Raw genomic sequence first — 72,089 nt, 5'->3', positions numbered from 1 at the left:
TTACTATTCACTTGGCAAGCAGCAAAGGGTTTCTCCAAGGAGGAGGACAAGAGCGAGAGAAGAAAGAGGGAGTGTTTGGTATTTTCACTGTGGATGAGGGTTCAAGTCAGGAGTACCTTCCGAGGCAGATGCTCATGTTGTTTGATATGCCCATTGGCCTGATGATGAATGGCGTAAGCACCAGCCCTTATGGGGTTTTGTACAGATGTGTGCAAACAGGAAAGGAAGGGCAGGACTTGAAATTTGTCATTGGTCAGCAAAATTAGTCTTTATCTTTATTACGTAGGTGGAAGTTACTGCAGAGTGACTTTTCATAATTTCCATGAAATGCATGAAAACACCAGTAAATTATTGCATGGGTGAATGCTTCCAGAAGCCAAAGTCAAATAGTCAAAACAGAAAAAACAAACAAACAAAAAACAAACAACAACAAAAAAACCCAATGTTTTTCCTGCTGTCAAAGCTATTGAATATACCATGGATACCATGGATGGTTTAGGGAGTGTGTACATTTTTGTGCCTGTGTGTGGGGGCTTATGTGTCTTTTGCTGTGTGGGAAGTACAGAAAGATCAAATAGATTATCAGAGAAGGTTGCTGAGGGAAGCATTCTTTATTAAATTTTATTTACATCAATACTTCTGGCACCCTACAAGGTATGGGATTATAGGAGTAAAGGCAAAAGAAGTGAAGAAAAGAGAGATCAATGAAAAAGAGTTAAATTAGCAGTTTTCAGTACCTACAAAAGACGTGTCCAAACTTTTGGCTTCCCTGGGCCACATTGGAAGACGGATGATTGTCTTGGGCCACACATAAAATACACAAACACTAACAATAGTTGATGAACCAAAAAAAAAACAGCAAAAAATAACTAAATAAATAAAAATAAACCTCATAGTGTTTTAAGAAAGCTTACTAATTTGTGTTGGGCTTCATTCAAAGCTGTCCTGAGCCGCGTGCAGCCTGAGGCCTGTGGGTTAGACAGGCTTGTCCTATAATACAGCACCATATGCCAGATGCCTTATGTAGGTTAACTCTTCAAACCTTATAAATATGTATGATGTTAGTGTTCATCCTATTTTGCAAATCAATGACCTGAAGTTCAAAGACTTATGAAAGCTCATTCAATTAATAAGTGGTAGAGTTGAGATTTGAGTTTACATTGGATAATTATGCCTAGTTTCTTATTATAGTTTACCTGTTGCATCAAGTTTAGGGTGTTGATTTTATTTAATTTTTTTTCTTAAAAAAATCATTAAAAGTTTGAGAAATTCCCTCAGGTTACTCTTGCTATTGATTAATTCAAAAAAAATTTCCTGCACAAAACTTTCTATTTCCCAATGTGTCCATTAACTCAGTTATTTTGAAACAAAATCTCCTTAAAACTCAATAAACACTTTTAAAATTTATTCCACAGAACCATATTATACATTTTTTCTCCCTCTTGGAAATAATCATAAAATGCTAATTTGGTCATTTTTACTCTATAACTTTTTTTCAAAGCTGTAGCTGGGAAATGTATTGACACTACATCTAATTGTATAATATTCCATTTAGAGCAATGATACAAAAAAAAAAAATCACCTAGCCCTGAAGTCTCAACACATTTTCTCTCTTTTTAGAGTTTTATTGTGTTTATAATTCCATTCTGATCACTCTTTCTCTTCTTTTCACCTATATTTTTATATTCCCTGTCAGAAGAGATGAAGTTGAGACCTCAGGAAACACATAACATTTTTCTGTTTTAGAAGTCTCTTAAAAAGAATAATCTTCTTTCAAAACTTCTTTGAAGATGTTTTACAATTGGAGACCATAACTGGGAAGTCCTTCGCTTCATTAAGACAAATCCTAAAACAAAATTTTTTGAGAGATATAAACTATAGCCACATCCATCCATCCATCTATCTATTGATCCATCCAGCACCCACCCACCCACCCATCACTGTGAAATACTTACTGAGCTATGCCAGAGTAGAGCGTGCGAATCCACCTGTGCTCACATCTACATACTTCCCTTTTATAATGAGTTAACAGACCCTGCTCGTGTGTATGGATTTCATACTGTTCTGTAAATTTTGACTCTGCTCTTGAAATTGTGCCCTGTCTTCTACATCACTATTATTACCTCTTCTACTGGGTCATTCCTATTAGTAGAAAACATTTTAAATATTTTTCTTTTTTTTTTTTTTTTTTTGAGGCAGAGTCTTTCTCTGGCACTCAGGCTGTAGTGCAGTGACATGATCACAACTCACTGCAACCTCGACTTCCTGGGCTCAAGCGGTCTTCCCACCTCAGCCTCCTGAGTAGCTGGAACTACATTTGCACACCACCATGCCTGGACAATTTTTGTATTCTTTGGACAGGTAGGGTCTTGCTGTATCGCCCACATATCCCTCTGAGTATCACCTTATTTATCTTTTCTCTTAGATAGAATAATTCCTTGAGAATAATTCTTCTGTTTTTCTCAAACTCCACATTTGTACATCTTACTGGCTCTACCTCCAAAATACAGCTTGAATGAGGCCACTTTTCACCACCTCGGTCATCTTCTGCCCCCAATCTTGCTTCCCCTTATCATCAGCTCTCCACACAGCAGGATAATCATTGGGAAAATATGTATCAGCTAATTAGACCCGAGCCCATCAGTGCCCTCTGCAGCTTCTAATTCCATGTAGGTTGTGGCCCCACATGGAATCTGCAGCCCAGCAGTCTTCAGTCTTCTTTCTACACTCGAGTCCACACTTGCTTCTCTGCTGCCTTGCCCTTCATTCTCATCTCAAGTCATTTCTGCTGGGATTTGGTCCTCATCACTCCACTGAACAGGAGCCCTTTCTTAAGGAGCCGATGATCAATTCTCAATCCTCATCTCTTTCACCAGAAAAAGGAATTTATTTTATGATTCCCAAAGTGCTTTCTTCACTGGTCTTCCTGACACTGTACGCAAGCGTTTTCTTTTTACCCTCACTCTGCTGTTTCTGTCTGAGATATCTGAAGTTGTCCGTAACACACGACTCACCTTATCCTTCCCTCCTCTGATGCTCTCAATGCTATTTTTAAGGCCTAATTGAATTTTCTTTAGTAGACTTCATTCTTTAGGCAGTTTTAGCTCACAGCAAAATTGAATGAAAGTAGAGTTCCTAAATGTGCCAGCTCCCACCCAGGCACAGCCCCTCCCCGACCTCAAATCAACATTCCCCATCAGAGTCGTCTATTTGTTACATTTAATAGACCTACACTGACACATCATTATCACTCAGGGTCCACAGTTCATGTGAGTGTTCATAGTACTAACTCTTTAGGTGACCTCATCCAGTTCCTGTCTGTATGGCTGAGGACTCCCAAATTCCATCTTCAGCCCCAAACTGTTTCCTAGTCTCTGATTTCCTGATGTTTTCATTCGAGTATCGAATTGATATCTCAAATTCAGCAGGTCCAAAATAACTTTTAATTTCTTGATTTCCTCCACATCTTAGAAAATGTCACCAACATTCACTGAAGAGGTCAGATCAAAATCTGGGCATCACCTCTGATGCCTCTGTTTTTCTTAAATTCCACAATAGCAGGTCTTATTGACTCTACCCCCAAAATGCAGCTTGAAGGAGGTCACTTTTCACCTCCTCTATCATGTTCTGCTCCCAATCTTGCTTCCCCTGGCCATCAATTTTCCACAGAGCAGGTTAATTATTGTGAAAATACATATAAGCTAATTAGACCACAGCCCGTCAATGCCCTCCCCAGCTTCTAATTGCACATACATTGTGACCCTGCATGGACTCTGTAGCCCAGCAGCCTGCATTCTTCTTTCTGATGTCATCTCCCCCTGGCTCTATCTCAGGCTATGCTCTCTAGAGTTTTGTCCTTCTTACTCTTCCTGGAACAAAGGCTGACATCAAGCCATTTGCACTGATGCTTCCAAAGGTAGATGCAGAGCTCACTCCCTGCCTTCAAGTGTCCCTGCTCCAGAATTCCTCCTGTCACCCTTCTCCTGTCACTCTACCTTCTTATTTTGTATGCAACATTTATTAACACTTAATTTACATTTGATTTTTTTTCCCTCAAGACAGAGTCTTGCTCTATCACCCAGACTGGAGTGCAGTGACATGGTCTCGGCTCACTGCAACCTCTGACTCCCAGGTTCAAGCGATTCTCCTGCCTCAGCCCTCAGCCTCCCGATTAGCTGGGATTACAGGCACCTGCCACCACACCCGGCTAATTGTTTGTATTTTTAGTAGAGGCAGGTTTCACCACGTTGGCTAGGCTGGTCTCCAACTCCTAACCTTGTGATCCACCTGCCTTGGCCTCCCAAAGTGCTGGGATTCCAGGGGTGAGCCACCGCACCATTTGATTTACTGTGTTATACATTGACAAACGGGATAGTGCACTGTCTATCTTCTCTCTAGAGTGTAAACTCCATGAGGGAAGAAACTTGGTCTGGTTCACTGCCCCAAGAATTAACACGTCTATTGAATAAGTGTTCAATCGTCATTTCTTCAATAAAAGGTGCTAATCCTTTTATCAGTGGGGAAAGTTATGTGACTGCCAGTAACTGAAAACTCAACAAACACTGGTTTATGCCTACAATGGTATATTTTTAATATAAAATAAAAATATGTGGAGGTAAAAGGCCAAGCTGAGTGCAGGAGTTACCAGGGACCTCGATTCTCGTTGTCCTGTAGCTTTCATCCTCTGCACGGAGCGCAGTGCTGCTTTTCCAGGAAGGGCACCACATTCCAGGCTAAAGGGAAAAGGGCCGTCTATTAGGAAGACTTTGAGACTTTGCCTTTTTATTTGGCAAAGGGTTTCTGTCTCTCTTTCCTCAGCCAAAACTCAAGCTGGGCATGTTTGCAGCTGAAGCTCAGTTCTGCTCTGACAAAGCTGAGCTCTGTTAGGAGGGAGGGAAGGCAGAATGTGGAGTTGCAGGCAACGAGCCACAAAGAGCCCTGTCTGCTACAAGCTCCGTGGGTGCCAGGCCCTGTGCTACGACATGCTACGGAGATATCTCCTCTCAAGGAATGTGTGCTGCAGAGAAGATGGAGGGTAAAAATAATCATCATAAGGAAACCAAAACTCTTGTGAGAACTCAGAAGGAGCTATTGGATACTTGGGTTGTCAATCAGAAAACATTTCCCAAGGCTTGTGATTACATCTTGAAGGAGGCTTGCTAACTGGAAAATTGTCTTCCAAGCACAGGGAAGACTATTTGCAAAGGCATGCAGTTGTGAATGTCTAGAGCATGCTTGAAAAAGGAAATTTGTTTAGAATATCTGAAGCATAGATTAGCAGTGCCTGGGGGTGGGCAGGGAAGTCGAAACTGTGTGTTGCAGAGAACTTTCAGAAGACTTTAAGTGCGGAGTAATAGAATCAATACATCCATTTCTGAAAGTTCAATCACTTTCCATGAGGAGGAGGCACTAAAGAAATGGAGACTTGAAGCAGGGAGATACATTTGTAGATGATTGCCTTGGTATTAAATCAACTCCTCTCCCAAACTCATATGTTAGCCTCCTGTGTTATAGGTAGGTGTGACTAAATGTGGGCATTGTTTAGAGGAGTAATCATAATTTCTAACGGCCTACAGAAGCTGGCAGGTAATATCTTATGGAAATCAAACCAGATCAGAGGCCCAGGGAATATCGGGACGGTAGCAAAATGAAGATTGTATCTCCTCTCCCCGATAAAGACAGGCAAATCTAATTTAAAACATATTAAATGCTGTGCCTACTAGAAAGATCATCAGGACAAATTTTGTCCAATGTTACTGGCTCCAAGCATAACTATTAAAGTAACCTTTCCCTTAAACAGATACAGTGACATATATCATGCTGGAATGTGGAGGTTTGTAATCCCACAGGTTGAACTGGAAACAGAAAATTGGATATTCTTGACTCATTTATAGGCTCCCATAACTGGCATTGAATTGAGCAAACCAGAGGAAGAAATATTCTCAATTAGGGGATTTAATGATGGAGGCCAGAGTTTGTGTCACTGAATATGATTTTTTGCAGCACCCACAAATAATGGAAAAGAGAAATGGAAAAAGTGCAGTTTCCCTCAAAACAAACCTGATTTTTAAACCACAATAACATTACAAGACTTTAAAAAAATAAAAATAGTTGTCGGTAATTTACCATATGCTAGAAATTCTTTGACATGTAATTTCACTCTTATAATATCCCTGTAAAAGAAGCATTATTACACCCATTTTATAGATAATAAAACTAAGTGTGGAGGGGGTGTGTAATGTACTTGAAGTCACAAAGCCGGTATATGCAGAATACCAGATTTCAGTTAACCCAAGTCCAACAACTGTCCCAATATGACATCGTTTCCTGCTTACGTCCCAGGAGAATAAAACAGTGTTAATCTGAATTCCCTGGCGTTATGTCTCAATTAGTAAGAACTCTGGTTCGAACTTGCTTTTCTTTTGCAAATATTAATGTGTACCTCTCAGCTGGCAAGAAACACTGCCCACTTCCCCACGGAGTCAAGCCGAGGGGTGAATTAAGGTGTGCAATGTGGCCTCAATCTCGGTTTCATCATGAACTGAAGAAAAGATAGATCTAGGTCAGATTGAGGCACATTCATTTAATTGAGAACCTACTCCTTATGAGATATAGTGTTGGCAGAAGGGAATCAGTAGCTGTTTCCTGACTGATAATTGATATTTTCACCAAAATTCAGATATTATTAACAACTAGACATGCTCTCTTCTGTGCCTCAGGTGCTATTTATTTTACTGATTTGGCATTGACTGTATTTTACTTGAATTCAGGTGTGTACCTGCTTCTACAGAGGAAGTATTCACATTTCCTATTCCCTGTTTTGCTTATCGTGGGTTCTGGCTCAGAGTAGAGACTTCATTTTTAAAATCAATAAATAAAAACAAGACAAATAAGCATTCCATTGGGCACCTACCCCCTTCTCTAGACATTGTGTAAGCCACTACCTCATGGCAGAATGAATAAATTTATTTTTATGTGGAAGGAACGACCACCCGTGTGGCTCTTTCCCTTCTACCAGGGTGGGGGAAATAGGGAGAGATAAATAATATACTTCCACAGCCTTCTCATTATTATTTCTGGGAAAACATAATAAAGCTACAGCTGGCAGGCACTTATTTTTTTCTTAGCATTTAATAATAGAATTAATTGCTAAGTGGAGAGCTTGCAACCCCCTTTCTGTTGCGAGCTGCCCTCTGCTATCATTATGAATAGACGGAAAAATCAAAGCTAATTATCATTCAGAATGTTTGAAGAAATACGCTGAACCACACATACAAAACTCATTTTACCTTCTACCCTGGCCCCAGGTTATAAAGTTGAAATAGGCACACACACACATACACACACACACACACAGCACACACGCAGTCTAGGGTACCAACAATTCCCATGGATAATTAACTATTCCAAGAATTTAGGTTTTGAGCTGTAGCCATTGACTGCAGTTTGGCCCTTTCTCATAGAGCGAGATCAGAGCCAGTTGGAAGGCAAGGACTTGGGTTACCTCGAGAAGCGCACTACCAAGCAAGCTTGCAGCTTATCTTCCCCAAACATGGAATGACTGACCTCTGAACTACCAATGCCACCTGGCCACGTGCAGTGTCAAAAAGCAAGAGTGGAGGCCACAAAAGTGGAAATACAACCCTTTTCCCACATGTGGAAATCCAACCGTCTTCTTTTACAAAGGAAAGGGCTATAGGTAGGGAATAAATACAGGTAAAAGGGGAATTAAGAAAGGTAAGACCTTTCATGGTACAGAGTAATATGCAAACGTGACCGAGAAAAGAGTGGGATAATGACAAAGAGATGGCGTTTCTCCCTTAGCTATGGAATCCCTGAAGGTCTTCTAAAAGAGATCTGAAATCAGTGACGGCTACTTGCAAAAACAATATCTGATGAGGAAATAGATCGTAAGAATGGAGGTGGTAAGACTAATTTCCTATAGGGTTTTTGATGTTATGTAAGGACATCAATATTTAATCTTCAACAAGTTAGTCACTATTGTCAAGTAAATATAGATTAAGCATATGTCAAAGATTCTCTTTAACCCATCAATGAACGGGAGAACCAGTGAGATGCTATACTTAATTCAAAGAGCATTAAGAAGCTCAAAATGAATGGAGTACAGAGCTGGCTAATCTCCAACACGAACACCAGCCTGAAAGGTGACAGTATAGGTTCTTCCACATAAGAATTATTTATACATCTAACAGGAAAACATTTGCAGCTTAACATGCAACCTCACAAAGTTGAGGCGTCTAAGTGATAGAAAACAGTTACACTCACTACATCCTCCTAGTTCACATTGAGGTGGCCTCTGCCCGCATATGACATGGAGAGGCCCCGGTTTCCACCTCTTAGACTTAGTTCCAGGTTTTGGATCATTTTTCTGACGATCCATGAGGGTATCCCGTGAAGCGGAAGAAGAATAGAGGGATAGGAATGCAGTGGACGGGTGCTTTAAGGATGAGCTGCTGGCTGCTGGGTGGAGAATGCTGTGGTGGAGACATGGAAAAGTTTTGCTGCATGTGATATTAAGCTTCTTTTTTAAAACTCTGTTTGGGGAATCTTTAAGCAATTTATATTACCTGTTAATGCATTATAGAGTCGGGTCAAGATGCAAGAAGGGTACACAGGGACCAGCTGGGGTCTGCTGGCGGGAACCATATAAGCTCCCTGTCCCTGCATTACATCATCAATCCTCAGAAGAGGCCTCTTAGGTGGATCCTGTTGTCATCACTTTAGAGATGGAGTAACTGAAATACAGAAAGGTTACGCATGTCACCCAAGTTCATCCACAGAGCAAGTATTAACCCGGAGTTGAGCCAGTTCTGCTAAACTCTGCCTGGTGCTTCATTTTTTCCATGAGCTTTCCAGATGACAAGAGTCAGAAAAAGGAAGGCAAACTGTGTCATTCTTCAGTTTTGAAGTAAGGCAGGCTAAGGGTATGTTGTGGAATATATTCCCAGAAAGCATACTCATTTGAAATATCACTCCATAATTTTCCCTTTTTCTATATTTAGTTTCCGGACCCCAACCCTCACACACCAGTAGCCATTTCATTGGGAGAGCTAAGCTGAAAGACTTGACTTCCTGCTCCAAATAACCAAGGCCACCTAGAACCAGGAACCTTTGCTCAGCTTGAATTTCATACTAGACTTTCAGAATTCTGTAGCAAGGCAATGGTTATTTCAGGAGGAAAAGGGGTTTAGCTAGGAACTCTCAATGCTTGGATTTTGCTTATCAGGACTTGAGGCTGTTAAAACTTAAAACAAAGGCCAGGCGCGGGGGCTCATGCCTGTAATTCCGGCACTTTAGGAGGCAGAGGCAGACACATCACGAGGACAGGAGTTCGAGACCAGCCTGGCAAATATGGCTAATCCCCATCTCTACTAAAGATACAGAAAAAAATTAGCTGAGTGTGGTGGTGCATGCCTGTAGTCCCAGCTACTTAGGAGGCTGAGGCAGGAGAATTGCTTGAACCTGGGAGGCAGAGGTTGCAGTGAGCCGATATCATGCTACTGCACTCCAGCCTGAGTGACAGAGCTAAACTCCATCTCAAAAAAAAAAAAAAAAAAAAAAAAAAAAAAAAAAAAAAAAAAAAAAAAAAAAAAAAAAAAAAATCACAGAATAACTTGCAGGGATGAAGGTGAGAGAGGAAGGTGAGGAAGGCAGAGATGAGACCCTTTGGTCTATCTTTCCATTTGGGAGCCAGACCTCTTCTGAGAGGCAGACTATCTAATAAAGGTGGGAAGGAGATGCCTCTAGGACCATTGGGGTGGGCCCTGGACCTCGGAGAACAGCCTGTGAGACTGCAAGCTCAGCTCCCTGTGGTGCCAGTAGGTGGTAGAAGGAGCAGGCTTAGCCATGGCTGAGGGTGAAGTCCAATCAGCTGGTGGGAAATCATCTTCCCAGAGTCTCACAAGACAGGTGCACAGAAAGCTGCTTGGAGTAAGTGGGATTCCCAATGGGTCACAGGCTGCTAAGGAGGACAGGTCAACCAGAAGAGTCTAAACAAGAAGGTTCCCAAGCACAGGAAACTTGTAACCATAACAGTGAAAGATTTTAAATTGCCATGAGTGGGCACCTACCTGTACAATATCTGTGCTAACAGGATCAGGTGGGACCAGCCACACCCACTGGTCCCACAACCAATTCTCCATTGCATGGTCTTTTCTTACCAACATGTAAGAATTATCTACATATAACAGGTATTAATCTTTTGATGATTGTACATATGAAGCAAATATCTTAAAAAATGTTTTTTGGTTTTCTTTTGGTTAACATAAAATTTTAATTTTAATGTATGCTAATGTATCATTCTTATCTTTAGATTAGGATCTTTTGCATTCTAGTTAAGGAGGCCCTTTCTACTTCAAGGACATGAAGATATTATCCTACCAACTGTTTCAACTTCTAGAAGACTGTTTTGTTTTTTACTTTTCACTGGCTACTTTAATATGAGATAGAATCAAGTTTCATCTATTTTTATAAATGGTTCCAACTTTGTTTATTGAAAAGACCTTCCTGGGTTGTTCAGTGATTTTTTCTCCCTTCCTTCCTTCATTTTCTCTCTCTCTTTCCTTCCCATCCTTCCTTTTCTTTCTCTCTTTCTCTATTTCCTTCCCCTCCCTTCCTCCCTTCCTTTCCTTCCTTCCTTCCTTCTCTTTTATTCTTTCTTTCTTTCTTTCTTTCTTTTCTTTCTTTCTTTTTTTTCCTTTCTTTCTTTCTTTGTCAAATTTTATCCATTTTTTTACATCTCTTGAGAGGATCATGATTTTTCTCCTAGATTATCTTAATTTGATGATTTATAATAATTTCTTATATTAAACTAATCTTGCAAGTTGAAGACAGATAACTTAGTAGTAATATAGTATGATTTTTGTACATTCCTGGATGTATTTCATATTATTTATTTAGGATATTTACATCTACAATTGACCTACAAATTTTTCTTTCTTGCTCCTAAGACACTTTGAGGTGACCTCTCCCTTTGTCTTTTCTTTAGAAGAGTGTCCTTCAATTTTTTTGTCACTTTTTTGTATAGGCACATTTATCTATGTATTTATAACGTTTGTGCTTCTTGATGCTTATCTGCATCATGACCTCTCCACTTAGGATTTTCTTTTCCCTTAAGACACCTTTACCACTTACTTCATTTCAGGTTTGCTAGTGATAAATTCTTTCAGATGCAGTTTGAATGAAAATCTCTTCATTCTCCCTTCATCCTAGAAGGATAATTTACATGATATAAAGTTTCATGACCGTAGTTATTTCTTGCAGTACCTTGAATATATCACTCTAGTCGCTTCTGGTTTCCTTTATTTAACTGAAAAGTCCACTGTAAGTCCATTTTTTAAATTGTTTGAAAGTAATCTGTCTTTGTAAATCTGTTTTTAAGAATTCCTCTTTGGCTTTGATTTTTAGCAGTTTTGCTGAGAAAGACTTCAAGGTGCATTATTTTTTATTCATTCTGCTTGAGGTTCTTAGGGATTCTTGAATCTTTGCTTAATGTCTTAATGTCTTTTTTCACTTGTTTTGAAATTTTTTCATCCATTATCTCCTCAAATATTCAGTTTGTCACTTGCTCTCTCTTGTCTTCCGGGATTCCTACTTCATGAATTTATTTTAATTTCATTTTGTCTAATTTGTTGCATATTATCTTTTCTGTGTTGACTAATTCTCTGTTCAGTATGTCTAATCAGCTGTTAATCAGATACATTGAGTTTGTAATTTTGGTTATAATATTTTTGATTTTTAAACTTTCTATTTGTTTCTTTTTAACAAATCTGCTATGTCATCTTTATAGTATTTCAGTTTCTCTACCAAAACTCTCAGTCCTTTTTTGTGTGTATATATTTGTTTGTTTGTTTTAGCATTTTGTAACACAGTAATCATAATTATTTTAAAATATGTGTCTGATTAATACTTGGAAGCTCTGTGGTTTTATAATTGGCCTGTATTCTCTTTAGTTCTTGTACATGTTGTCTTGTCTCTTCACTTGCTTTTTTTAAATCAAAATATTGTTTGTATAAATTTTTTTAGACTAGGAAGATATTCTCTTCCCACAAAGAGGGTCTCTGTGCAGTGCCTTACTCTTGTGAAAAGCTCATTGGGTTCTAATGCAATTCATCTGCATATTAGTTATGGTCCCAATGGTCATATATGAATTGGTCAAAAGCATTGTTCAATTTCTTGCCCTCAGAGCCACCTTTTTCCATATTGATCAAACTCCTAAAGGAGAAGTGGCTCAAAAAGGGGAGTTTATCCCTTTGTAGATCTGTTTTCTCCATAATCTAGACCCAGTACTTTTTTACTTTCTCACAAATTTCTAATGTCACCAAGACACTTTAAAGTATACATATATATATTTCCAGATTTTCTAGGTTTTTTTTTTTTTTTAACAGTAAATGGATCACTTTGAATTGCCAAATCTGCCATTACTGGAAAAAAAGTCAAAAATTGTTTTTACTGGTGAAATTTTTTGTATTCAAGATAAGTGAATTGTCTAAGCTGTTTTAGAGACATTCCCCCTCCTTATATGGACACAGTTAAGTAGCCGAGGAGCCCTATGGTTTCACCATTAGGAATGGCAACTCAAAGAGGAATCCTTCATCATTAGGAGCAGCAACTTAGGAAGCTAACTTCCTAAGTGTCTATGTTCAGGTATTAATTAAACAAGGTCTTTGTCACTCGGTTCATCTTTACAGTCAGGTCATTCCTGTGGCTAGATTATGGCTGTGTTTGCCTCATATACGCTTTTAATGCAGGGTATTACTGGGAAACAAAATAGACAGAGCTGTAATTCCATTGAGTCCTGAATGCAGGTAGCAATGCTGCTCTGTGTTTGCATACAATAAAAGCCAATCTATGTGCTGATATACTTCTATGAAAACTGATGTGGAGGTTATGGCTGCAGGAAAAACTCACTTGTCTGGCCATATCTACCGAAAAGGGCCTCATACTTGTGTGCAACCAAGCTGGCAAGCTTGAAACAGGATTTGGAAGTATCTTTATGTAGCACATAATCAATAATCAAAGATTAGCTGGGACTAGTAGGATGACGCCTAAAACATGAAGGAGCCTTCTCCATAAGGTGTATCTGGGTAAGAGCAATGCAGGAATTACGGTGGGAATCAGGAGAATTGTATGAGAGAGGAATCCGGCCAGGGTCAGGTGAGACATATTCTTTGCTCTCTTAATATGGGCTAAGGATTTTCACCCACATTTAAGGAAATGTATGGGACCTATAAAACTGGTATAAAATGCCAAAGGAAGCTGCAAAGCTGACATTAAAGGAGAGACATATTACAAAGGAAATGGGCAAAATAAGGAATGAAGTAGGCAGAATTCTAGAATGACCTCCAGGTTCCTGCTCCCTTATGTAATCCCCTGACCTCCTGCCCCAGATGTGTGAGTTGGAGGGGGGTAGGTTGTGGCTATGATGAGATGTCACTCACAAGATTCTATTGTTAGATAGCAAAGGGGAAGGGATTTTGCAGATATAAAGTTCCAAAAACTTTTTGAGTTAATAGAGATTATTGTGGGTGGGGCTGTCTTAATTAGGTGAAGATCCTTGAAAGGAGGGCTTGCCCTTTCTAGAATTTCTCCTGCTGGCTTTTAAAAAAGCAAGCCACCAAGATTTCTACAGCTGTAAGGAAACAAATCCTGGCAACAGCCATGGGAAACAGAGAGGAGCACCCGCCCTGGAAGAGACCCAGGCCCTCCAGATGCCTTGACTGCAGCCATGTGAGACCCTGGGTGGAGGACCTGGCTGAGCCATGCTTCTGGGACCCCTGACCCACAGAAACTAGATGATGAATGTTTCTCATTTGATGCTGTTAAATTGGTGGTAATTTCTCTTTCTATTGGCAATAATAGAAAACCAGTATAAGGGATTACAAATGCAGTAACAGAAATTAAAGATAGTAAGAAACAAGATCATTCACAAATTATTTTTGAAAACTAAACAATACCATAGTCAACTATCAGATAAATAGAAATGAGCAATTCAAAAATGGATAAATGAAAATGTTAATAACAAGAGGGCGAACAAAAGTCTTAATCATTAGACATTGTAAAATTATGGAAATAGCCCTGGAATCACTCCTGGATCAAAGAAGGATTTAAAAAAATTAATACAGACTATTTAAAAGATAATAGCCTTGAGGCTATTACATATAAACATTGGAGAAGCATAAATATTCCACTCCAAGCTACAGTTATAATCCTAAGTATTTTTATTATTAAGCCTTAATGGTAAATGAAACATTTAATCAGACATTTGATAAGAGAACAATATTAAATTAAGGATAAAGAAGTAGAAGAATATATTTAGGACAAAAGCAGGCATTAACAAATTAGAAAAAAAATGTGAAGTATGTAAATATCAAGAGTTGTCTCTTTAAGGAAAATAACAAAGCATATAAAAACTGACAGATCTCACTAAGCAAAAGAAATAGAAAGAAAACATAAATGCATTCAAATAGGCGTAAGACCAGAGGATATAGAAACTGAAATATGTAAAAAAAATCAAAAATTAAATGATCTTAATATTCTTTAAAATGTATCTTAATAAGCCATGTAATATCTATATCTTTATATGTCACTCAGTAATCTGTCTCTTAACATTTTTTTTACTTCTTTTATGCTTTCCAGAGTTTATGTTTACTCTGTATTATGTTTAAAGTCAGAAGAAAATTGTAGCTGTCATTTTGGCCCCATCTTCCTCCCCCAAACCCTAAAGAATCTCAGGGACTGGAATTCATTTTTTTCTCTTTCTGTAAAAACTTGGGCGAGCCGCTCACCTTCCTGGGCATCCATATAAAAAGTGAGTAATCTCAGGAACCCACAGGCTAGAAGGCAGCTCTGCTCACTGCCTCCCGGTGCAGTCAGGATAATCAGGGCTCCCTGCCAGGTGTCTTAGAAATTATATCCCCGATGGGTTTCTTGGTTAGCTGGGAACTATGCAGAAGCCCTTTGCACCGGCCCTGCTAATAAAAAATCTCCCAGAAATTAGAAATGGAAATATATTTCCAATTATGAATTTGAGAGATGAAATCACGCATCTAGAGAAAATGAGCCCATACCTGGGAAGAAGACTGCCCGGAACTAATGTAGGGGAGGCTGCTGAGGAAGACAGCGTCCCTTAGGACAGCCCCAGGGCTTTTTGTCCTGTGGCCTCTTACCTGATGGGAGACACAGCGGCAAGTGTAGGAAGCCGAGTGTTCTCATCTGTACTTGAGGGCCTGTTTCACAAAGCCCCTGTCTCTGCAAGGACGTGCAACTCTCCAGAAGGATGCTTTGAAGAAGAAACAGGATGGAGCACACGTCCACCATACCTCTTGCCTGTGGCAGTGGTAGAAAATGCACAGGCTCCCAAGCCCCTCGGAATAAGGTTAGGTTCAAGAATGGTATTGAAAATATTTAACAGCCACTGAGGTCAGGAACAGAATAGACCGCAGCCTTTGTCCTGGTGTGGGGGCCGAGAGGCCTGTGCAGTACCAGGAAGATATCCTTTAGTCGGTGGATTTGGGTGCAGCCTGGGATTTCCAAGGCTCGCAGAGGAGAGAGACAAGGGAGAGAAGGGGTTCTTGGAGCTTGGATAAGCGATTTGCTGAGCTGTGTAAAGCATGCATTTCAAGGTCTTAGCAGCCAGTGTGTCCGACGGGACTTTCATCCTGGTTGGTGCCCTCCTAGATCTCCCCAGGCTAGCCCACGTTTATAACCATCACGATGTGCATCACAGCCTACTATAACGATCTGATCACGTACCTAGTGTCCCAACCAAGTAAAAACACTTTAAAGGCAGGAGTTATGTACTTTTAATAAGTGCACCCTATGTCAAGGGTGATGCCTGCCTGGTTTCTATTTCATGGCTGGAAAATTTGCAGGAGTGAGTTTCGGAGAGCCGCCCAGGTGTCAGGGCAGGGATGGTGGACACCGTGGGCAGCCTGTGGCTGGTGTCTTGCCGTGATGAGGCAGCGTGAGTCTCCACCAGGAATTGGGACTGTAGGAGGTGGCCAGCTCAGGCCTGGATCCCACCCTCAACCCCCAGAGCAGCTCTCAGGCTCCACCCAGGGTGGCAAGAGAGGGCAGCCAGAGCCCGCAGCCAGGTCAGCACTCTGCCTCCATTGCTCTGTTTGTCCAGCTTTCTGTGCAAATCCTGGAGCATCCAGAGGCAGCATAAAGCCGGGGAGGGGGGAGAATGAGGAGAAGAGTTGGAAGAGACCACACTCCTCCTTCCTCCGAGGCTCCAGGAGAAGAACAGCTCCCTGGACTGGAAGGCTCCATTCAGACAGTACTAGTTTTTTTAAAATAGCTGACGATGACTCTTAATTATCTAATATAATTATATATAATTGAGATCTGGCACAGGCTGGAGAAAGAAATCAAGCTTTTTATATTTGTCCCCTCACTGAGTTTAGCTCACATAATCCATTGGATATGCATCTACCCTTATGGCAAATACTGATCGAGAAACTATTACAGCTAAGAAACTGTCCTGAGGAGGAAGATCCTGTGCATACGAATTTGTAAATGGTCTCTAACCTCGGGGGTCTCAGTCCAACAATGGGAATGGTGGCTCAGCAACTCAATGCAGCATAACAATAAGAGGGCTGTCAAAAGCACAAGCACGTTAAAAATTACCGTGAAGATGAGGTAATTGCCTAGGTGGCTGGCAGCTGTGGCCTCTGCCCTTGCATGCCCACGCTGTGGTCACTGCGTGATGTGAAATGCCCAGGTAGCCTGATCCTGCTCGTCGGTAGGGGGCACTTTTGAAGGAAGAGAGTGGGGAACAGGCTAGCTAGGAGGTCACCGGACGTGAGGCAGGATGGCGTGTAGGGACAGAAAGAAAAGACAAGAACCCATTTTGATAGAATTGGTCACTGGGAACATCTATTTTCAATGAATATCAAACTAATTCTCAAGTCAGCATGGACTGGAGAGTGGCCAGTGGGAATGTAAGCCGCTGAAATTGCTTAATTAAAGGCATGATAGCCAGTATTCGTTTAATGCTTTAGTTCATGGTCGCCCTTTCTTATCTTATAGCAAGGTCCAGGCCTCAGCATCACGCAGAGAACATTCAGAGGCCAGCATCAGAGTCTCTGACATAACTGCAGGAAGGGGTCCTCGTCTTGGTGAACCCAAGTAGAACACCTTTCCAGTGAATGCCCCACCTATAGGGTGGGCATATGGAGGGTGAAGGAGAAGCGATCACGTTTGCGGTGTCAGGACCCGGCGAGGATGAAAAGGCAGAGGTGACTGAGCGTCTGGGGAAGAAGGTGATAAACAGCTTCTCAGAGCTTGCAGCACAGATGGCTCCATTCATAACTTGCTAAATGGAAGCTCAGGAATGCTTTCAACAAGCAGGGACATCTTATCTGCAGCACGGATGAGAAATTTCACTCACAACAAAGCTCAGCATAGAAAGGACTCTTATCTCCAAGCCCAGAATGAGGATATTAGTAACAGTGCCTGCTTCTTTCTCAAACCCTATTAGCGTCAGGTAATAGGTTTCACCAGTGGCTTTTAGCATTTGCTCAGCGGCAGAGAGCTACTGAAAAAGAAAGTTTCTTTGGAAACAAGAAGATTTATACTGAGAAACATTACCCAATCATTGAGGTTGCTATTGATTCAGGTATTTCTGAATAGTTGCTTGGAAAGCATTTCTATAGAGTGAGTCAGGCTTTTCCCCTTCACTTTTGTTGTGAAGATGAGAGTAGTTGCTTCTGGGCAAGGTTTCAGGAAGCCTCACAAAAATAAATAAATACAACAACAACAACAACAACAACAACAAACCATCTCTGTGTGTGTGTGTGCACACGTGTCTGTTTTTCTGTGAATGTACATGTCTTTATGATTTTATGCTTTACTGAAATCGTTTGAAACTAAGGGAATACATGAGAAAGCTTCTAGGGAAATTCATGAATTTGTATACAAGACATCTGTGACTTTTAAAAATTTGTACTGGAGAGCAGGGTCATGCTGTCATTAATGACACAAGTACATATACAAGGCACTTCTGCCTACATCATTGCACAAGAGGCATGAAAGAGGTAAGTGAGAGCTACACTTTCTATGAGGTCGGAGCAAACAGCAAATGGGAGAGCCCGAAGTCAGGCATGTTCCTGAGATGCTCCAGAAAGAGCCAGGAGGGCAGTGTGGATCAAGCAGCATGAGTGAGGAGGGGAACTGTAGTCAATGAGGCCAGAAAGAGAACTGATGTGTGATGCTGTGGGTCCGGCTTACACACCATCACACATCAATTCAGGTGGCCAGTGCAGTGGCTGCTCCCACCTGTGATCCCAGCTACTGGGGAGGCCAAGGCAGGAAGTACGGCTTGAGGTCAAGAATTCCAGAGCTGCCAATGAACAGAGTGAGGCCTTGACTCTACAAAACAATAATTAAAAAAAAAATGCCCAAAGAACCATTCTAAGGATTTCAGCTTCTGTGTCTGTGTGAGATGAAAAGCTAATGGAAGCTTTTGAGTCCAGGAGTGTTGTGATGGGATTTTCGTTCTGAATGAATTCCACAGGTTGTCCTGTTGAGAATAGAATTAAGGAGGTGGGAGGATGGAGAGGCTGCGGGTTGATCAGTGGGTGACTGCAATCATTCAGGTAAGAAATTAGGGAATTTAACGTAAACCAGAGGCCATGGAGGAGGTTAGGTGAAGTCATTTTCTGGATGTGTTCTGTGGAGCCACTAGGACTGTTGATGGATAGGTTATAAGTGTCACAGAAAGAACGAAACCAAGGATGACACTGATTTCCAATCACTCCATCTCCTTTTATTTAGAAATCCTGATGCCCCAGTGGCGTTGGTGTTGGAAGCTGGTGAGCAGCAGTTGGCCTCATCCTCGTGGCCCATGCCCATGAGGAGCTGTTCCCCACAGAGGAAGGTCCAGGCCCTGGCTGTCACATTCTGCAGGGGTCATGAGGGTAAGGGCCCACTTGGGGGAAAGACCATACCCACTGATCCATCCTGATAACCAAACCTTGAATAGGCTCTACTAGAGAAATGAGCACCCCTCACACCTTTTCACTAAAGGCAGGACTAGAAAGAGGTGGGGGGGCGGGGGAGAGCTGACATCTCAGAGCACCAGAAATCCAGTAGTGGCAGGTGCTCAGCGAGGCCATGCCGGCCCCCTCTGTTTGCCTTTCAGACCCCTCTACCTCCTCTGGAGTCCAGCCCATGCCCCAGGACACACCCTTAGGGACTACATCTGGGGCGTCTGGCTTCAGGTTGAACCTGCGTATTGAGAAGCACCTGTGTAAAGAGAGCTAGAGAAGGGTCAAGTGTGTATCTATTTGTTTAATCATCCTATTTGTTTCTCTGTTTCTCCTTTAACATCTTCTTTTATGTAAAAAAATTATTTTCAGTATACTGCTAGGCCATGTATTAAATTTTATGTCTATATATACTGGCTCCCTAAGGGAATGCAATACCCGTCGTTAACTCATAACAATCTAAATTAACAGTGACTTAATTTTTGTAATACGTAATAACTGCACATATATCTTTCTACGCCCTTGTCCTTTCTCTGCTGGGCTGAGGGTCTGGCTGCATCTCTTGACTCCTCTGAGGTCCCCACCCCCACTTGGTGGCCTTCTCACACTGCTGACCTCTTCTAGGGCACAGCTGCCCTCCCCCCCCGCCAGGCTGGAAGGGTTGGCAGCTCTAGGATGTTATTAGCCAAAGAAAGTGGACTGTTCTCCTGCTCACCCTACACCTTGACTGCATTTTTAAATAAACAGTACCTTTAGTGAATTATACTAAAATCATTTACTTGGGTGTGCCATCTACTTTCTGCAGAAATATCGACTGATACAGAGGCATACATTTTGGATTTTCAAGGGCAGTTAAGAACCATAGCCTAAGAATTATAACGTTGAAGACTGTTCATTAAAGCATAATTTTTAAGTGTACAATCTGATTAGTTTTGACACGTGTAAATAGTCCTGTAACCAAGATCACGATCAAAATGTACGGCATTTGTATCAAGATGTTTTGAAATTTTCCAATTCCCCTTTGCAGTCCAATCCCTTAGTCCACATCCTGGTCCCTGGAGACATTTGCTCTGGTTTCTGAGGTCTTATCAGCCTTCTGACTTCAGCTGGCGTGTCCTCTGCAAGATGTCCCAGCCTCATGGAAGTGATTAAGCATACAATCTTTTAAACAGAAAGACCTTGTATGCCTCAGAAGAGCCTGGGATATTTGAATTCATTTCAAAGCCAGGCTCAATGATTAATAGGATGCTGTCAGCTGCTGAAAGGCAAGGAAGCAGGATGACAATCAAAAAGAAAGCTTGGCATCGCCTGGACACAGATCTCACTCTGAGATGGAGCTCCCAGGGGAGATATGGGTGTCCTTGACAGGTCAGAAGGAAGGAATGGGCTTTGGAGTCCAACAGATGCCAAGTTCAGATTCTGGCTCTCTCACTAACTAGCCTGTTGTTTCAACTTTGTAGACTTCTACTAATCTTTTTCTATGTAAAATAGAAATAATGATACGTTTCTTATGTATCATTGTGAAAATTAAAGTGTATTATTGTACAGAATGAGCCCAGAACAGTATAACACTATATTTGTACAGTACATATGCTATGTAAGGTGCATAAGCTTATAAGTTAATATGACTATGATCGTTACTATCTATGTTCTTGAAAAGTTTACCAGAATATACAATTTGTAACCTCTTTATGATTCTTGATGTTAGTCTTAGCTTTTCTCAGCCTAATAGTTTGCTTTGAGGTAAAAATACCAGTACTAATTTCTAGATATTTGAACAAGGTTGACAAAATTTGGAAATTTATTATTGTTGGGATGCCTGGCGTGAAATGCTGGCTCAGCTGCTCCCTGGCTGTGATGGGAGGGGAGAGATTATCCCTGCTCTCTGCTTTGTAGCTTCCTCCTTATAATGATCTGGTTGGGCTGAGAGATTTCTACTGTCTGTGCCAGTTCTAGGAGATGAGGACTCGGATTCAAAACAGGAATGCGATCTCCAAGGAAAAATGCTTTGGATGTCTGTCTCCAAACCTGATTTGGGCAGAGCACGCAGAGCAGATTGATGCAGCTGTATTCCTAGGTTCCTGCTGAACCTCAGCAGAAAGAGTCAGGAGAAGTTGGGTTGGATAATACTATACTATCCTGCCATTAAAATTTCAGGATGAGAGAAGGTGTTCTCTGTCTTCTCAAGTAAATAGAGAAAAACTTCTTGAGGCAAATCTCTCCTTTCATAATGCTGGCGAACAAAGTGATTATTGATGCTTACAGGTGTCAGTGCTCAGACACAAAGAGGTATCAGCCAGGCCATCCGCAAGGAGCTCTTTTCTATAACTTATATGTGGAAAGTTAATGACCACACAGGAATAAAGCTGGACAACTTAAATACTACAAGGGGATCTAGCATTCAGGTTTCAGAAGCAATTAGGGGCTATTCTAATTTCATTCTTGAAAAAAGTATTCTCCTGAGTCCCTCAAAAGAAGATACTCTAGTATATATTTTTGCTATAGTAAGAAGCTTATTTTAATGTAGCCAGCTTCTCTACTAGCTTATTTTTAAATGAGCAATCCCAGTTGTCACAATTCTTGAGTTAGATACTATTATCCTCATCTTACACAGGAGGAAACTGAAGATCCATCGTTGGCCAATGCCACAGTGTAAACAGTGAGGGAGCTGGGACTTGCTCTGAGCTGTCTGATATCCACACAGAGGCAGGATCTTTCTCCTGGACCTTAAAAAGCCTTTGATCATCTTATTCAGCCAGTGAGCCAGAAACATCAGTGTTAGTATTAGAGCAATGTCTCTGTGCTCAGCAATTATTAAAAGGCACAGAGGGAGAGAGAGCCAAGAAAACAAAGCAGAGACAGCTTTACATGGGAATAACTGGCTTTGAGATGAGCACTGTGAAGGCTGGCGTGGACATCCCTGATGGTTCAGTTACATTGCAATGATACAGTGAAGATGTATAGGCCACAGCAACAGATATGGCTACTCCTTCCATGTCCCTGTCCACACTGTGCAGAAAGAGAACTACCCAGCAACCCAAGCTGGAGACCCTCTAGTTTTTATTTTCCTTCCCTTTTTCAAGAAAGCGTGCATTACCAAGCTCAAAAACATATCCTAGTCAGGCAACAGCCTCCTTTCCAAGTGGAGTAAGAGAAAATTTAAGGTGTCTAAGCTAGAAAGCCAGCACTTGTTTGAACCCTTCACACGTATATTAAAGAGTTATGCAGCAACGATGGTTTTGTTTAATCAACAGTGTATTAGTGAATATTTAGCAACTGGCTGTCTTTGGAGGTAGTAGGAGAACCCTGATTTTGTAGCATTTGCTGATTTCCATGCTATAAACATCCTGCTTCAGCTGATTTCAACCTATCAAGGTGATGTCACTGAACAGGGAATTGGGAAGAGATGCTCAGAAAAAATACTCTTATGTGGTATTTACATAAAAATACTCGTGTGGTATTTACACGGTACAGACGTAATGGAAGTAAATAGCCTTCATGAGAGCATAGCTGGTTATGATACTTAAAGCAAAGAGCATGCACATTTCCGTGAGAAGTGGTTTTCAGTGTGTAATCCCAGATCAGTGGCACCAGCCTCACCTGAAAGCTTGTTGAAGACGCAAATCCTCATGTGCAACAATTACTGAATTTAAAACTTCGACGGAGTGGGACTCAAAATCTGTGTTAATAAGCTCCCCCCCAATGAGATGATTCTGGGACACACAGAAGTTTGGGAACCACAGCTATAGAAGCTCAGATGAGTCCTAGAAACAATATTTTGAGGAATAGTGTGGTGTCATAGAAAGCAAAACTTATCTTGAGGCACTTATTTTTACAGTCTTGTGTATGGGAGAAAAAAGAGAAAAAGGCAATTAAAAAAAAAAGAAAAAGAAACATGCTCCACTTGTGTCCCTGCAAAGGACATGATCTCATTTCTTTTTATGGCTGCATAGCATTCCATGGTGTATATGTACCACATTTTCTTTATTCAGTCTATCATTGATGGGCATTTGGGTGGATTCCATGGCATTGCTATTGTGAATAGTGCTGCAGTGAACATACACATGCATATATCTTTGTAATAGAATGATTTCTATTTCTTTGGGTATATACCCAGTAATGGAATTGCTGAGTCAAATGGTATTTCTGGTTCTAGATCTTTGAGGAATCTCCACGCTGTTTTTCATAATAGTTGAACTAGTTTACCTTCCTACCAACAGCGTAAAAGTATTCCTATTTCTCCACAACCTCACCAAGATCTGTTTTTTTTCTTGAGAGCATTAGGAAATATAGCTAATGCATGCTGGGCTTAATAGCTAGGTGATGTGTTGATAGATGCAGCAAATCACCATGGCACATGTTTACCTATCTAACAAACCTGCACATCCTGTACATGTACCCCAGAACTTAAAATAAAAATTTAATTAAAAAAAACAAAACAAAAAAAAGAAAAAAAATCCACATATCACTTCCCAACGGCCTCAAAATTCCCCTAAAATCAGAGCTGTAGAACAGCATCTCCATTTTCAACTTTATTTTTTACTATATTAGTAATAAACACTCATTTTATTAAAAACTATTCAAATATGACTTCCAAGCGCATACTCTCCTTTTCCCTTTGACCACAATCTGAATCCCAACACAATCTCTGAGACATCTTCTGCTACCCATTAGGGCAGGGGTCCCCAAGCCCCAGTCCACAGAGCAGTACCAGTCTATTGCCCATTAGGAACTGGGCTGCCCAGCAGGAAAAACTGCAGGAAAACAAGCTGAGAACTTCCAATGCTTTACATTATGGTGAGCTGTATAATTATTTCATTATATATTACCGTATGATAATAATAGGAATAAAGTGCACAATAAATGTACTGCACTGGAATTATCCCAAAACCATCCTCCAACCCTAGTCCGAAAATGTTTCTCCAACCCAGTCCATGGCAAAATTGTCTTCCATGAAATCAGTTCCTGGTGCCAAAAAGGTTGGGGACCACTGCCTTAGAGTACGTCCTGACTCACTATGTCCTATGCATTCATGTGTCTCTAAATGAATATGATAATGATGTGGTTGTTTTGCAATAAATGGCAACATTTTCTTTATTTCTGCATTTTCATTTTTATTCCTGACTTGAAAGAATATATGTACATTCACCTGAATCTCTGTGTATGAAATGTTGTCATACAGTTAGACATTTCTCCCCTGTTAGACATTGAGGCACAGATAGCTGAGAGTTCACCAAGCCTTACTTCCCTTGGCCATGGACACATTTCCCAGCATGATTTGCAGTTGGATGGAGGTAATTGATTTCCAGCCAGTGGAGTGCGAGAAGGCCTTGTAGATGCTGCTTCTGGGCCTGGCCCCTTGGGCTTTTGTTCCATGGTTTTTCATCTCCCCCAGCTGGATATAGGCTCAGAAAACTCCACAGGTTGGCTGAGCCTTGAAATAAAGGGAACCAAACAAAAAAGGCAGGAGTGCAGTCCATTGAACAAACATCTATCAGGACAATTACTGAACAAGAAGTCAACTGTCTGTTGCATCATTACCAATCGGTTTTATTTATCACAGCAGTGAGCCTATTCTACCTAAGGCCAATACGTAGGTTGTTTACTACTCTTCACTTGACAAATACTGCAAACGTAGGCTTGTGCTAGGGTATCTTTGCATTAAAGTGTTAATGCAGTCTACCTGAAAGTTCTTTAAAGACCGGTTTACATTCCCTCCCGAGGAGCTGCGAGAGCGTTAACAGTGGTTGTATTAGAACTATAAAAACCATACAAAACAAAACAACACAAAAACAGTGGTTGTTTTCATTTTAGTCAAGATTAAGCTTTATCAACCCTTTGAAATGGTCAATTCTATGGATCTAAAATTGTTTTTTAGATTAGATTTATACATACATTTTCTGTTTACTTCTTAGATGGGTTCTTTTTCTATATATTTTCTATCCATTTGTATGTCTTTTTTCTTCTTTTTCTGGACAATTGCCTATTAATTCCTTTTGCTGCTTTTTTTTTCCTTTTGAGTCCCTCATGTATTTTATTATTAATAAGCAAGATTTATTTTTATTTTCTCTTCTTACTCTCTCCTTTGTACTTAAATATTTCATTATATCTTTGGTCATATAATAATTCCACCTTTTAATGCAGATAAAGTGATTAGTTGTTATTCTACAGACATTGTCTTCTTGCTTCAATTATGAATCCCTTTTCTAAACTAACATAATAAGCATGTTTGTATATGTTTGTATTTGTTGAATGTTTCTATAGTTCTAATTTATGTATCTGATTTCTTACAAACTTTTTTTGTGAATGGCATAATGTAGAAATATTACTCGATATTTTTTTCTGAATTAATAATTACCCTTTTGAAACATTATTTATAGAATAGCTTCTATTTTCCTTATAGATTATCACTTATGTAAAATCTATAGAGTATTCTGGAATCTGTCATGACCATTGACCTATCTTTTATTAATGTGATATTACAGTACTTTTTTAAATACTATGGAAAAACATTTCAACTTGACTTTTGTGAAAATATGTTTGGAGCTGAAAAACTGAACTATATTCATTTTATTTTCTTTGTGCAATGTAATAAAAAACAAAAAACTTTCACTCTTACTACCAAAACATGTTCTAATAAGTCAATCCTCTTTTTGAAATTTGAAACTTTTAAAAAAATTATTGATGTTTGATTTTAACCCTGTTTATTCTCACACTCAAAGGCAGGATAACAAATGGGGTGCAAGGAAATTTTCCCATGCTCAGACACAGGACACCAGAAGACCTCACCAGGTGTCTGGGGAGTATGAGGAAGGCTTATAACTCCATAAAAAGTTTAAGTTCACCCAATTACATGTACTTTCCTGAATGGGCAACTCCTGAAATTTCCTTCCTCACAATTTATCTAAATTGATGATTTTCTAACAGTCCAAAGCAACTTCCTTAGACATATAGCACTTTCCTTGAACTTAAGGGGATTGAAAGAAACAAGTGTGTGTGTATGTCACACACATGAACTTTGACTGGATTGTTAAAAACGTCTTAGGCCCTTGGAGCAACACCACCTGAAGTTTGTTCCATTATTTTTTATGTAGAAAAAGAGAAAATGTGAAGGTCAATTATCAGAACGTGCTACTCTTTTATTTCAGGGATGGTAAAGCCATGGCATTTGCTAAGATGATGTTCAATAGGCTTTAGGTGTGTAAGTAGGATGACCATATTTCCCAGTCTACCCAGAAGAGTCACTATTTATATCTGCTGTCCTAGTGTTGGGATTTGTAGTACTTCTCCATTCCCTTTTCCAAAAGATCTTGTTTTGGATCATGAATCGTGTAGTCACTCTGTGCCTAAGGTTAGTAAGCATGTTTGTTCCCAGTCAGGCCTTGGGATTCCTCCAGGGTGAAGAAGTGGGGCCCCTCTCTTATGGTCAGAGGTGTTTGAGGATTTATGAGTAAGAGACGGACACATGCTTAGGGAAAATGCAGGTACTTAGAAGGCAAATCAATCATTCTTGATGTGGAGGGGTGTGTGTTTCTAAAGGAGATGCCTGGGGAGAGTGGAGTTGTTGGATGGTAGACATTTGCCTTCAGGGAACTTTATGTTTGTACCAGGTTTGCAGAAAGTCACATGGTCTGGACACTTTACAGTAGAGCGGCTGGGGCTTTGAGATGGCAGCTGCAGTGAAATGGAAAAAGCACTGAATTTGAATACTAGAGGTAGCTTGCTAGCTACATGACTTTTGGGTATTATAAAGCCTTTCTGAGCCCTTTAGAATGGGATGAATAATACCACTGTATTAGACAGTGTTCTCCAGAGAAACAGAACCAATAGGACACAAACACACACACACACACACACACACACACACACGTATATGTATGAATATGTATACGGAATTGGCTTGTGCAGTTGGCAAACTGGAGGTTCAGGAGAGCCCAATGATGTAGTCCCCATTAGAGTCCAAAGGCCTGTGAGCCAGGAGAGCCTTCTGATGGTGTGAGTTCTAGTCCAAAAGCTGGCAGATTTGATATCCAAGGAGAGCCATTTTTTCAATTAGAATCTGAGAGCAGGAAAAGACCAACATCCCAGTCAGCCGCTTATGCAGGGGAATTCCTTCTTACTTAGATACTCTGTTCTGTTCAGGTCTTCAGTTGACTGATGAAGCCCATCTACCATAGGGAGGGTAATCCTCTCTACCCAGTCTGCCAAATCACATGTCAATCTCACCCCCAAACACCCTCACAGATGCACCCAGAATAATGCTTAACCAAATGTCTAGGCAATCTGCGGCCCAGTCAAGTGGACACATAAAATTAATCATTACAGCCAGCTCGCGGGATTGTTGTAGGAATTAAAAGATATAAATATGTGTGTGTAGATATATACTAAATTTACTTATTGGAACTGTACGTAAAGAAATGGGAATGAATTATCATGGACTGAGGTCAGTGCAGTGACTTGAAACTTCAAAGCCTGCTTTTATAGAAACTAGCTTAAGACTCTCTAGCAATTTTAATGTTGCTTCTCACTAAGTGTGGTCTCTGTGTGTGTCTAGGAGAAAAAGAGAGATCTTTGTTACCATGTCTAGTTGCTTTGAAGAAAATAAATTAGAACACCCAAGTTTGACATTCAATTTTTTGTTTCTAAACACACTTGCTGTTACAGAATTCAATTCCTTACTGTCCTAGTTTGACAAATTCAACAAGCCTTGGACAGAACCCCATTGTTTGGGGCCTTGGTGGGAAGCTGGATGCACAGACGGCTCTCCAAACACGGAAGTCTGTGCAGGGCAAGTGCCTGTCCTCCAGGGTGATTCAGAGGATACTCCTTCAGGAGAGTTACAGAAGTGCCACTTGTGCTACAGAAGACTACTGTAATAAAAAAGAAAAAAAAAAGAATGTATGTATAATCAAGTCCAAGGATTACTATATGCTGTTTCTTGCATGACCACAAATTTGTCCGCTCAGTGGGTGCAATGAACAGCAATTATCTTCTCCAAGCAATGAAAACCCAAGTAGCAATTGGCAGTGATGGTGGCATCCCCCGGGGTCTTAGTTTGAAGAAGCTTGTTATTGGGAATAGCATGAAGTCTCCCCCTTGGATCAAGCTTTGAATATGCAGGGATCAGGGCTCCTTCTGCACCCCACCCCCACGCAAGCAGCAATGAGTGTTTGCAAAAGTCACTGTTTGGTGAAAAGGTGAGGACATGGAGTTCTAGCGTCAGTTTTCCCAAACTATCCAGCTGTGCATTTGATCTTGCACCAAACAATGACAACTTAGTTAACCAGCTGAAGCTTCAATCACCCAAACCAAATGAAATTTCCATGGCCATAAAGGGGTCTCTTCTTTCATTCAACAAATGTAAGCTCTGCAGCAATGGAATTATCTTCTCACCTATCCAGTGATAGAGAAAGGCCAACTTAAAAAAAATGTAACATGACCAACAGGAAGCAGAGCCTTTCTTCCAATTGTGGAATTTTTAAAACACTCAAACTACTATTTTCTACCGAAAAATGGGGCTCCACGAATGTTTTTGAACTTGAGATTCTATCTCCTCTCTTGTTTTCTGATGATGGAATATGGATGGAGATCCAGAGAGAAGCTCTTTTTTTTTTCTAGATCAGAATTTTGTAACCTGAGTTCTTGAATGAGCATAGCTTTGTTGAGCTATTGGTATTGATAAAGTATACTGGCCAGGTTCAGGAATTTCTGCCCTGAGGACAGAGGGCAGAAATTCCTGAACCTGACCAGTATACTTTATCAATACCACTATTTTCTATGTGTGCCATACATGAAAACTTGGAGGAGCACTCTTCCTGCAAACACTCTCCAGCATTTTTGTTCTTTGCCAACCTGTTTACCTCAGCTGCCAGATCTAGGACTCTTCAAGGTGCTGCTACCCTCCTGTAGGTCAGAAGGCCTCTGGAACATAAGAAAAGCCTATAGCCATCTGCATAGACACATTCTCCAAGCACACTCTGTTTTTTCTTTGTAACTACCATTAAAAGTTCAGACATGGGCAGTACAGGTCAGGCCTTTGTGAATTAATGGCTCTTTGATGGTGATGCTGCCATATAGTTATGAAATAAGTTTGGACCAAATATTACTTAAGTTTACCTACCAAACCCACTCTGTAGTTAGCCGATTGGTTACGTTGGTTTATTTCCCTTCTCAATGATACGCTTAGCTACTACTGTGGTTTGGAGATAATAGTCTATTTGTTCCCACCAAATCTCATGTTGAAATGTGATTCCCAGTGTGGCGGGAGCTGTTGGCTCAGGGTAGCCAGTGAGTTCTGGCTCTCCTAAGACTGGATTGGTTCTTAAGAAACAAATTACTTTCCTAAATAGTGGGTCGTCATAAAGCCAGGAAGTCCCTCGGGTGTTGTCTCTCTTCGCATTTGCACGTTCCTGCTTCCCCTTTGAACTTCTCTGCTGTGCTTTGGTGCCACGCAAATGGCCTCACCAGAAGCCGAGCACATGCTACTGCCTTTCTTCTTGCACAACCTCCAGAACCACAGCTACATAAACTTCTTTCTAAAATAAATTACACACCCTCAGGTATTTTTTATAGAAACAAAAAAATAAACTAAGATCGCTCTTGTCCATCCAAGTTCACAGGTAGTGATAAATAAGGTGTACCAGGTTTGGGTGATGATGTTGTTTAAAAATATATGAACCCTGAAATTTGCAGCCATGCTAGTGATGTGACAAAGCAAATCCTTGACCAGGAGCACGTCTCAAAAATGAAACATTCTCCAGCCTTTCCCACAGAGAAATCAGAGACCAAATATTTCAATTTCCTTTATCCTATTACCACAGACGTTAGACCTGAGAAGTGCAATGAAGCACAGCCTGTCTCCTGTGTATTTCTGCTTAACCCCTGTTGGAAGAGCACCTCTGAGTGCCAGGTTCGGGTCTGATTTCCTTCCTGAAACTGCAGCCTGGGCTGTCCTTCACTGACGCTGATACAGAGCCAACAGACCAGTCCATAGGGTTCATGGGACACAGGCAACTCCGACTCCCAATTTGAAGAACTTAAAGCATCTACAACTACCCAGCTCACTGTCCCATTAGCAAGACGTCAGCCTCTGACTGTCAGTATTAATGTAACTTTTCTATTCTAGGAAACCTTTGCCAAGAAGGTAACCTTATAAATAACTTTATGGTGTCTGGATCTTCTCTACAATCTGTTTATCTGGAGAATAGACTTGTCAACTGAGGCCTTATCCCTGTCTCAGGCAACAGATTGCTTAACTAGTCTCAGTAAATCACTCTTTTCTCACCGAACAACTGCCTATTCTTGGAGACTTTCTTCAAAGTTTCCTTTTGTGGTACCCACCAGTCCCAAACTATAACACATGCACTTCACACAATCCCGATTATCCCACTCCTAATAACGTGAAAAGACTTATCTCAAAACAGAAACTCAACCCTGGCCGAAACCGTAGACCTCCCCTCAGAGGCTATTAAGACATTCTCATAATGGTTTAGTAGATCCCTTGCTGTAGCAAGCAGTAAACTCAGCTTTACTATATCAGTGGGCTGTTTTGGCGGCCTTTTGGGGGAAGTGAGCAGTTAAAAGTGCCTATCCACAAAATGTAGAAAATATAAACAGACGTCATATTCATATGTTACCACTATATCCATTTGTAATCTAAATACGAAGGTTCAGGTATATGTAATAATATTTCTCAGATAGATACAAAATTCCCAAAGCCCAATACGTAAAATCAACTGGGGTTTCTGATTAACAATGCAGAGTTCTGAACCCATCTAGATGGATTCCCATTCCTCATGTCCAGGAAGGGAGTCAAACATCTCCCATTCCGGCTCTGCAGGCAGCTGATGCAGATGGTCTTGGGCAATATTAGACAAACAGCAACCTAGATTCACATGACTGTTTTTAGCTACAGACCACAGCGGAGAGTTACTATTATCTGTTGTCAGAGTTCAGGCTGCTATAACAAAATACCATAGACTGAGTATCTTATAAACAGTAGAAACGTGTTCTTCAGAGCTCTGGAGGCTGAGCTAAGATCTGGGTGCCAGCATAGTGGGGTTCTGAGAAAGACTCTCTTTTGAGTCACAGACTGCCAACTACTCATTGTGTCCTCACATGGCCAAAAGAGGGCAAGGGAGCTCTCTGAGGTCCCATTATAAGGTCATTAATTCTGTTCATAAGGGCTACACCCTCATGACCTAATTACCTCCCAAAGGCCCCACTTCCTAATACCATCACACTGACGTTAGGTTTCAACACATGAATTTTGAAGGACACAAACGTTCAGTCAGTTGCACTGGGGGGAAGATATAAAGAAAATATATATTTTCTCATTTCAGCAAAAGAAAGTGCTGGTCAATCCAGACTGGGCACCCAGATGAAGACCTACGAACTTAAGTCATCTGAAAAAATGAATCCTTCGTCTAATGGTTAATTGGGAAATTATGTTTCCATTTCCTATATGTGGGTAGTAAGGGTGATGGACTAGAAAACCACACCCATAAAAACAACTGTCCCTTTGAATGGCATCAAAAATTATTCTCAGCAAACTGACACAAGAACAGAAAACCAAACACCACATGTTCTCACTCACAAGTGGAAGTTGAACAATGAGAACACATGGACACAGGGAGGGGAACATCACACACAGGGTCTGTCAGTGGGTGGGGAGCTAAGGGAGGGATAGCAGGGGGTGGGGGAATAGGGAGGGATAGTATTAGGATAAATACCTAATGTAGATAGCAGGGTGATGAATGCAGCAAACCACCATGGCATGTGTATACCTGTGTAACAAACCTGGGTGTTCTGCACATGTACCCCAGAACTTAAAGTATAATAAATAAATTTTTTAAAAAAGGAAAGCGCTACTGTGGGACAAATGTTTATCCAGGAATTTTCTTTGCCAATTATCTAAAGCCTCTACACTTCTTACTCAGTGTACTCATTGGTTCTAACATCTCTGATACTCCCATGCTACATCAGCTCCAGTCGCTGACAGGGGACACCAGCCCCACTTTCTATCTGTATTCACAGTGGACAACGTCCGTGTCTTGCATCGTGTGTAGCACTGGCTCCTGATCCTTTGTCATTTGTTCATTCTCCAACAGGAGATCAAGGCTCTGTTAGTCACTTCTATCCCAGGGGTTTGTTTCCTGCACAGAAGTGACATGGACCATGGAATTTTGCTTAACATGGGGTATTTTCTTTTTGCACCTGCATTGGTGATGGTGGATCTTTCACCTGAACTCTTGAGGCCATTTTTTCATTCTTATTCTCGGGTCTATGTGAGATGGGCAGGCAGGTTTATTCTTCAACCTCTGGGATTTCAGCCACACACATAATACATCCCTTACTGGAGAACCATCCGTTTGTTCTTCTAACAGTCTCCCTCATTTCTGTCATGTGAGCCTGTCAGGAGTCACTGTGATGACACTGATGAGACCTGAGTCTGCCCAAAGCACCCTTTGCTCAAATGCAGCACACCCACATTGTCTTTTTGGCAGGGTGATTCTGTATAGAAGGTTTTACCAACACGGCACCGGCCACACACTGAAGCTCAGCTCATGCTGAGTGATATTTTATTAATATTTGACATTTGGACTATAGGACTAGCTATTATTTATTCTTTTGTTATTTTTCTTACTCCATGTTTTCATCCTGTGCCTTCTCCATGTACAAACCTTTTACCTGTATGTAGTAATCGTACGTCAGATAGTTTTCTGGACCTTTGGGAACCCTTTCTTTCCCCTCTGTTAATAGACTGAATTCCACAATTAGAAATACATTTATTTGACTTAAAACAAATATTAATTAGTATGATGCCTAAGACTTTCAGGTCACTCTTGTAAGGCAGTTTACTTAGAAGCTGACGTTGATTTGAGAAATTCCATGCAAGAAATTTAATAAGAATGCACTCCCCAGGGGGATCACTAAGAAGAGTGGGCACCTGGGGGACCTGGAACTAAAATTTGTATCTGTCATCCAGGAGAAACTCATTTCTCCTGACTAGGACAATTTAATTGCCCCAACTCAGGGGACATCCTAAGTGTTCTACTTGAACCATGCCCTTTAATAATAAAAGCCAATTTCCCATTGTGCTGAGGAGGGCACTGGGCACACATTGCCTGGGGTTGTAGAGGATCCTTTAGGAATAACATGGCAGAGAATATTCTTTTTCATTATTCCAAGCTCCTTCTGGTAACATGGCCAATATGTGTCCTTGAAGAGGTGCATGTTTGTGTGCTGGAAATGAACATAGTCTTCTCTGAAATCTCTGAAATTCCAGAATTTTATAAAGCCTATCACTTCTGATTGGTTGTAAAGCACCAGCTTCACCAATTATAATCTAGTAGTCTTTCATTGGCAATTTTCCTGTCTTCTTACTGCAAAACAGTTGAAGCCTTCTAAAGATTGTCTTCTTTACAATCTGTATTTATGATTGAGGAAGGTATTGAATATGGCAACCCACTTAAATTTTGTTATATTTTTTCACACCACTCCCTTTGCTAGGCACAATATTTATATTTATAATTTGGGAACCCATTTAACAATTAAATATTTTGTCTTATTAACTATTTGTCCTAATTGGGCTAGTACGATTGCAATACCTGGCATTGTTTTTGTTTTGTTTATGTGGATCTTATTATTGCTTCCCTTTGATACTTCTTGAAATTCTACAGGCATTTCTTCTGACCCGGAGTGGATGTCAGTTTTTGACTCTCTGCCATCCCAAATTTCATCATCTTATTTTGTTTCTAATTTGGTTCAAATTCACAGGAGAGTAATGTTATTAGATGTCTCATGTATGATTCTGAACTTGAAAAGGATATCTCTTCTTACTTTTTATTTCCAAATTATCTCCATAATGGTAAGAGAGAATGAAAACAAAATGAAATGACACAGAATAATGTGTAGGAGAACTCTGAGAGTAAGTTGGTAATATCAAAACACAAACAAAATGAAAACCAGGAAGCAGTCAGGCACTGACCTATTTCACCCGGAACACTCCGACGCTCCATGCAGTGGATGCCCTTCCACGTTCCTGCATCAGTGACTTGATGCATAGCCCAGTTGTCTCTAAGTTTCATTTTACCATGTGTTTTACCTATTTAGAAATCACACCAAAATGCCTACCAATTCCCTCCCACCACCCCCTGCTCCCTGTGATCTTATTTCAAGCATTTTGCAACATATATGTGCAGAGGTGGGCTTTATTGCAGATCCATGTTACCCAGTAACAACAACAAAAAAATCCCTCATATATCAATCTTTAGAAAAACAGATGATATGAGAGTATAATTTATTAATTTAATAAATAATTCTGAAGTTATTATATAGGCCAGGCACTGCATTAAGTTTAATGGGGACCAAAACCAAATACCTTTCCCACCCCCATGGGGAGCGTAGATAATTATATTTCCGGGTATGTAAGATGTGCAAACAAAATTACTATAATTCTTGGTGAGCTTATAAAACACACAGACTTATCAGGGAATGACATTCAGAGGAAGTTGTGCATAAGATAAGATTCTTAGGTGATAACTAAGTAAAGCACAATGGAACCATGTAGATATCATTCCAAGAACAGCCTGTCCAATGATGAAGGCAGAAAAAACCCACAGACGTTCAAGAAATGGAAACCACTGTGGTGAAGCTGAGCACAAGGAGCAAGAGAAATCACACAAGCTGACATAGGTGGAGGCCAGGCAATGGCCAGTGTCCCTGGTAACATGTTAGCAATGTCAGATTTTATTCTAAGAGATGGGGAGCTGTTGATGTTTCCTGCATCATCAACTATGCACTTAAAATGGATACGTCACTCACTCGAGTGTGGAGAACTAAAAGTACGCATACAGCATACATTCAGGGAGGCTAGTAGAAAACTGTGGCCATAGCTGAAAGATGACACAGGTTAGACTAGGGTTTTGTAGAGGGCATGGAAAGAAACATGGACTTAAGAAGTGGTTTAGAGATAAACTTGACAGGCCTTTCTGAGAAATTATGTATGGGAGAGAGAAGAAAGTCAAAGATGCCCTCTAGGTTTCTGCCTTGTGCAACACTTAGAGATTGGGAATACTAAAAATATCAGATTTGGAGGAAAATAATAATTTTGGTTTTGAAGTTAAAATTGTGACGCCTTTGAAACATCCAAGTGAGCATACTGAGAAATAGTTGGATTTAAGATGTGAAGCTAGAAATTAGATCTTGTCGAGAAATATAAAATCAGAAGCAATTTGCATACATATGGTACGACTAGATGGTAACAAAGTAGATGGGATTATGTGAGAAGAAAGAAGCTTAAGGAGAAAAGAAAGCCCAAGACTGAGCTTTAAGAACTCTAATACTTAAATGGCAGAAGAGAAATGAATAAACATGTAAAGGCGATACAGGAGAATAAGACCACACATAGATTAAGTGAGCAAAAGACACAAATGGCATTTCATAGAACAGAAAAACAAATAGCCTATAAAGACATGAAAATATGCCCACTCTTATGAGTAATCAAGAAAATACAAAGTAAAACAATGAGATATCGTTTTACAAGACAGATTAAAAAGTAATAAAACCAAGTATTGGGGAGTAAGTGGAGCAATGAGGATGCTTTTTTTTTTTTTGAGACTGAGTCTCACTCTGTCACCCAGGCTGGAGTGCAGTGGTGCGTTCTTGGCTCACTGCAACCTCTCCCTTCCTGGTTCAAGTGATTCTCCTCCCTTAGCCTCCTGAGTAGCTGGGATTAGAGGCACCTGCCACCAAGCCCAGCTGATTATATTTTTAGTGGAGACGGGGTTTCACCATGTTGGCCAGGCTGGTCACGAACCACTGACCTTAAGTAATCTACCCACTTTGGCCTCCCAAAGTGCTGGGATCAGGTGTGAGCTGCTGCGCCCTGCTGCAATGGGGATCCTTAAACAATGCTGGGACAGGTATAAAATATCTATGATAATGTGGAGAAACAGTTTGGCATTGTCTTATAAATCTGAAGACGCACATATGCTATAGCCCAGCAACTTTGCTTCCTGGCATATCCCCAGCGCACACCAGTCTGCATGAGCAAGAATGTTTGTGGCAGCCTTACTTCTAATAGCCTAAAATTGTAGGCCATGAAAAGGTCCAATGATAGGACAATAGAAAAGTATCTCATTATATATTTATACCATGTGTCCATAGAATGAAAAACTCAGCTGTGAAAATGAATTACTTGTATGGATAACATGATCACGGCCAAATCACAAACATGGCATTGTATGTAAATACAAGACACAGAAGAATACATACATATAGTATGATAACCATTCATATAAAATTCTAATACACAAGCTAAATTCTTTAGGGAAATAAAAAGACTAGAATGAATGCAGGAGAATAATTGTAAAATATTCAAAATGATACTCATCCTTGGTACTGACGTTGAGGTTTTGCATTGGGGATGATCACAGGGGGCCTCCAAAGCTGAGGTAAAAGTCCTTCTATTTTGCTAGGTGACATGCTTATATTTTTATATCCATGTACACCTTATATTGGTTTATATGCATAGTATGTGCAAAATAAAATGAAAACTTAATTAGGAGTCAAATCAGAAGTAAAAAGCAAATGAGGCATAACTCACATTTAGAAGGCAGTGTACTCTGGGATGGTGCAAAGTTCTGAGGACTGCCCAGGGGAGAGGATGGTAAATGTGCAGATGAAGTGAAGACCATTGTCATGATGGAGGCCAATAATTCAGCAGGTCCATATCTTTGTGTTGTCCACAAGGTGAATCTAGACAGCAACCCAGACGAGCTCAGGAGTCGACAGCACGTGGAACTGAGATGGCATTGGGGTCTCTCTGTACGTAGGGGTCTATACATTGGACACTGCTGGGGACAGCCACTGGGGAAAGCCTTCACTCATTTTTAGTCACTCCTTTTTCTTCCAGATGAGGGTTCCAAAGCTGTGAGAGGGAAAAATACTTGAGCAGAGACCCTGGCAGGTGTGGTGGTCCCAAGGCTGACTGTGGTGTGTGCTCCTCCTTCAGGGGGCCATTGTCTTGCTGGCGCCTCCCAGCCAAATCTCCACAGAACCTCTTATCAAACCCCAGAGTCGCCTTCTTCCACAGGTATGTTCTAGTTTGTGTAGAGATGACAATAACCATGTTTTTACAGCCTACTGATTATGCCCAGTCAATGGCAAGAGCTTTGTGCTGATTGCCTCGTGTGTGCCAATTCTAATTGTTCTCTGTGATTTTTCTATACAGTAGTTAATTTCCAGACTGATGACAGAAAGGCTGCTCAATGCAGATGGGAAATTCTTCCTGTGCTAATCGAGTTCTGTGTTGTTAGTGGAAATTATTAACTGGAGATGTTAGCAATACCTCTGGTAGAATTAAGGGGGTGACAAGGTAAATGGCACTGTGTCTGTAGGATGAGCTGGGCCAGGGCTCCAAGCTCAAAGGAAGAAAATAGAGATTTCATTTGTTAAAACTTTTAATTTAAATGGTATCATATTTTTACAGTAAAATTTACTGTAAAAAATAAGGTAAAATGATAGGGAAATAGTTTCTGTGTATTTACAAATTCTAAATAAGATAATACATTAAAATATAGTATTTTAACAAGAAGACACTTAGAAAATGTCAAGAAGAATAAAAGACAGAGCAATGAATCCAACGGAAACTCTAATATAACATCCATATATTTAGACAGGAACACTGAGCAGAAAAAGACGGAAAAAGTCAGACATAAGAAGAGTCTCTAACAACATGTGCAGAGGACAGTTACTGAAACTAGTTGAAAAAAAATAACTTTAACTCCTACCAGTATTCTGAAAAGCTAGAAATTGATTATGTTTCTAGAAAAATACAGATTAAAAGTTGATTCAAGCAGGTAAATAATCTGAATATATCAATAAACATGGTAGACCTTAACAATTACAAAGAATTCACTTTAATGAGTGTCCTAAAACAAGACAGTTCTAAAATTATGTTTTTTCATGCATTCGTGGTTTAGATAAATCTGATATTTCATGACATATTCCATAGAATATGGTGGGGAGTAGGGAAAGAAAAAGAAATTTCATTTTATATTTTTACCAAGATAGCATAACCCTCATATTAAAATCTGAGAAATAAATTGTAGAAAAAGTATAGATCATCTTAATTTGAGATGCTAATATCTATAATGAAATTAACCAATAAAGTATACATATCTGTAATTAAATTTAACAGTAAAATACATAAAATATTAAAACCAGAAAGGTCTTATAACTCAGGAATTAAATAATCCTTCTCTATTAAGTAATGTATAGCTGTTTCACAATACACATTTCAAGAAAGATAACATATATTTCAAAGTATGGCAGGTGTCAAAGATACTTGCTAAATCTTTATTAATGTTTAAATCTTTAAAAATGTAGCATTACATAGTAGATTGGAGGCCTCCCAAAACAGATGTCCAGGTACTATTCCCTGGAACCTGCAACCTTACTTGGAAACAGGCTCTTTGCAGATGTAATCAAGTTAAAGACCTCAAGATGAGATCACCTATATTATTTGCATGAGCCCTAAATCCAATGACAAGCATATTATAAGAGACACACAGAGGAGAGGCAGGCACAATAGTAGAAAGCAACTGACCAGAGAGGCAGAGATGGGAGTGACGCAGCCATAAGCCAAAAACCAACCTGGTGCGACCAGAAGCTAGAAAAGGCAAAGGAAGCAAGTCTTCGTTGCTTTGGAGACACTAAAAGGACGCCTTGATTTTGGACTTCTGGCCTCTAGAATATGAAAGAACACATTTCTGTTATTTTAAACCACCAGTTGGTAGTAACTTTTCATATCGGTCTCAGAAAACTAATTTAAAAACTTTAACGTATTAATAGATGGATAACTTATTTATTATGGTGAAAAGTATCTACCTGCCAATGTTGGACTCTGTAAGTGCTCAAAATATAACTGCATCTTATCCTGGATAGAACAAAGGGTTTGATTGCTAAATCTTCTGGACCACTCATGAGTTTATGACAGTGGACAAGTTTGTTTCTAGGTAAACCTCAATTTCTTCATCTCTAAAACATGGTTAACAAAACACCATTCAGAGTAATTATTACAATCTGACATAGTGCATAAAAAAGCTTACGCAGTTCCTAGCACACAATAAGCACATGATTAATATATTTCACACACATAGATACACACAAGGACATGGCACCTGGGTACATGCTGATTGGCATCTGGCAGCTTCTACTTTTATTAGGTGGTTCAGTAAGACAAGCACTATTGTACAAAGTAAAGCTAACTAATCAACAAAAAAGCTTAAAAAGTTCATTTTTTCCTTTATGTAATTCAAAAGGAAATAACACCAAAGAAAAACCAGTTACAATTACAAAATGAGTAAACTACAAGAAAAGTGTAAGGACCTTTTGTGTCAGCTGTGAATGAGAACATGCTTTCCCAAATGCTGTCTTTAAAAGCTGTGAACACCCAGAGCAAAGGGGCAGTGCCCCAAACCCAGGTGCTCTCTGTGGGTGTGCTCTGCAGATGACTTAGGGTTAGGAAAGTGAGTTTCTAGAATTCTTGACTTGTGCATCTGAGAGGTACTTTCCTCAGCTTGTTGATTTTGCATGAAAAGTTGCTAGGAATGATTCAGAATGTGCATATTTCTGTAGTGAAAGTCCTGAGGTTCTGGCATCCAGAGGAGTCCTGGCCCCTGTAGAAATACTCTTCTCTCCTGTGGGTATGGACTGCTCCCCGGAAGTGGGTATAAAAGTCAGACAGCATTCCCCTCATTCCCAACCAGGCAGGTCTCTTACAGAGAGGAAAATAAATGTCCCACTGACCTGTGTGGGGTGGGGGGGCGGGTGATGGAAAAGGGCCTATTTCCATTTCCCAGGCACTTCTACAATTGTCCAATGTCTGAAAGAGGCTTAGTGATTGGAGAAAATACATCTTATTTTCTAGTAGAAATATAGCTTCCCTGCAGAAGTTCTATTCCACCTGAGCAGGAAGCTAGTTCTTTAGGCTGAGGAGAAGGCATGGAGACTGTCTTAGTCTGTCTTGTGCTGCTGTAACAAAATACCAGAGAATGAATAATTTATGAAGAACTGAAATTCATTTTTCACAGTTCTGGAGGCTGGTAAGTCAAAGACCAAGATGACAGCAGAGTTGGTGTCTGATGAGGGCTCCTGTTTCTAAGGTGTGACCTTGTTACTTCATCCTGCAGAAGGTACAAAGGATGTGTCTTCACATGACAGGCCAAGTGAGCTGAATGCTGTGTGAAGTCTCTTCTATAAAGGGTCTCGATTCCATTCTCAAGAGAGGGGCTTTCATAGCTTAATCACCTCTTAAAGGTCCCATCTCTTAACACCACACATTGGCCATTAAGCTTCAACACCTGAAGTTTGGAGGAACCCATTCAAACCACAGCAGGGGTTGCCTCTCCTGTCCGCCCGGTCATCGGTGAAAGGATCCCTCTGTACCACTCCCATTTCTGGATCTATTAGATTTAAGGACATTTAGATAGAAAGAAATGGCTGTGGAAGTTAAGAAAACTATGCTTTGATAAACTATAAAATAAAATAACTTCCACAGAATTTAATTGGTACTTTTTAATTGAGGGAAATCCATGTGGTCCCAGTTAGCATAATTATTTTTGGTCATACTTATGTCTATGTTTACAAGAATATTAATTTATTTGACTGACAAGCTAAGGAACGTATATATGTTTCTCATTTGGTTATTCATCCTATACATTAGGCAAAACACAAAGGACACCAATACATGGTCCAAGTGGGGAGGCAAACACTAGCAACTGACACGTCTTTCTATGCATAAAAAACTCTGCTCACGTTGCTCTGCTTTATTCCACAGGTTATGCTAATAGAGATGAGAGAAGTTAATGTAGGTGAAGCTTCCTCACAGAAAATGCAGGACACACAAAGATTGCTTTCAATGCTTGATTGTGCACTGCCTAGGTACAGAGCACTCGGGCACATGAGGGTGATAAAAATTGCTTCCACCAGGCTTTCCAGGTTGCAAAGGCCTTTGGGCATGTCATCTCATCTGCCTGAATGCAGTGCTTGCTACCTCTGTTTTTTGCTGTGGGGTTTTCCTTCCAGATCCGGGTGTCCAGAAGAAACCCAGACACGGTCTTTATCACGTTCAGACTCCTCTCCATCTGCATGAGCAAGTGCAGGATAAGGTGCTATGTTTTACTATCTTTGTACTGTCAGGGATGCAGATGGATAAGTGGTATTTTGGCACTAATTTGCAAAGCTAAAGGCCCCAGCTCCTAGTTACAAAGAATTTTTTGCTTCTTTTTAGTGGTTTCCATAGCAGTGTTTCTCCCCACAGAACACACTCTGGAAGAATTAGCACAAGAGTTTTGGAGATGATACTACTTGTTTCATTTTAGAGTGCTTACCCTTTGACAATAGCTGCATTCTTTGCTACATCTGAGGTTCATGACATTTACACCAACTCAAGAACTGAAATTTAAAATACTGTCCAAAATAACATCTCATCTAAACCTGGAAATCTTGGGAAAAAAAATAACCAACTATTATAAAACTTTTAACCCACTCTATAATTTCAAGGGATAAAACGTTCTTTTCGTGAAAATGTATCGATAACATTTTGCCAGCAGCACAAGGACTCAAATCTTTGCCATGATAAAAGGTTCTTCACCCAGTGAGAAGGTGTGTTGGCTCCTTCTTTCATTCAACAAACACTTAGGAAGCACAAGGTACATGCCAGCATTGCTCTCACCTTGGAACTTTACAGCCTTTGGGCATTGTCCTCAAAGAACGGCAAGAGTGGTAGTATGAGATTTTTTTAAAAGGAAAAGAAAAGACGAAGGCAGCTATGGCAGTGCTTTGAGGAAGGGCTTTCCAGTGTCTGTGGAACATGAGGGAGGTGCACGGAGGTGGGGGTGGGGTCCTCACTTCTCCATCTGCGTGGAGGCTCAAAGGGGAAGAAAGATACCAGCATGTGCTGGATTTGAACTGCAAGCCAGGCACTGCACTGCGCTGGTGGACACTGCAGCCTAACACCTTGCAATATGTTTGTACATATAGATTTTAACAATTCAGGCCAGGAGTGGTGGCTCAGCCTCTAATCCCAGCAATTTGGGAGGCTGCGTTAGGCGGATCACCTGAGGTTGAAAGTTTGAGATCAGCCTGACCAACATGGAGAAACCCCATCTCTACTAAAAATACAAAATTAGCTGGGCGTGGTGGTGCCACCTGTAATCCTAGCTACACAGGAGGCTGAGACAGAATATTCTCTTGAACCCAGGAGGCAGAGGTTGCAGTGAGCTGAGATCGCACCATTGCACTCCAGCCTGGGCCATAAGAGGAAACTCTGTCTCAAAAAAAAAAAAAAATCGTCAACAATTCGTACTCTCATTTTTCAAACAATAAAACTCTGGCCAAAAGTGTTCCCAAATACATTCCTCACCCATCCAATTCTAAAGCAAAGTATCTTAGCACCGCCTCACCAATCTTCAAAAACATGTAGGAATTGGCCAGATTCCATCATGAGCAAATGAAGCGGGTGTTGAACAATGAGAACACGTGGACACAGGGAGGGGAGCACTACACACTGGGGTCAATTGGGGGAAAATAGGGGAGGGACGGTGGGGGGTGGGGAGCTGGGGAGAGATAGCGAGGGGAGAGATGCCAGATGTAGGTGATGGGGAGGAAGGCAGCAAATCACACTGCCACGTGTGTACCTATGCAACAATCTTGCATGTTCTTCACATGTACCCCCAAACCTAAAATGCAATAAAATATATAAAGGGGAGGAAAAAAAGAGAAATGTCCCAATTAGCAAAAGTCAGGATTTAATTCGAAAGGGTTATGTTTGAGATGGGAAAGGAGCAAGGGCAGGTTAGGGAACCCTTGTGTGCTTCAGTGAGGAAGGAAAACTAAACGTGGGTTGGTGCTGAAGCATTTTATAATGGGGAAGCAGGTAGATAAGAGACTGCACTGACAGGTGAAAATAGGAAGCTGTTGCCCAGGGAAGACCCTTCATTCCCCGGCTATGAGATGCAGAAGAGTCTTTGTTGTACTGGCTTCATGATTCTTCAGGTACTAAAGTCTGAAAACAACACTGGGTTTAGTTCTGGAGGCCCAGGTGACCCCTTCCTTCCAATCAATTGCTCTTCCTTCTGACGACAAACTGATTAAAGAGGGAACTTTCCATGAGGCTGAAATGTTATCCATATGCACCTGGACTGGACTCATGACACCAGGGTTAGCCCTAATTCTAGCATTCAAGCAACTCCATGTCTGTGCATATAAAACATAATTAAGAGGCAATCAAATAAAGACCACCACCCCTTCTGCCTGGCTGGGCAGCGCCCTGGAGGGCAGTCAGGTCCCCAGTGGCTGCTCCTGCTGCTGCTAAGCACTAGGTTTGCATGGTGATCCAGGAGGGCTATGGCCTCCACACTCCCAGACTGGGAAAACCCCAATGCAGCAGCTCCAGCTTTGCAAGGGATTTCGGAAATTGCTACTATAGGAGTGTTTTCAGATATGCACCAAGTGTAGACAGTTCTAGACATCCTGGACTTTAGTCTTTCAGGCTCAGCTCAGGTCCAGTGGGTAGGCAGAGGCTTTGTTAGTGACTTGGACTTCCTGGGTCCTACCAGAAGTTAGCAACTGTCATGTCCACAGCACACCCTTGCTGCTCATGTTCTTGGAACTTGGGCACATGGGTCATCTGGAGGCTAGAGGATGAACAGATTCTGAACCAGGATGCAGTTGGGAGCTCCAACACCCTTCCTGAACTCAATCAGTCACCCAGAGGATAGAGGATGAGCAGATTCTGACCAGGATGCAGTTGGGAGGTCCAACACTCCTCCTGAGCTCAATCAGTCACCTCCTTCCTGACTATGGCTGGAACCCAGGCTCTGGGACCCTGCAACTGTGTGACCTGGGGGCTGGGACCCAGGCCCTGTGACCTCAGAGCTGTGACCAGGAGCTGCAGCCAGGGAGCTGGGTGGGCAAGTGGAATTCTGGGCACAATCTTTGCCAGCTCTATCTTCCTGTGCATTGTAAAATAAGAACAGGGATATGGGCTTCTCTGTCTAATTCCTGAGTGAGAGGGAGCTGCCTATATTTTCAATATATTTCCAACAATCTATTGCAAATATTTCCAGTATTTGCAATAGATTGTTGGTTTTTCTATTTCTAAATTACTCAGTTTTTATACTAGTGGATTGTGAATCTTCTATGCAATTTTTCTGCATCTATTATGAATATTTTTCCTTTTGACATCTTTGTATACGGTAAGTTTGTTAACACGTTTGTAATGTTATATCGAGCTTTAATTCCTGAAATGTAACATATTTGACACGGTCTGTTGTATTTTTATGTATATAACTTAGATTCAATTTTCTAATATTTTGCTAAGGAACATTTTACATTCTCATTCAGGAATGAAATAGCTTGCAGTTTACTTTTCTTTTGCTTCTCTTATGTAATTTTTATTGAGGTTTTGATATAAGGTTTTGATATTTATCTTTACATCTCATAAATAGAGATAGTGAGTGTTCTCTTATTTTATATTGTCTTGAAGACTTTGTGTAAGACTAAAATAATCTATTGAACGTTTCCTAGAACCCACCTAGGAAACACCTGGGTGTGATATTTTCTCTGTGGAAAGATTATAAACTAAGGATTCCTTTTCTTAAGTATGTATTATTAAACTAGTCGGGTTTTCTATTCTTCCTTGACTTAATTTTGTTCACTACTATTTTTGAGATGTTTATACAATGGAAATTTGTCAACTTCAGGGCAGACAGGCATCCCCAGTGTTCTCTTACTATCTTTTTGAAAGATTTGATTTTGGCTATAGTGATCCTCATTTGCATATTTCATCTTTTGCTTATTAGTTTACTATCTCTATTTTCTTTGGCTTGATTCTTTGATGAAATCCCAGCCCTTTATTCTTGCATATATTTCAGACTATACATTTTTTCCTTAATATTTTAACTATATCTTCAAATTTTGAAATAATAGTATTTTGTTACCATTTATTTCCGAGTATTGTATGATTTCCCTTATGCAATCTTCTTAGATCAATCTTAAAGTGTGGTTTAAATTTTCTAAACATATCTTAGGCTATTTCTTGTTATTGTCCATTAATTATATCCTAGAGCTATATTTGTGTTTTGGATATACAATATATTATATGTGATGATCCTGATGCTTTAGTAATTGAGACTTATTTAGGAAACTACATGTGGTGAATACTTGTAATCGCTCTGTGTGCTTGAGAAAAATGTATGTTCCCTACCTGGAGGGTACAGGTTTCTTTAAAAGAAAATCAAATAATTACAATCATGGAAATACATACTTCTGCCACAACTGGGACCATCTGACAGACTCTGAGAAAGGAATACAGCTGTAGTGTTTCACTGATTTTTATTATCCTTCAGTCATTCAATACATATTTGAAGTATCTACCATGTGCCAAACAATGTTTTAGTTTTTGTGGAGCTTATATTTTAATTCGAGAAACCAGATCATTAAGTATGCAGATAAGAAATTAAATAATGCCATATTAGCTAGTGATACATGCTACAAAGAAACCAGAATGGTGTGAAGAGATTGGAATGTGAAGGAAGATGAGGATAGAGCTGTTGGAGAGGCAGTGGGGCTGACATCAGCAGAATGAGCCGGCACAAAGCCCCTGAGGAAAGAGCTTTTCTGTGCCTCATGGGACAGAAGGAAGCTCAGTAAGGGAAGCATATGGAAGGTTACTATGTGGACTATTAGGGTTGAGACACTGACATTCAGGATCCTCTGTGTCAGGCCCCAGAAGAGACAGTTTTCCAATGGACAAGGTAGGAGCACACTTTCTATTGGTGCTCAGCCATGCATTAGAAGTTTCTTGTCTCCAGTGGCTTGTTCAACTAGCCCTCTCTCACTCTAATTGCCATTTCATCTTAGAAAAACTAAATGAATGGGTGTGCATGTAATTACCATTTAGGAAAGAGAGTGACAACTAAATATAATTAATAAGGACCCACGTTACTAGACATATATAGTGTTGAAGCTGAACTGAATCTGAAATTTACCACAGCTCATTGCCCAAGTAAATTGCTGTTATGTAGCATAACTTTTAATTTATTAATAGAATTTTTAAATATTATAGTTTGTTTGTGCACATGGGCATCTAGGGTATAATAATGCATTTAAAATGATACTAAAAGCCAGGCTCAGTGACTCACACCCGTAATCCCAGTGCTTTGGGAGGCCAAGGCAGGCAGATGTCTTGAGCCCAGGAGTTTGAAATCAATCTGGGAAACATGGCAAAACTCTGTCTCTGCAAAAAAAATACAAGCATAGCTGAGCATGGTGGCATGCACCTGTAGTCCCAGCTACTTGGGAGGCTGAGGTGGGATGATTTATTGAGTCCAGGAGTTCAAGGTTGCAGTGAGCCGTAATCATGCCACTACACTCCAGCCTGGGCAACAGAGGGAGACTTTGTCTCTAAAAACAAAAATTAAATAAACATAACACATAAAAAGTTACTAGAATAATATTTGCAGAATTTACAAGTATAAACCCATCAAATTGTGTTTCTTCTTAATGAAGAAGCTGGGCTTTGAATCAGATGCATCCCCGTATGTTCTTGAAGCACCCTGCTTCCCTCGCTGAAGAATCACCGCAATGCAGTGTAGTCACACGAGGGCAGGCGTCGTGTCTATTTGGTCTATCACTGTATTACTGGTACCCGTCACTGTTACTGACATATAGGGACTTATTTTGTTGAGTTAATGATTAGTGGCATGCTATATAGTTAGTCTATTCTGCCCTCCTGCTGCAGATCATTCCTACTCGTGGGATGTTAATTTTGTATATATGAAAACGTTCTCATTTAGAAATGATTTTAATCAGAACGGATAATATGTAGCTCTTTTTTAAGGATTTAAAGCATGTAGCCCTGTAGACAGTGATGAACTATATTAATAGAGATGTCTCTAGTAATTACTTAATTTTAATTAAAATAGGAAACTGTGGGGTTGCTGAAGAACACATCTATGAAAACACAAAGCAAAGAACACACTGGGTTTTTGTGGGTATGACTGGTTTTTCAGCATAAAGGAGCATTGATTCTTTGACCTCTACATGCCCCGTGTGCTCATACCTGCTGTCAGCCTCCATATCCACAGATATCTATGGATTCTCTGGTCCATAACAGGAAAGGCAAATGGAAGCTCCTTAGGGACGACATTGCATTATGGTGGAGATAGGCTGGGAGAAATGGAAATGAAGTTGGAGAGGAGAAAGAGTGGGGCTCTCCAGTTGGCCTTGGGACTTGGCATGGGTCAAAATTAGTTTTTTAATTAAATTTTTTATTTTCCTAGGTTATTGAGGAACAGGTGGTATTTGGGTACATGAGTAAGTTATTTAGCGGTGATTTGTGAGATTTTGGTGCACCCCTCTCCCGAGCTGTATACACTGCACCGAATTTGTAGTCTTTTATGTCTCACTCCTTCCCACCCTTTCCCCCCGAGTCCCCAAAGTCCATTGTGCCATTCTTATACCTTTGCATCCTCATAGCTTAGCTGCCACTTATGAGTGAGAACATAGGATATGTGGTTTTCCATTCCTGAGTTGCTTCACTTGGAATAATAGCTCCAAACTCATCTAGGTTGCTGTGAGTGCCATTAGTTCATTCTTTTGATAGCTGAATAGCATTCCATCATGTATATACACAACAGTTTCTTTATCCACTTGTTGATTGATAAGCATTTGGATTTGTTCCACAATTTTGCAATTGCAAATTGTGCTCCTATAAACATGCGTGTGCAAATACCCTTTTCATATAATGACTTCTTTTCCTCTGGGTAGATACGCAGTAGTGAGTTTGCTGGATCAAATGGTAGTTCTACTGCTAGTGCTTCAAAGAATCTCCACACTGTTTTCCATAGTGGTTGTACTAGTTTACATTCCCACCAGCAGTGTGGAAGTGTTTCCTGTTCACCACACCCACACCAACATCTATTTATCAGAATTTTTTTGATTATGTCCATTCTTGTAGGAGTAAGGTGGTGTCACGTGGTGGTTTTGATTTGCGCTTCCCTGGTCATTCATGATGTTGAGCATTTTTTCATATTTGTTGGCCATTTGTATATCTTCTTTTCAAACATAGAATGTTTATAATTGGATGGTAATTTGGCCAGTGTTATGAAATGAATTGTGCCCCCTCAAAATTCATATGTTGAAACCTTAACCCCTAATGTGCCTATATATGGAAATAGTTACTTTAAGGATGCAACCAAGGGTAAAATGAGATCATAAGGGTAGGCTCCTAATCAGACAGTGCTGGTGTCATTGTAAGAACTGAAACACCAGAGTTTCTCTCTCTCTCCCTGTCTGTCTCTCTGTCTCCTCTCTTGCTCTCTCTGTCCTCCCCTCCGCCCTCCTCCCACTGACATCCACATGAGGACACAGTGAGAAGACAGCCATCTACAAGCCAGGAAGCGAACCCTCTGTGGAAACCAACTGTCACAGAACCTTGATCTTGAACTTCCAGGCTCCAGAGCTGTGAGAGGTAAACTTCTGTGGTTGAAGTCATCCAGTCTGAGGTATTTGTTTACAGCAGCCTGAGCAGACTAAGACTTCCAGGATGTAACTTTAAGGCTAAAAACAGGGAGCTGCTCATAAGCACAGCTTATATTTGCACAGTACTTTATGATATGTGGGGTATTTTCATTTGTCTTACATAATTTGTTTCCCAAACTTTGCAAAGTAGGTACAATTCACAGATGCCACAATGTCATAAATAACCAAGGTTAAGAGAGTTCATTGACCTTATCTAAACAGAACTAAACCAGATTTTATTATTACAATTCATTCATTTAAAAAAACACCACCAAGGAGAGAATTCATCTATTCCCATATTTATTTTGTCAAAGGACAAATTGTAATCACTCATCCTGCCTTTCTACCCTTTCTTTAAAAAATATTATTGTGGTACATTAATCTGATTCTGCTTCAGGTGCTTAGAAAATCTGTCTCTATCTCTCTGTCTCAGAAAAGCCTTGGAGGAACTTCCCTGGCCAACCCACTGAGGTGCTTGTCACCTCTAGCCTCCATGATATCCTTCATTTCCATCATAGCATGTATCCCTTACTGCCACAACTTAGCTTATTTATTTGCTTACTTGCCACTGATTTGCCCCTCCACAGGCTAAACTTGAGGTTTCATAGACCAAAGACCTTCTCTGCTTTCTTCTGCTCAGTCACAGCAGCTACACAACTATGTGACATGAGAGGCACTCAATAAACATTATGAATGACTTTTGTCTATTTTCTCTTTAGTGGAAAATCAGATAAAAGTTAGAATACTTTCACTTGGCCAAGCATCATTTAATAAATTTTTAACATGACATGTATATTTTACACTTATATAAATGTAAGCTATATGCAGAAGAGGAAAAACAGCTTTTAACAAACAGAAGGAATAAGACAGGTGTGGACAGGGCAGGTGTGCACACATAGTACAGGTAGGCGAAGAGAAGTCCATGGTGGGGGCAGGGAGGATGTGGCCGTGGTATGACTTCAGCAAGAAATGTTAGTGTCTTCTTGCCCTATCCAGGAAGGGATGCAGGGTGTCAAGCTTAAAATCTAAATCACAAAGGGATCACATGGGATTGTTGCATTGCGTGTTCTCTGCACAGGTTGCTGGTCCCAGAGCTGCCAGCAAATTTTCTTAGGGTAACAGTGCTGAGGGATGCCAAAGCCTTCTTAAAGCAGTGAGCGGGGGAGAGAATCAAACCAGAAACATAATCCTTGCAGGCCCAAGATGAGCCTGAAAGTGAAAATCTGTCAAAGCCACTGTTTCGCTCCCTCTTGACATGTGCAGAGCCCTCTGGAGAGCTCGATGGAGGAAACGAGGTGATTCAAAGATAAACAGAAATAGAAAATGAAACCAGAAAGCAGCTTTCATGGCAGCCCAGGGCCAGTTGGCCTCAGGTAGTTGAGTATGAAATTTCGAGGTCCCACGCTTGACAGGCACAAAACTGGACTCCTATTTGTTATCCCTACGGAGAGCCTGTCCTGGTTGGGCACCCATCGCTAAGAACTGGGATCCCCTGAGAAAGTCTATGATTGTCACATTCTCTTCCCCTCCCCAGTGTGGGTAATTAAAACATGTTTTAATTATGGAAGGAACATCAATTTTGATCAATCGGTAGTAAAACATCTTAGAATACCAGGGAAGCTCTCTGACCTTCTGACCAGCTGTAAAACATACATACTAGAAGTAGAAATAAGGTAGTAAGTGTGGGAATGCGGAGGAGAGGAGAGGGGAGGAAAGGGGGGGGAGGGGAGGGGAGGGGAGGAGAGGAGAGGAGAGAAGAGAGGAGATCTGAAAGAATTTAGTAAAATAAAGCTAATTAAACTTGGTGACCAATTAGATGAGGGTGGAAATCTATTGAGTGAGAAGTAGAAATCCTAACTGAATCTGGGTAGTGAAGAGAGGCAAGTGAACATTTACCTGCTTGAATTTGATAAGACTTAAAAAAAAGTTGGGGGGACCCTGGCTGGGCATGGTCACTCACGCCTGCAATCCCAGCACTTTGGGAGGCCAAGGCAGGTGGATTACCTGAGGTCAGGAGTTTGAAAACAGCCAGGTAAAGATGGCAAAACTTCCTCTCTACTAAAAATACAAAAATTAACCGAGCGTGTTGGCACGCACCTGTAATCCCAGCTACTAGAAGACACCGAGGCAGGAGAACTGCTTGAACGCAGGAGACAGAGGTTGCAGTGAGCCAAAGTGCACTGCACTTCAGCCTGGGCAACAAAGAGAGACTCCATCTCAAACAAAAAGGGGTGGGGGAGAAGCCTACAGGAAGCCTGATACATTGGTCAATATTTGAGAAATGGTCTGCACTTTGGTATAGATTTTAGAGACAACAGCAAATATGCAAACTGAAAGCAAAGGACAGAGAGAGAGGGATTTTGTGACAGGGATTGTATTAGTTCATTCTCACATTGCTATAAAGAAATACCTGAGACTGGGTAATTTATAACGAAAAGAAGTTTAATTGGCTTGCAGTTCTGCAGACTGTACAGGAAACATAGTGTTTTCTGCTTTTTAGATGCCTCAGGAAGCTTCCAATCATGGCGGAAGGCAAAGGGGAAGCAGATGTCATATATGGCAGGAGCAAGAGAAAGAGAGGGAGGAGGTATCACACACTTATAAAAAACCAGATATCATGAGAACTCACTGCCATGAGAACATTACTAAGAGGATGGTGCTAAACCACGCATGAGAAATCTGCCCAATCTGCCAATGATCCAATCACCTTCTAGCAGACCTCACCGCCAACTCTGGGATCAACATGACATTTACAAGGAAACATATCTGAGAGAAACACTTACCTTCTATACTCTAGAGTTTATGTGGTTGTCTCCTATATCTAATGTCTTGAAGCCTGGGAATGGGTTTATATTGAATTGACTATATCTCACATAAGGTTTTTACAATAGTCTCTTGAGTTCATTCACTCATTTATTCAACAATGTATGTATTGCATGCCTGCAATGTGCCAGACCCTGATCCTGTCTCTGGGAATATAATTATGAAATTACATTTTAGAAGAACAAACTAATTTGTGAATGAGTAAATAAATGAATGAACTCTTCATGGAGTTGTGGATTATATCTATTAAATAATAGAATTTTACTTCAATAGGACTGCCGCATGCTGTGGATGAATTGCTGGCGAAAAACTGTTGACCAGTAACTAAATGTTCATGTTTCCCTTGAAAGTCGCATTGCCATACTTCCAAGACTAAATTCCAGGTCACATCTGCAGCAGCATGGAAAAAGTGAGCAAGGCTGTATTCTCATCTGGCGACATCTGGACATCCTGCTGAAGTCTGACATGATTACGCAGGCTCTCTGAAGGAAAATACAACCTGTGTCTAGCCTTTGTTTTCTCTTTTCCTTTTCTGAAGAGGCTTTCAATCTTTGCTTTATTGTTTTCTTTCATAACATCCTTATTTTCAACCCCTCAGCTCAGTTTGCAGATGTGGATGAAATCTTCTCTCTTAGGCTACCATTGATGGGCTGTGACAGCTGAGGACACCAGCTTGGAGTTTTCAAGGGTGTCTGGTTTGTGGGGGTTGATACTGATCTTAGGCAAAAATAAGATGGAAGCAAATCATAGCTTGGCTTCCATCTTATTTTTGCCTAAGATCAGTATCAGCCCCCACAAACCAGACATGACTGGTCAGTACACATTGACATCATCAATACGCATGACTGGTCAGTACACACTGACACGGATCAATACAATATGACTGATGTGAGCACGGGAGCAGGTTAGTAAAGCAGTCAGATCTGGAAGGCCGAAGAAGCTTTACACAAGCAGGTGGGACAGGTATCCTTGTCAGGGTCTACTGCTCATCAAGAAGGCTTAGCTCACCAATCAAAATCACTCCATTGCCTTCCTTAGTTTCCATGCAGGTATCTTGGCTCTGCTAACCTGATCCCCCTGTATCAAATGTTCTCTGACCCCAAAAAACCCTTTTCTCAGATATGTGGGCCATTTGCAGTCCTACGAATAGGGTTGTCTTCCTCAGAGGGCTTGAGTTCAGCTTTCTTGGGTTGGTCTTCATTGCAATGGTGTTCACCAAGGAGCCATACTCCCAGGAGACTGAGATTCTAGAAGCAGAGCCCAGGCCTGTGCCTTCTTGCTGATATCAAACTCTGCCCCCAACCCTCATTACCTGCTTCAAGCTGGCTTCTGTAAATACATGTGCATAGAACATATTACTCAGCCTATTTTCTCCACTGATCTTGCATATTTACTGTCAGCTGGTAGCAATCCTTGGAGAAACATACTCACAATTGTTAAAGTGAACCAAATATGGCCTACAAAAAACTCTGTACTTCTATATTTGAGTCCTTGTGGATGAACCATAACCTAGCTTCATAGGTAGACAAGATTAGAAACCTAACTTAGGAGTATGCACCTGTAACAATAGCTGAGTATTGGCCAATCCTGGTTGCCACACATCAACTCATAGACTGCTGAGTGTTCAAGCTGTGTTGAAATAAGGCAAACACCAGCCTATAACCAATCCAGCTGTTTCTGTACCTCACTTTGGGTTTCGGTACATTGCTTTTTTTTTTGTCTATAAATTTGTTCTGACCATGAGGCATCTCTGGAGTCTCTCTGAATCTGCTGTGATTCTGAGGGCTACCCAGTTCACGAATCATTCATTGTTCAGTTAAACTCCTTTAAATTTAATTTGGCTGAAGTTTATCTTTTAACACTAACCATCCATTCCAGAGAGCACCTCTGCGGGGTGTGTGTGTGTGTGTGTGTGTGTGTGTGTTGTTGTTGTTGTTATCTTAACTACCCAAACATTTTAAGGTATACTCCTTAGAATTAATGTTTGAAGATGAATAAAAAATATTTTTATGCAGTGCTGATATTTCATTGTTTAAAATCAATTTTTATTTTATCTGTGTTTAATATTCTCTGAGAGTTAATTGTGGAAATTGATTCTGTGTTTAATGGGATGTAAAGAGTAATGACTAAGAATTGAAGCACAAATGTTATAGTCCACTCATATGACTGTGTGATCTTGAGTTAGTCAGAACATTCCTGAGCCTTAAGAAATGTTACTTGAGAAACAGCATAATTCCTGCTCAACTGATACAGTATTTTAAAAACTTAATTAGATATAAATTACAAAATTATTAACTCTATTAGACTATGTAAACGTAAGGTAGTTATGGTACAATTATCATCCTCCTCACAATTGCCTTATTAATACTCAATGATTTAGTTATCTTTCTGTAAATTTTCATAAGGATAGAAATTATATTTGAATGTGCCCAGTATGTCGGCCATTGAAAACACTCGATAAATATTAGGTACAGAATAAATATAACTTCTAGATGAAAGTTTTCCAAAGAGAGGATAATACGCCACTAGTCAATCATAAACTGAATTTAATGAGCCATTACAAACATTAAAAAATGTAGAACAGAGTGAAAAAGAAAACATTAGTGCAGTATACTGGCAAAACTGGAATTATTTGGTTGTTATTTGTTATAGCAGCAGGGAGAAGGTTAAAAACAAAGAAACAAGCATATAATCTTCACTTTCAGTGACACTTTCTGATACATTTAAATTCACAGATCTCTAAATACATGCACAGCTTATCAAAATCCTCCAAGATCATGCAGAAACTCTGGTGTAAGGAAGGAAAGAAGAGAATCTCAGTAGTAGTGAGAGACCCAGCAGGTGACCTTAGAACAGGCCAGCAAAAGACACTCCTGAAGGCAAGGGGTCCCCGAAAATGAAAATATTTTGCTGTCTGTGTGGCAACAATGGGTTGGGAAACTGGGAAGAGCAAGGATGGTGGGATAATTGTTTCTGTATCTATTTTGAATCAGGGCAAAGATGGCATGGGGTAGAGAATGACTCGTATATAGTATTAGAGAAAAACAGTTTTTTCTGTGGCAGTGGGAATCTATTGAACCTTCCAGCTCCGAGCCCTAGATTGTCAGCCTGCTTTTCTCAGTTTCTCCCCCAACAGCCACACTCTCAGAAATTCCTATAAATATGACCTAAGAAAGTTCAACCTATTTAATGCTAAATGTCGAAAAAGGGACCCAACAATGATCTAACAATAATAAATAAATGTAAAAAAAACTTGACACATGATCACTTACCGGGAAAAGCATTGCTATATAGCAAAAGAAAAGTGTTCCCATTTATCCATGAAACACAAGGCTTTGAAACAGTTAACTCTGAGCAGAAAGACCACAGTTCAGACATGCAAGACTGGAGGAAAGAAATTGAAAGCTGATAGAAAGAGATTTAAAAAGAAGTTACTAGTATAACTCAAGAACAAATGTGGAAGAAAATAAATGGAACGATCATAAAAATGAAGTGTGGGAAAATAGACATTTCACAAAATCTACCAGGAGACATGACTAGAAATGAGAGATGTGAAAAACATACCAAAAAAGAAAAAAAAGAAAAAAGAAAAAAAGCAAATGGAAATGAAAACAAAGGACTGAAAAGAATAAGAAAGAAAGTAATAGCCAAAAAACGGCTAGAAAATAGGGCTGACATATACTTAATTGGAGTCTCCAAAGAAGCAATAGAACACACTGACACAGTAGAATACAGCAAATATTTAATGTTATTAAGAACCAATTATTTTCCTGAAATGAAATAATACTTGAATCTATGTGTGGAAAGTCTCCACTACGTGCTAGAGGAAACTGATGTTAAATGGTCAACTTCGAGACCTACATTAATGAAGCTAATGGTTTTAAAGATAAAGGAAAACTCCTCAGGGCAGCCAGGGAAAACATCACGATAAGAATGGAAAAAATGTCATCTCCAATTTCCCCCCCAGAAAGCTTTAATACCAAAGGAAAGTGATGCAGCACCTATTCGAATCCTCCAGGAAATATGAGGACCAAAGTTTTGATATCTAGCCAGTTTGTCTCTCAAATAGTAAAACTGTAGGCAAACTTTATGAAAAACAAGAACACCAGGAATATTACTACAATGTTGCCAAGAACCCTCACAATAAAATTACTAGAAGATGAACTTCGGCCAACAAGTGCTGGGGGAAACTGCCACCTTAGTGGTAAACATTGAATACAATGACCTAGATGCAAAACAAAAACTCCCATGAGTATTACTGAAATATAAAGTACTACAAATTTCACATGCCTAGGCAACTGAGAAATGACAAAATTGGGAGGGAAAGGGAGGAAAAAAGGTGATGTCTTCTGTTGTCATAGCTGCTGGCTATTGGATAGTATCATTTAAAGTGAAAAATCAAATTACAGAAATATAAGCACATTTGACAAAGACTTCATGGACTAATAGTAGGGGATTGAACAGACGAAGGTGACCAGATGGTCAAAGTACACATTATTTTCAACATTGTTTATGATAAAGAAATAGTAGATACTGTCTAAATAAATAGAGATCGGGGTGTTAAGTTAAAGTTTAACATTAAAAGTAAATATTTAAAGGAAAACACAGATATTTCCAAGTGTTAGAAAAACCACAAAAAATAAAAATAATCATGAAAATAGACCACACAATTTTAAACAACTAATAAGAAGAGGTAACATAAAATGTCAGGGGAGTTTCACGTATCAACTTGTCTAAGCTACAGTCCCCAGTTATTCAGCCATTTAGGTGTTGCTAAGAAAGTATTTTGTAGATGTGGTTGAAGTCCACAGTCAGTTGACATTAATTAGGGAGACCATCCTAGCTGATCTGAGTGGTTCTGATTCAATTAATTGAAAGGTCCCAGGTGCAGAGCAGAGGCTCTCTTGAAGAAATGATCTCACCTGTGAGCAGCAGAAGCCGCTCCAGAGTGTGTGTCACAATCTGCCTTTGCTGGTGGCCTCTCTTACAGATTTTGGACTTGTCTCACCAGCTCCCACAACTGTATAAGTCAATTCCTTACAAAAAATATTTTCATGTATATTTGAGCTACTGGCTTGTTTTTTTATTTTTCTGGTTAAACTGACTAATGAAAGAGGCAAGTTCAAGCATATTTTTCTTATCAATAAATGTAAATAGCATATCTCTCCTATTATAAGAAAAGAAATTGAGACAGAATCAGAAAACACATAGCAAAATCCAACTCTTTAATGTAGAAAAAGACACATCTAACCAAAGTGATTGAGGAAACTTGAAATTAAATGAGTGGGCATAGCATAATGGTAAAATGCAAGAATTATATAACCAGTGGTAATGGTCTTAATGTCAGACAAGATGGAATTCATTGCACAAAATAGACAATGACCCAAAGGAGATGAGTTTCTATTTTTAAATGATACTCTCCACAATGAAGAAACACTGGACTCTAGATACTTAGTGTCAGGGATTAGAATCACTTTTTTAATTGCTATATCCTAAGATCTAGGTCAATTCCTGACACATTGCAATTGCTCAATAAAAAATACTTGCTGAGTACATCTATGAGCAGTTTTGAAAATCCATGCCTAAAGTATCATATCAGCAATATTTACAAAGTAGAAATGACATGAGAGACAGCACGAAATGGAAGCATAGTAGAATAAAAGACATTAATTCCTCTCTCTCTTTTATCTCACCGTCCATGATATATCGAGTGGATAAAAAAATAAGTAAGACTATTTCCTGTGCCGGAGTTTTCTTGAAAGACGAGCCTGAAACAAGGATTAAAGTGCTTACATTGTTTCAAGCCCCAGGCTGTGAAAATGAGAGGAAAAAGGTGAGACAAAGGGAGGCTTTCAGCACTGCAGTAGGCGAGAAGGTGGTGCTGCCCTCTCAGGTGTTTGGCGGTTGTGTTCACTCGACATGTGATACTTCTCAAGGAGCTTTTCAAGGAGAAATAACACTTCAGAACCTTCCTGAGAGGAGAAGAAAGAGGCGGAATTGGCCTGCCTAGCTTCAAATGGTCAAAGTTCACCCACAGTAGCTCAGGCCATTGCTCTTACAGATTTCATCATCCAGGCGGTCAGGAGCCACCCAAGAAGCCAGGTGCCATGTGCACTGCCTTTTACCACGTGCACTGCCTTCTACCACGTGCACTGCCTTCCATCGTGTTCACATCTCCCCTCATGCACAGCATTTCATCGTGTTTGCTGCATTTCCCACGTTCACTGCCTTTCACCCTGTGCGCTGCCTTTCACCCTGTGCTGCCTTTCACCCTGTGCACTGCCTTTCACCCTGTGCTGCCTTTCACCCTGTGCACTGCCTTTCACCCTGTGCTGCCTTTCACCCTGTGCACTGCCTTTCACCCTGTGCGCTGCCTTTCACCCTGTGCGCTGCCTTTCACCCTGTGCGCTGCGTTTCATCCTCTGGGCTGCATTTCATCCTGTGCTCTGTATTTCATCATGCGCACTATGTAGATCTGCTTTATACAGACCAAACTGTGCTCCAGTATACTGAGGTTTTTCAATACGCAGGACAAGTGGTCATCTAAGAGGCCACAAATAAATTCCAAATCGTTTCACAGAGCATAATCATATAGGTAACATTTTTTAATCACAATGCATAAAGATAAAGGTTATTTAAAATAATAACTTTAAAAATACTTGGAAATGTTAAAACATTGCTCAAGCAACATATACCTTAAGAGAAGATTTAAAGATGAAACGATACCTTAAACTATGTAGCAGTATAATTTCAAGATGACTAAAGATTTAAATGTAAAAATGAAATCATGAACATACTGAAACGCAAGAACATTATAGTTACATAAGGAAAAAGAAAAAAAACCTTTATAATAATGCTCAAAATTAACCAGTGTTAAAAGACAACAAATTTGACTAAGTAAAAAAGGCTAGAAATATAATTTCTGCATAAAAAAAGACTGTACAAGCAAAATTAAAAATAAGGGAGAAAACTAGGAAGTATTTATAATTCCTATTACAAAAGGACTAGCATCTGTAATACATGAAGAACTCAAGAATTGTTTAATAAAATGACTAAAAAAACAATGGAAACGTGAGCCAAGGAGAGGGGGTGGGCACAAGGGAAGGAATAGGGATGGCTCTTAGCACATGGAAAGATGCCCAGCCTCTGTCATAAAATGAGTCACATGACAACCTACACTGGAGGTGCCATTCTTCACATGCAGAATTAGTACGTATCAAAACTTTCCTCATATTGTGGACAAGTCAGTGAGCACCGTCAAGCCTGGGTGGAAGCACTGTTCCCTGTCGAACCCCTTTTGGAGGGCAATCCAGCAACGGCCATCAGACCATCGTAGGCACACACTATCTGAAAGAGTTATTCCGCGCATGTGAAATGGTGTATGTACAGAATTATCTGCCGCTGCATTTCAGCAGGGTACTGAAAACTAGTTAAATGCTCATTAATAGTATCTGAATAATTTGTATTGCCTCTATTCACGGAATTCTATCCAGCTGTAAAAAAAATAAATAAATAAAATAATGAAGATATTCTATAGGTACAAACCAAAATATTTCAAATACACATTTAACTGTTTGGTACAAGGGATAGAATACATATACACATTTGTATTTTATTGTATTTAAAGAAAAAAACCCAGAAAACTTAGTAGTTTTTTAGTGTTGTGTAGTCAGGCAAGGGGAAGAGTATATACATCAAAATATATTAATTCTAGTAAACTTCAGTAATCTAAAGCATTTAGATTTTTCTAAACAGAAAGCATTAAAAACATTTGACATGAATCTAGATTGATTTAGAATTCTGGAGGAACCTTTGGAAATAAATTTCAAAATCTTCAAAAATAAATACACCCTAAAGCAGGATCCCCCACACCCCAAGCACCAGCCCCACCTGAGCTCCGCTTCCTGCCAGATCAGTGGCAGCAATCTCATTGGAGCACAAACTCTATCATGAACTGCACCTGCGAGGGATCTAGGTTACACACTCCTTATGAGAACCTATGCCTGCCGATCTGAGGTGGAACAGTTTCATCCTGAAACCAACTCCCCAACCTCCCGCCATCCATACGAAAATTTTCTTTCATAAAACCACTCCCTGGTGCCAAAAAGGTTAGGAACCACTGCCGTAAGAGGCCAATAATCTCATTTACAGGAAATTTCCGTAGATACTAAAAATAAATTTCATAAACCTTGTAAGTTCTTATCAGTACTAAAAAATTGGAATAGATAGATATTTTCTTAAAATAATGACTGGTATCTGAAGAGAAAGGCCAGCTTTTTTTTTTTTTTTTTTTTTAAATGGGGAAACACTGGAAGCATTCTAGACAATATTGACTAAAAACCTAAAAAGTGAAATCCTATCGGCATTGTTTAACACAATCACTAGCTGCTTCAATTAGAGAAGCAATAAAAGCACATAAAATGCAAAGGAAGGAGAAAAATTATCTTTATTTTCAGATATTAACCCTTTAATCTCTCCATGCCTTGTATTGTCTGCAACATGAGGTAGCAGTCTAAATATTATCCTAATTGAATTGTCTTTGTCCCAACATTTATCAAATGTACAATATAGCACCTAATGCCCACAGCCCCGTTCATTCTTCCATTCATCCCATCGTCGAGTTTGTCAACCTCCCCACCTGTCGGTATTCTTTTAGAGCCTATATTTTGATATTTGATATTGTTCACCCTTTTCAAGATTAGAAATACCTGTTTCATGACTAAAAGTACCATGAAACAAAGTCCAAAGAAAGTTGATATATTGATCACATAGGTAAATACCTACAACAGCAAAATTCAGTGATTTACAACCTCTTTTCATATATTCAGCATTGGTCGGTGAGTGGGCTAGTATGTATCATCATCTGTTTGTGAAAGAGAAACTGAATTTCTGTGAATCATCTGTCTTTATCTATCTACTTATTCAAATATCATCATCCTATCACTGAAACGCAGAGATGTGCACAGCAAAATTAAATTCAGTCATCTTTAATATTTTGCTGAATTTCAGTTATGTAACAACCATACAATTTTTTGTCTATCTTATGAAGTTTTATTTGCTAAGGTTAGTGGATCAAATCTACTTTAGTTAACAATTTCTTGGTGTGCTTTATAACTTTCAAATATTTTTGTCAAATGAGCCTCCATATTAACGTATTCCTGCCTCAGCCTCCTGAGTAGCTGGGACTACAGGTACGTACCACTACACCCAGCTGATTTTTTCTTTTTTTGTATTTTTAGTAGAGATGTCATTTCACCATGTTGGTCAAGCTGATCTTGAACTCCTGACCTCAAATGATCTGCCCGCCTTGGTCTCCCAAACTGTTGGGATTACAGGCATGAGCCACCGTGCCTAATATATCCTCATCATGGGCCCTACAAGTTTATGAACGGCCCCCACCCCTGCCCATGACCTTTAGCATCTGCGGGGCCCAGCCCACCACTCATCACCGTGTGGCCTTAGGCCAGTGGATTTGGCTGCCTGGGCATTGGCTGATAAAACCTGCCTTCTCTAGAGTCGGCCTTTCTGAAAGCACTCTACACACCAGATGGTCCTTTCACTTAGATGTGGTGGCCTTATTGCCAGTGCAGACTCCAGCTTCCTCAAGGGCACTGGCCACAACTTGATGGGCATTTCCCACAGATCCAGCGTCAGCACAAGGCATGGTTTTGAGGGTCCCCAATCCCAGGCTCTTGTGGCTGTCATCCTATAGGGAAGAGAGGGCGAGAGACTTTGAAGCCACCAGGCAGCAACTCTTTGGCCATTAGGTTGAGTAAATGGACCTGATGCTGATGGCCTGGCTCCTGTGGTCCTCTTCTACCCTGACGCTACCTTTGGATTCTCACTCTGGGTCTACTGACCACAGTATCCCTACTTCTGGCAAAGTAACCAGAATATGCCCTGTGTCCACTGACATCTGGGTTAATGAATCTCCATGGCCCAGGTCACTACCCTTTCTTCTCAGCATCTTGCAGAAGACCAGAAACCACCCTCTGGGGAGAGTTATGGGGATGTCTGGGAGAGAACAGAGCAGAATATGAGAGTGTGTATGTGTGTGTGTGTGTGTGTGTGTGTGTGTGTGTGTGTGTGTGAATTTGTGTGTGTATTCAGTGTGGGTTTTCTCTGGAGGTCTGAGCCATCAGGTACTCTGAATGTCTGGTGCTAAATTATCTCCACTCAAATGTCACTGCAAAAGCCACAGGCGGAGGCTTCCTGGGAGTCCTGGGCAGATATGGCCACCATCCATCATCTTGGCTGTCAGTCAAGATGCATCCTGGGGGACACAGGGCTCTTGGCTGTGGAGATCAATTGTCCCCACCTCCCATGCACCTCCTCCCTGCCCATGCAAACATGGCCAACTCAGGCCTGGGTCCCCACTCTACACCGCAGTTCAAACTCATGCCCATTGGGATAGAAATATGGCGAGAGGGGTGCATGGCCTTTACTGCTACAGAAAGGTTTGATCTTGTTGGAGTGAAATGAAAGGCTGAATTAAATGAGCTAAAAAAACTCTTTTATAGTATTCTTCTCTGACTGCTAAAGTTCCCTAATGCCTAGATCCTATTAGGTTGGTGCAAAAGTAATTGTAGTTTTTTGCCATTTTTGTTTTAAAAAAATGTAATGACAAAAATCGCAATTACTTTTGCATCAATGTAATGGTACTAGATTTTTCTTAGGGGTAACTTGTGGATGCTTAATTTAGATCAAGTTTTATCCAATGTCCAGTTTTGTAAGGCTAGCATCGCACCTTTACGATGCTTCTAAAAAGATGGAAATTAATGTAGCAAATCTAGGCATGCTTGATTAATAAGATTTTTAAAATAGTGTTGCAATTTTCTTCAGGATGTGTTTTGCTTAGAAGAAAACAGAAATACTCTAACAAGAGGGAAATTGAAGTGGGAGAAAAAAATCAATGTTCTTCTGGGCCACTCCAAGACATTTCAGCGAGTAAATTAGTTTAATATGTGTATGAAAATAATTCTCTGAGTTGAGTTTTTTCAAGTCAATTATAATACCATAAGTTCAAATTCCCTTGTTTTAAGTAAAACAATAAGATAGAACATATGTAAGTTTTTAAAGAGGAATCTCCCAGGGCTGGGGGAAGCCACCAAGTCAATTTTATGCTTTTTGTGAATGTTTTGGACTGTAAAACAAGAACGTTTTCCAAAATCACATCAGTTGCAGCCTTGGGTGGCTGGGGAGGGAAGGCCAGGAGAAATGTCACAGTGCATGCTGCTTTCCTGAAGCTATTGGACCTGTCACAGCTCACCCAACTCCTGTTCTGCATTCTTCACTCACCAGGAGGCCTTAGTGCACATGTTCCCAAGCTTCATAGTCTGGAAAGGTCAGGGAATGAACCAGGGAGAAGACTATGTAGCCCTGACCATTGGAGATTTTCCTAATACAGAGAACAGGCAAGAATAGAGTTATGCTTTAATTTTTTGCGGCCTGTCTTAGTCTGTTCAGGGTACTATAAAAAAATACCATAAACAGGGTGACTTATAGGTGGTAGAAATTTATTTCTCATGGTTCTGGAGGCTGGAAGCTTGAGGTCAGGATGCCAGCAAGTCAGGTTCTGGAGAGAACTCTCTTCCCTGTTGCTGACTGCTACCTTCTTAGAGTGAGGGAGCTCCCTATTTGGCAAAGGCGTAAATCCCAATCATGCGGGTCTGGCCTCATGGCCTCACTTCTTCCCATAGGGCCCATCTCTGAATACCATATTATTGAGTATTCAACATACCCAACATATGAATCTGGGGAAGACACAAACATTCAGACTATATGATGGCCCCACAGGTATTTTGGGAGAAGGGGTAAGTTGTAGTTACCGGGGATGAATGTGAGTGAGGGGCCAGGGAAAACCACAGGGGCAAGAGAGTGTTCTGACAGCTTAAGAGGCAGCAGTCAGGGACATGATAGTGGGAACCCAGGAGCTCAGGGGCTGTGAGGTCTGACCAATTGGCCTATACCAGAAATTCCCATATTATTCTGCCATATGCCCAAGTACAGAAAACAGATTGTAAATATGTGAGACGCAATGCTCCATTGTGTAGGTAAAGGGTTGCTAACTTCTAAAAGGGCCTGGCACTTAACAACATCAGGCTTCTTGGAGCCCCTCCCCAACCACCAGCACAACCATTAGGGCCATGTCTCATGGATCACCTTTATTCCTGCAGTGTTTCATGACTTTCCCCAGGGAATTAACTATATGGAATATTATCAAATAGCTTCTATCCACCCCACTCTCCCAACAGATCCAAGAGCAGGTGAAATTTACTAAACTATAAAAATGTATTGCATGTCTCCCATGTGCAAGTCATAGTTCCAGGAGCTGAGGGTACAGCAGTAAACAGGAGCAGAGTCCCCACTTTGTCTCATGTATGTCCTAGAAACAGAGGCAGATGAGATAAGCAAATGGACAACATACATGTAATATGTCAGAGAACAGAAAGTGTTGAGGATTAAAGTAAGACAGAGAAAGAAAGAGAACATGATGGCCATGCTATATGATCAGGGTAGGTGGTCACATTGCCTCTGACCAGGTGGCCTTTGAGAAGAGACCTACAGGAAATAGAGAGCTATGCAGCATAGTGGCTTAGTCCATTTTCACACTGTTATAAAGATATTCCCAAGAGTGTGTAATTTATAAAGAAAAGAGGTTTAATTGACACCATTCCACATGGCTGGGGAGGCCTCTGGAAACTTACCATCATGGTGCAAGGGGAAGAGGCACATCTTACATGGCAGCTGGTGAAGGAGAGCAAAGAAGAGCAGGGAAAACTACCTTATAAAACCATCAAATCTTCTGAGAACTCACTCACTATCACTAGAACAGCATTGGAAAAACTACTCCCATGATCTGATCACTTCTCACCCTCCACACATGGAGATTATGAAGATTACAATTTCAGAAGAGATTTGGGTGGGGACAGAGAGCCAAACCATATCATTCCTCCCCAGCCCCTCCCAAATTACATATATTCACATTTCATTACACAATTATGCCTTTGCAACAGTCCTCCAAAGTCTTAACTTATCCCAGCATTAGGTCAAAAGTCCAAGTCCAAAGTTTCATCAAAGACAAAACAAGTCCCTTCCACCTATGAGCCTGTAAAATCAAAAGCAAGTTAGTTACTTCCTAGATACAGGTATTGATCAACTTACCACCTATGCAACTTACGACCATTTGACTTTACGACCACAATCGCTAGCCACGACTGCTCTGCACCTGGCAGCACAAACGTTGCCCAGCTGGGCATATGACAGTGAGGACCAGCTTCTGGCAGCACTACCATCTCCGTGTGCACCATTTCAACTGTACATATAGCCTACTCAACTTACCACCAAATCTTGTTACGACCGGTCCGTGGTCGTAAGTCGATCACTAGCTGTACAATGGGGGTACAGACATTAGATAAATGCTTCCATTTCAAATGGGATAAATTGGCCAAAACAAAGGGGCTACAGGCCCCATGCAAGTGTGAAATCCAGTGGGACAGTTATTAAACCTTAAAGCTCCAAAATAATCTCCTTTGACTCCACATCTCATATCAAGGTCACATTGACACAAAAAGTGGGTTCTCACAGCCTTGACAGTTCCACTCCTGTGGCTTTGCAGGGTACAGCCACCCTCTTGGCCTCTTTCACAGGCTGAATGTCTGTGGCTTTTCTAGGCGCACTGTGCAAGCTGTCAGTGGATCTACCATTCTGGGGTCTGGAGGAGGTGGCCTGCTTCTCACAGCTCCACTAGGCAATGCCCCAGCAGGGAACACTGTAAGAGCTCTCCGACTCCACATTTCCCTTCCACACTGCCTTAGTAGAGGTTCTCCATGAGGGCTTAGCCCATACAGGAGACTTCTGGCTGGACATCCAAGCATTTTCATATACCCTATGAAATCTAGGCAGAGGGTCTCAAACCTCAGTTCTTGTCTTCTGCACACCTGCAGGCCCAACACCATGTGGAAGCCTCTAAGATTTGAGGCTTGACCCTCTGAATCCAAAGCCCAAGCTGTAACTTGGCTCTGTTTAGCCTTGCCTACTAAGATGCAGGGCACCAAGGCCCAAGGCTGCACAGTGTTGCAAAGAGCCTGGACCCAGCCCAGGAAACCATGTTTTCCTTCTAAGCACCTGAGCCTGTGATAGGAGGGGCTGCCAAAAAGGTCTCTACATGCCCTGGAGACATTTTCTCATTGTGTTGGCAATTAACATTTGGCTCCTCATTACTTATGTTAATTTCTGCAGCAGGCTTGAATTTCTCCCTAGGAAAAAAAAAATGGGTTTTTCTTCTTTTATCTACCAAATGGTCAGGCTGAAAATTTTTCAAATTTTTATGCTTTTCCATCCCTTGAATGCTTTGCTCCTTAGAAATCTCTTCTGCCACATATGCTAAATCATCTTTTCAAGTTCAAAGTTTCATAGATATCTAGGGCTGGGGCAAAATGCCACCAGTCTCTTTGCTAAAGCATAGCAGGAGTGACCTTTGTTCCAGTTTCCAAGAAGTTCCACATCTCCATCTTAGACCTCCTCAGCCTGGAATTCATTGTCCATTTCACTATCATCATTTTTATCGTAACCATTCAACAAGTTTCTAGGAAGTTCCAAAGATTCCCACATCTTCTTGTCTCCTGAGCCCACCAAAATGTTCCAACCTCTGCCTGTTACCCAGTTCCAAAGTTGCTTCCACATTTTTGATCACCTTTATGGCAGTGCTCCACTCCTGGTACCAATTTATTGTGTTAGTTCATTTTTACATAGCTAGAAAGACATACCTGAGACTGGGCAATTTATAAAGAAAATAGGTTTAATTGACTCACACATCTGCATAAATGGGAGGCCTCGGCAAACTTACAATCATGGTTGATGGGTAAGAGGCACAACTTACATGCTAGCAGGTGAGAGAGAGCAAGCAAGAGCAGGGAAAACTGCCTTATAAAACCATCAACTCTTATGAGAACTCACTCATTATCACAAGAACCACAGGGGGGATAACACCACCATGATCTAATTATCTCCCACCTGGTACCTCTCTGGACATGTGGGGATTATGGAAATTACAATTCAAGATGAGATTTGTGTGGGGACAGAGCCAAATCATATCACATAGTGAGAGAGTGGATTCCCAGGCGAGCAGACAACAGCTTCAAAGACCTGAACCTGGAGCCGCAGGGCTGGATGGACAGGAGGCCAGAGCCCTGAGCAGTGTCACTAGTGGGCTGTGGCCCCTAGTGGAAAGTCAGTTTATGAGCAAGTAGCCTCAGAAAAAGTTAATTGAACTATAAAATGATATCATGCAAAAATTATTAACAATTATATTAATAAAATGTATAAGTTAATAATTACATTAATAAAACAATAACTACATAGACAAGTTGGAGATCATATAAAGTTAATAGCTTTCCAGGTTATCACAAAATTGATTTAAGCAGAGAAAGGAAACCTAAGCAGAAAAATATTTATGGAGAAAACTAACAAAAACTTTCCAAAATGCAGCTGTCAGTCATCAATTGATTCCCTCTTAGATCCAAAGGCACCTACTAGAACCACAGCGGGATTCTTTTTTTTTTTTTTAAAGTGAGCAAGGGTGTTAGACAGTAGAGACACTGCTGGGGCCATGCAGGGCAGTTGGGCTTCTGTGATTCCCCTAGTAGGTGAGGCCCTTGGTCGAGGGGTGTGAGGACACCCAGGGAGCCTGTCCCAGTCTCCAGCTTGAAAGCACCCTTCTGCACAGCCCCAGCCTGGGCAGCAATGACCCACAGACACTGAGAGCCACTTGTCCCATACTGCCTGGACAACCTCAGCAAGCTCCTGCACTGGGCAGCTTCTTTGCACCACCTGTGTCCAGAGGGTCAAGCGGAGCAGCTGTCCCTTGCCCAACACCTTCCCACCCCATGTCTCTGCTCTTCCCCTCCCAATGCAGTAGTACAAGTTTGACCCCACCCGCTCCACACTCTCTTCCTCTGAGCACCCTCCCGCCAGCCCTGGGACTACCTTCTCCCCCTACCCACACCCTGCATTCAGAGGTAGGCCTCCTGCTTGCCCAGAGACTGCTGGCCAGCTCGGGCCTGGCTAAACCGAGAACTTATCCACCATCCAGGGGATTAAATTGTATCATCTCCAACAAGGTTTGACTTCCTTCCAAGCTTTTCCTTACTTGGGTACTCTCTCTGTCCTAGGGTGCTGGAGAGTTTTCTTATATCAGTTACTCTTTTATAGTAGTGAGTAATTCTTCCTATTAAGCTTCCCTGTTTAACCTGTTGCGTGGATTCTTTCTTCTGATTGGACCCAGACTGCTGCAAAGACCAAACCATGTTTTAAAAGTCTTCCAATGTAGAGATGGTTTCATTTTTATGCAAGCTCTGTTTATTTTTAAAAGTTACCCCAGCATAAAATGCAAAAATAAACAAAAAACAAAATAGAATATCTTACTTGTAAATGTTAACGCAAAAATAGTAAATAAGAATCATAACAAATGGCAATCCATTAGATAGCAGCACAGATAAGTGTGAGGAGCAGTTTTATGTGTCAACCTGTCTAGGTTACAGTTCCTAATTAGTCAAACCTTTACCCAGGTATTACTGCAAAGGTATCTTGCAGGTGTTATTGAAGTCCACCATCAGTTGCCATTCATTAGAGAGATTAATATGGGTGGATCTGATTCAGTCATTTGAAGGATCTGAAGAGCAGAGCAGACTCTTCTGAAGAAGAAATTCAGCCCGTGGATCAGCTCTAGCTGGTGGAGCTCTGGCGTGCCACTCCAGATGGCTGGCTTTATGGATTTTGGAATGGTGTAAGTCAATTCCTGCAATGGATCTCAGTATCTATATGCCAGTGGCTCTGTTTTACTGATAGAACCCTGACTGATATTCATTGTAGGTATATAAAAATAGATGTTATAATCGTGGGAAAATTGTCAGGAAAACTGGGTTGCCATCTCAGTTCTTAGATCAAAATAATAAAAAAAAGATTAATGGATTAAAAAGGAAATAAAAACATTACTTAAAGCATAATTAGGAATGGTTAAGTCTTTCTCAGTCTGATACAAACTATCAAAAAAGTGAGACATTTGAGTACATACAAATGTGAAAGAAATTCTGAATGGCAAAAAACTCATAAAATGAAGTTGAATGTCAAAGACAAAAGGAGAATATGTTTGCAAGAGAAGGATTTACTTACCTTCTATGTAAAATACTAACACAATTAAAAAGAATTAAGCAACCCAATTGAAAATGGTCAAAGATATAAAGATACAGTACTTAAAATTGGAAGTGCCAACAAACAAAAAGCAGATCAAAAAGAAATTTTCTCTGTATTAAGAAATTTAACAAAATTTCAGAAAGGCTGGGTATAAGTGATTTGAGTAAAAGATGAAAAAACAAGCTCCTCAGGTACTGTTATTGGAACCTACACTGTTAAAAACCCTTTAAAATGTGAGTAGACAATACTATTGTACTTACTTTAGGATATTCATGCTATGTGAATCAGCAACTCTATTCTAAGAATTTATCTTAAGGAACAGTCACGCAGTTTTTCAAAATCTACATAAAATCACATTCATTACGTTATAAACAGTGGAAAATTTGGAAACCAATCAAACATATTGTTTTGTTTGCTTCTGATCTGTAAGAATGTCATGGAGCCCTTTCATTGTAACACTTGCTGACCAAGCTTCCCCTTTTTCTGATGCGTACAGGTCTCCAAAACCCTGTCCAGAACCACTAGAATTGTCAGAAATTAAGGGAAACTTAATTTCTCTGGGAGGTTTTTTTTTTTTTTTATCTCTTTCTAACTTTTTAAAACAATTATCTTTGTTCTAACAATTTTCTTATCTTGACTGGAGAATTCTTCCCATCCGCAGTGAAATGTTCAGACTTTCATTCCAACTTCCTGCTCTAATCCTCTCTTTCCCAGTCTCCATACCAACGTTTGCCATTCTGTTTCAGATACAAGCAGATGATGAAGCTGTGTAGGTTGCTGGATGCATCCATGGCCCAGCTGGTATTCTCAACGAGTCCTTGCTGCCTTCATAGGTCACGGCTTCTGGTGATCGGTACGTGGATGTCTCCCATTCTAAATCCAATTTTATTCTAGGAATTTAACCTAAGGAACAGTCAGGCTATTTTTCAAAATCTATGTAAAATTATATTCATTACATGTTGTAAACAGTGGAAAATTTGGAAACCGATCAAACATATTGATTATTTTTAAAAAATCTATGTAATTTCATGTCCATTACATATTATAAACAGAGGAAAATTTGGAAACCAATCAAACATATTGTTTTGTTTGCTTCTGATCCCTAAGAAATGTCAGAAGTCTTTCATGGTAACAGCTGCATATGCATATTAAGGTGTGGTCAAGTATAAAGCAACCCCTTTTAACAGGTAAGTGTTGCACTTTGATAGGTGAGTGAACCTAGCACTACAAGAACATTCTCCAAACTAGCCACAGATGGTCTGCATTTCCTCACCTGCTGAACAGTTTCCTGATCTGTGGATGTGATGGCCGTGTCTACGGTTCAGGAACCTCCCTCACTGGGTTTGTGGACTCTTCCATTTGGACAATCTCCTTATGCTCTCCCTTACTGAGATCTAGAACTGAAACTTACCGGACCTTCTCTGGTAAGGACCTCTGGCAAACCCCATGCTGGCATTTCCCCCATGCCATCCCCAAGCCAGATTGTAGGACTGGGTTGGTGAGGAGTGGAGTGGAAGCTGCTGGGGCTTCTGAGTGTCCTCAGGTCATGTGTAGATAACAGCAAAAGGAGAGTCAGGGACCCTGTTGTGAATTGGACTGCATCCTCTCAAAAGATCAGCTGTTTTGTCAATAAAGTTTTATTGCAACATTATCAGACTCACTTGTTTACAGGCTTTCTGTCCCTGGCCGCATGTCAATGACAGGACTGAGTAGTTGTGACAGAGACCACATGGCCAATAAGATATTTACCACCTGCCCTTTCCAGAACAAGTTTGCCAACCCCTGTCCTAGGTCATAATAAACATTTTTTACATTTTTACACAACTGAAATAAACGGAATGGATTAGTGCCCACAAAACTACTCCATTGGCTATTTCACAATGACTGGGAGGTGTGATACAACTTCCTTTTTTCACAGCCCAGCAAGAAGAAAATGGCTTAAACTTTCCACAGAACTTATAAGAGGGAAACTACACTGTGATTAGGTTGGATTTTCTAAGCTTTAGAAAAGATTAACGTTGTTTGAAAGACAGAATTATTTGTGGGGGAAGCAAAGGCAGCCTGCCAAAAGAGAAGAGATTCCTTAAAAAAAAAAAAAAAAAAAGAGCTTCAAAGTGAAACCTGAGTCAAGCAAACGTCACACGTGTGTCCTCTCCAGCCTTTCTGAAAGCTGCAACAGGAATGGGGAGGCTTGGACCATAACAGGGCTCGCTGCTCACCAGATGGTGGCCTTGAGAGATTTTTGGCAATGTCTCAGTGTCTCGCTTTTTTTCATTTATAAGATAAGAGATTTAAATAAAGAATATCTAAACCATGTCATTCATTAAAAGAACTTGGGGAGCTCTGCAGAACCCACTGATTCTCAAATAGCTCCTTAGAGATTCTAATTTCTCACGTCTGAAATGGGACCTAGGAATATGACTTTTCAAGAAGCCAGTCAGCTGTTGCTAAGCAATCTGTTTGTTATTAATTCCTGGGCTGGCATCTAGAAGCCTCTGAATTAGGGTCTATAACATTCCGTCCAACTCAGTGACTCTTTAGGTACAGAGCCTTAACCCAGCCTTCATATACACTGTTTCTACCTTGCTTCTACTCCTGGGTAAACATACATACCCACACACACCCACACACACACCATTAAACTTTCTCTTTTCTGCTCTCTTGGGTTTCCATATATACATTTGTAAGTAAGCTGACCTTTCGTTACAGGCCTTGGCATTCTAGGAGACGCCTACCCCAAACTCATCTCAACATCCATATTTCACGAAAATCAGAAGCTTCCTTACGTGTTGGGCAGGCCACTGCCCTTGCTGACATAGGACCTGGGATGGAGCCAAACGGTGCATGGGAGCTGCCGGGTTCCCTGTGCACCTGTGTTCATAGAACTGTCAAAAGCATTCTGTGCTTCCTTAAATCAACAAACAATGCAAGGGCTTCGTTTCAACCCTAATGCTGGGCATATTTCATTTTCAAAAAAATTTCCTGATGATTTAAGAAGATGAATGATTTCGGATTAAACTTGGTATATAATTTTAAGGGGGTCCAGACAGCCCAGAAGATCTGGTTGTTGTTCTCTACCACATTGAAACAATTTGGCAATTGCCTGATCTTCACATGGGATTAAATTGTACTTCTTTGAACAGATTCTCATGCATTTTGGTAAGTAAGTAGAGGTTAGAGACACATGTGATTGCATGTAATGAGGCTACAAAGTTAAAAACCATGTCTAAAAAGAGGTTTAAACACCAGACGTGTGCCACTTCTTCTGCACCTGGGAGGAAAGTTGGGAATACCATGAAGTGAGTTCCTATTTTGCAATATTCTCTCTTTCTTCCTCTTCATCTTTCTTCCTCCCTCCAAACTGCTTTCCTTGTCTTTCTGTCCCTTTGAAGTGGTTACCTTGAAAATACACGTGATGATTGTACTAAGTCAATCTGGTTTTATTAGTAAGACGATGATTCCATAAATAAA

Source organism: Cebus imitator, unplaced genomic scaffold (assembly GCF_001604975.1).
Source record: "Cebus imitator isolate Cc_AM_T3 unplaced genomic scaffold, Cebus_imitator-1.0 Scaffold139, whole genome shotgun sequence".
In the NCBI taxonomy this organism is placed as follows: Eukaryota; Metazoa; Chordata; class Mammalia; order Primates; family Cebidae; genus Cebus; species Cebus imitator.
The sequence above is the reverse complement of the archived record's forward strand: the minus strand, read 5'-3'. Positions refer to the sequence as shown.